At 43.3% G+C, this 72,089-nt stretch overlaps 1 protein-coding gene across 3 annotated transcripts; it reads left to right on the forward strand.

The window, feature by feature from the left end:
* The first annotated feature begins 6,368 nt into the window (after positions 1-6,368).
* On the forward strand, positions 6,369-49,545 carry LOC102165831 (SHC-transforming protein 3). 3 transcript variants are annotated; one of them, XM_005670393.3, is made up of 4 exons: positions 6,369-6,801; positions 7,920-8,728; positions 42,900-42,970; positions 44,257-44,736. In XM_005670393.3, exons 2-4 carry the CDS (start codon positions 8,273-8,275, stop codon positions 44,312-44,314), a joined length of 585 nt encoding a protein of 194 aa, XP_005670450.1. In that variant the 5' UTR covers positions 6,369-6,801; positions 7,920-8,272; the 3' UTR covers positions 44,315-44,736. The 3 variants fall into 3 exon arrangements, with proteins under 3 accessions (XP_005670450.1, XP_020937999.1, XP_020937997.1); XM_021082340.1 differs by lacking the exons at positions 6,369-6,801; positions 44,257-44,736 and adding exons at positions 7,380-7,475; positions 49,437-49,545; XM_021082338.1 differs by lacking the exon at positions 6,369-6,801 and adding an exon at positions 7,380-7,475.
* The last annotated feature ends 22,544 nt before the right edge of the window (positions 49,546-72,089 follow it).

Below are 72,089 nucleotides of genomic sequence, written 5' to 3' on the forward strand. Positions count from 1 at the left end.
CTTGCCAACACTGTTCTTCTCTTTCCTTTCCTTTCCTTTCCTTTCCTTTCCTTTCCTTTCCTTTCCTTTCCTTTCCTTGTCTTTTCTTTTCTTTTCTTTTCTTTTCTTTTCTTTTCTTTTCTTTTCTTTTCTTTTCTTTTCTTTTCTTTTCTTTTCTTTTCGATAGTAGCCATTCTAGTGGGTGTGAAGTGGTAGATGGACATATTTTAAGACAAGGTGAAAAAAAAAAGGAGTTCCCATCGTGGCTCAGCAGAAACAAAACCCACAAGGAGCCATGAGGTTGTGATTTGATCCCTGGCCTCGCTCAGTGGGTTAAGGGCCCGGCAATGCCGTGAGCTGTGGTGTAGGTTGCAGGTGCAGCTTGGATCTGGCATTGCTGTGGCTGTGGTGTAGGCTGGTGGCTAGCACTCCAATTCGACCCTTAGCCTGGGAACCTCCAAATGCCTCGGGTGTGGCCCTAAAAAAATAAATATAAAAATATATAGAGAGAGGAGTTTCCATTGTGGCGCAGTGGTTAACGAATCCGACTAGGAACCATGAGGTTGTGGGTTCGGTCCCTGCCCTTGCTCAGTGGGTTAAGGATCCAGCGTTGCCGGGAGCTGTGGTGTAGGTTGCAGACGCGGCTCGGATCCCGCTTTGCTGTGGCTCTGGCGTAGGCCGGTGGCTACAGCTCCGATTTGACCCCTAGCCTGGGAACCTCCATATGCCACGGGAGCGGCCCAAGAAATAGCAACAACAACAACAAAAAGACCAAAAAAAAAAAAAAAAAAAAAAGAAATGGCAAAAAGACAAAAACAAACAAACAAACAAACAAACAAAATATATATAGAGAGAAGGTGGTGGTAGTTGGGGCAGAGAATGAATCACCAGTGGGGCTTTGCTCCTTCTGCTGGGAACTCTGCTCACAGGGCAGGTGCTGAGAATGTGGGTCACCTCCCATCCCACCCTGAGCTTCTTGGGGAAGACCAACCGCCTTCTCTTGGTACGCGTCCTTTGGCTTTCACACCTCACTGTCTTGAACCACAGAGAACAGGGCAGCAAGTCACAGTATGTGACTGGGTTAATCCACACTGTGAATATTTTTTTAAAAAAAGGTGTTTCTATAAAAAAGTAACTTTCAGGATAAAAGAAAGTGAAAAGCTGGAGTTCCCATTGTGGCACAGTGGTTAACGGATCTGACTAGGAACCATGAGGTTGCGGATTTGATCCCTTGCTTCAATCAGTGGGTTAAGGATCTGGCGTTGCTGTGAGCTGTGGTGTAGGCTGGCAGCTGTAGCTCTGATTTGACTCCTAGCCTCTGAACTTCCATATGCTTTGGGCACGGCCTTAAAAAGCAAAAAAAAAAAAAAAAAAAAAAAAGAGGAACTAACAACAGTGTTCACTCTGTTCCTGAGAGTCTTGCCAGGACCCCTGTCAGAGGCAAGACTTATCATTTAAAATCATAAACATTTAAAGGAAATAATCTCTTGGAAATTTTCAATACAGCTATTTGTGGTCCAGGGGGAATTGTCCCTGGAAATTTCTAGAAGAGCTTTGCCACAACCTCCAGGCCTTCCTGGGAACCTTGAGCTGCAAATCACTATTTTGTTTGGAGAATGGGAACTGTGATCCTTTGTGGGGAGTTGTTGCCAAGGACCCAGGACTGGGCTGGGCTGAAAGGGTAAAGCTCTGACCAAAAGCCCTATCATGGGATCTGTGGGTGTATTACTTGCTTTGGCCTTTTTAAAAAAGGCTGGAAGAAGGAAGAAAGGCCATGAATTCTACTAGGGATACATATCTTGCCACCTCTCCTCAGGTGCAGGCTTAGTGGTCGCTCCCTCTGTGACAGATCTAAGGCAGACACAGCTTTTCTGCAGGATTCTTCAAATACCACCTTTGCTGGCCTCCAGACTGACCTCCCTTCTGAGTCCTCCCTCATCTTCACTCGGCACCTGTACTTGGAGGTCTCAGGAGAACTCACACCCAGCCCTTGATCTTCTCCCCCGCCGTCTGTTCTGACTCTGCAGTGTATGCCGAAACAGTCATCTCTCAGGCCGCCTGAACTTTTCGTGGCCCTGCCAGCTTCCCCTTCTGCCCCCTGGAATCCATGCTCTACTCGTCATTCAAAGGGCTGCTCCAAAATGCAAAAGGAGACCCACAGTCCCCTGCTTCAAACACTCCAATAGCTTCTGACTTCCTTAGGATAAATGCTAAAATCAGTGCCCTGGGCTGTGAGGTCTCCCTGGAGCTGGCCCCTGCTGCCCTGGTCTTCTTGCCTCCTAACCTTGGCTTTTGCTCACGGCCCAGTCTCTGGAGTCCAGTAGAGCATCACACACTTCTGCCCTTGGCTGTGACCCAGAATGCCTTTCTTCCATGATGACCCAACAGTGCTCCTGAACTTTGGTAGCAGATTGGGCATCCTTTCACGGGAAAGGCCTTCGGACACTCGGGAAGAAGCCCAACACCATGTGTGGTGCCATTTCAGACCACTCCTCACCCTTTCACTGTTCTTCAGAACTTCTGTCCTGATCTGTAATCAGATACCAATTTCTGAATTTTTTTTTTTTTTTTTTTTGGTGATATTTTTGTCAGGTTTTGGTATGAGGGTGATGAAGGCCTCGTGGAGTGAGTTTGGAACTGTTCCTTACTCTGCAATTTTTGGGAAGAGTTTCAGAAGGTGTTCACTCTTGTCTAAATGTTTGATAGAATTTGCCTGTGAAGCCATTTGGCCCTGAACTTTTTGTTGGGACTTTTTATTTATTTTTTGTTTTTGGTCTTTTTGCTATTTCTTTGGGCCGCTCCCGTGGCATATGGAGGTTCCCAGGCTAGGGGTTGAATCGGAGCTGTAGCCCCCGGCCTACACCAGAGCCACAGCAACTCGGGATCCGAGCCACGTCTGCAACCTACACCAGAGCTCCCGGCAACGCCGGATCGTTAACCCACTGAGCAAGGGCAGGGACCGAACCCGCAACCTCATGGTTCCTAGTCGGATTCTTTAACCACTGCACCACGACGGGAACTCCTGTTGGGACTTTTTAATCACAGACTCAATTTCAGTACTTTTAATTGGTATGTTCATATTTTGTGTCTTTCTGGGTCAGTCTTGGGAGATTCTACCTTTGTAAGAATTTGTCCATTTCTTCTCGGTTGTCCATTTTATTGGTGTAGAGTTGTTGGTAATAGTCTCCTATGATCCTTTGTATTACTGGGGTGTCAGCTGCCACTCTCTATTCATTTCTTCCTTCCTTACTTCCTTCCTCCTTCCTTCCTTTTTTTTTTGCTTTTTAGGGCCCTACCTGTGGCATATGGAAGCTCCCAGGTTAGCGGTCAGATTGGAGCTGCAGCCACTGGCCTACACCACAGTCACAGCAACTCAGGATCCGAGCCATGCCTGCAACCTACACCACAGCTCATGGCAACGCTGGATCCTTAACCCACTGAGTGAAGCTAGGGATCGAACCTGCATCCTCATGGGTACTAGTTGGGTTTGTTACTGCTGAGCCACAACAGGAATACCTCCTTTTTCATTTCTAATTTTTTGATTTGAGCCCTTTCCCTTTTTTTCCTGATTTTTTTTTCAGAAAAAGTCTGGCTAAAAGTTTGTCAATTTTCTTTATTTTTTTCAAAGAAGAATGAGCTTTTAGTTTCATTGATCTTTTCTATTATTTTCTTCATCTCTATATCATTTATATCTGCTCTGATATTTCCAAATTCTTATTTTCTCCTTTGCATTAATCACAATATTGCATGCTAAATACACTCTTCTACACCTTGCATTTTTTGAAGAATTTGTATTTTTGTATTTAAATGTAACCTTTAAATTTCTGTTTAGGAATTCCCGTCATGGCACAGCAGAAATGAAACCAACTAGGAACCATGAGGTTATGGGTTCGATCCCTGGCCTCGCTCAGTGGTTGAGGATCTGGTGTTGCCATGAGCTGTGGTGTAGGTTGCAGACGCGGCTCGGATCCAGCGTTGCTGGGGCTGTGGTGTAGGCTGGCAGCTGTAGCTCCTGCCAGTTAACATTACTGTTACAGGACTTGTGAACATTTAACATCAAATAATAGTTACTCTAAACTTTCATTTGGAAAATCTGGATTTGAAAAGCTATTTCCTCTTGACCGCCTCTCTAAGTAAGTGTCTGATTCGGCGAGGGAAATACAGGGCAAAACTAACCTATAATCACCACTAAACAGTATTAAATAGCAGCCTGTAGGCTCAGGGTAGGGAAATGTTCACATATAGTATTGCAGATTATTATATGTTATTCACATATTGTTATTCATTTATGGTATTCTAGATTACTATAACATTCTGGATTATTATAAATCAGCTCTCCATTATTCTCTTGAAACAAAGGTCTTAGGCCAAGCTAAGGCAGCCACATTCCCTCCAAATCCGTGCTAATTCTTTAAACCTAGTAGCCATCGATGGTTTGATAAAACCTGCAAGGAATGCCAAATGGAATCAGTAAAGCCTGCAATTTGGAAAGTTCACACAAAAGTAATTCAACTTTTAAAACAAATTAAAAAAAAAATGACTCGTTAGATTTGGTTCTAGTGGATTAATATGGGGCACCCGATGTCATTAATTGCTGATAGGATTATTTCTTTCCCATCTAGAGAGGGTGCTTGGCATAAGCGTGGAATGATACGCACTAGATGGGACCCCGTACCACCATCATGGACTAACATTTAATGTGGAGAAGTTCCCTCAGAGAAGCTCTTCAACTTCAAAATGGCATGTCAGGAGGGCACCACTCCTCAGAGAAAACTCAAAGAAGTATAATATGACCCATTTTAAACCTTGACAATATTCTTTCCCTCTTGCTACAATTGCAGATCCTTTATTTTGCTCTCTCTCTTTGTCCATCTCACCCCATCCCACCCCAAGCCACTTTACTCTTGGTAAGGTGTCGTGTAGTTGATTTCACATAACATCTTGTATGAAGAACCAGGGATCAGAGGGAAGGCCTAACCTGTAGTATCGCCAGAAGAATCAGAATGGAGATGGTTTTACCCCAAATCATGTCTTTGTTTCCATTTTTTATAAAGAAATATTTCCTATTTTTTATTTTTTGGTCTTTTTAGGGCCACACCTGTGGCATATGCAAGTTCCCAGGCTAGGGGTCAAATTAGAGCTGTAGCTGCCGGTCTACACCACAGCCACAGCAATGTCAAATCCGAGCCTAGTCTGTGACCTACACCACAGCTCATGGCAATGCCAGAGCCTTAACCCACTGATCAAGGTCAGGGATTGAACCTGCATCCTCATGGATACTGGTCGGGTTCTTTACCTCAATACATTTTTAAATTAATAGATTTTAAAAGAACAACTGAAATACTCTGGAAGGGGCACAGGCAGCCTGGCCTTCTTGAGTCTCAGGGCTGACGTAATAAAGATTTCCTTTTTTCCTCTTTTTGTCTCTGTCACCAGGCTATGAATATTTCATCCATCATTCATCTCTATGTTGTCACAGGCTGATAAACCTGGTACTTAGGCTTTTTGGAAGAAGGTCTAAAATAAGCAGTAACAGCCCCCAGTGAAAAGTCCACAGGACTGTCCTGGAAGGGAGGGATGTGGGCTTCTTGGCTGGGCTTGCAGCTTCTATTTTGCTGTCTAGAAGCTTTGGGGATGGTCTTTGTGTTTTTCTCCTATGTTCCAAAATGCTAATACCATCTTTCTGATAAGTGAGGTTTTACTGTACTACTGTATTCTTAAAATATTAATTCACTCTCTGAGATTATATATCCTCTTACAGGCAGGAAATTTATGTCGCTCTTTCTATTTTAAAATGGCCAATTTCCCTCCACTTGCCTCATCATAACAAAAGAATTAGGAATCTCCTGTTGGCTAAAGGGTTAACCACTGTAGCTGTTTTTTTTTTTTTTTTTCCTCCCTGGAGACAGAGAACATGCAGGCCTGTTCTATATTCCTTTCACAAAAAAGAATCAAGGGCAAGGAGCCTAGCCTAGGTTTTGAATGTGCATTCACTGTACATTCATAATAAATGCTGAACAGAATGGAACATTCATGGTTATTCCTTGATGTAAATGAATGGCTGAATGAAAGTTTTAGGGCAGAGCTCACCTCCAAGAGGGCAATTCTGTTTATACTTCTACCTGACCAGTGGTTCTGGAATTTCCTTGAAAAACTAGTTTTTCCTCTCTTCATGACAGCGGTCCCCATGCGCCCAGCATCTTTGTAATCAGGCTGGCTTTTTTTTTTTTTTCCCACACTGCCGTTGGATGAAAGATCCCGCCTTTGATTGAAATGGAATCTTCCACTATTGAGCAAGCTTTTGTTGAATGAGTCATCGGGGCGGCTGCTCATTGGCTGAAGCCGCTGGAACCAGGGGATTGCCTGGCGCCGGCTGCAAGGCCCTGCTTCATTCACAGAAACGCTGGCTCGCTCGCTAGCCCTTTCATTCACACAAACAGCATTTCATTCATATTTTGCTGTTTTTGTCTGCTTCTAATGAAGATCACGATTGGGGAATGATAGGGCATTTTTGCTTTAGATGTGGGGGGACTTCGATAACCATCACAATCATCTCTGGGGTGTGCGTGTGCTGTTGCTATGCAAGCCAGGGGAAGGAAAAAAATGAGTGCCAGGCGGTTGCTCGGCTAGGCCTGCGGCCCTGGGAGGGGAGCCGCTGCTCCTCTGCGCTTCTGCTTTCCAGCAGCTGGCTTCACCTGGCCCTCCCTGAGTGGTACCCGTTACACCCTGTTCCATAAAGCTCTTCCAGGCTTGGTACCTCAAGTGTCACATGTCTAGTCGTGGGTGTGAGAAGACTCAGGGTGACCTGATAACGTGCTAGAGGTAAATTCATTTTTTTGCACGGAAGTAATCGGGAAACTTGGCCAGGCAGCGTTTTACTGAGTGGGGCAGCTTCTGTCAAGGCATGATGAAGACTGGCAGAGCCTGGGGTGACAGGAGTCTGGGGGTTTTGGTCTGCGCAGACCTTCTGGGAGGGGGTGGGAGCAAGGCTCTGTGCTGCTAAGGGTCAGGAAGGCCTGTGCGTTTCACTTGCAATCCGTATCTGACTCCTGAAAATAAGGCATTTTTTTCTGTGGATTTGATGTGGAATGAGAGCAGCTGCATCTTTTTTTTCTTTCTTACTGCAGGGTTGCAAGCAGCAACTAAAGGGATATTGAAATGTATTTGTAGCGTTTCTTGGGCATTTTTCCAGAGCTTGAGCACATTCAGTTGGAATAAAGCTTCAAGCGCAGCCCCCTTTTTGGAATAGATTTCTGGAGTTTCATGCCATTTATCAAAGAAGCACTCTTCTTTTTCGGAAGTAGGTTTTCAACTTAGCCCTGGCTGAGAGACTGCTGCAAATTAGCGGGAAGAGACCCTAACTGGCTCTGTGCAGAAGTTCATATGCAGATTTTTTTTTTTTTTTTTTTTTTTTTTTGAGGAACTGCATTGCCACAAAGACACTTGTCATGGCCGCTCTGTCGATTTGAAAAGAAAAAAGAAAAACCTGGAAATTGGTATTTTATATTTACCTGGGAGTGCATATTCTTTAAAAAAATTTTTTTGGGGGCTATTTAACAATTCCCTGCTTTCAAAATCAGAATTCATGAGGATCCACTGAAGATCTTATTCTTAAAAAGCCTTCGTCACATTTTAAGGCAGCGCCGTCAGCTGCTTTCCCAGGCTCACAGATGGGCTGAACAGGGAAGAAAAAACCATAGCCTAGAATAATAGGTTTCAGAAAGTTCATCTGATCATCTGAAGGAACTGGATTTACCTCTGGCACAAATGCTGGGGTGGGGGTGGGGGTGGCGAGGGATGGGGAGGTGAAAAACCAAAGGTTGGAAGAAAATATCTGGGAAGGTAGAAAAAGGAAATTTGAGAATTGATTGGCTCTAGTGTGCTGTCAGTGGGTGTATGTGGTTTTTTTCTTTTTTTCCTTTTTTTTTTTTTTGCTACAGGAAGTGATTTGCAGTGCTCACCGAGCCTTTGTTGAGAAGGGTCTCCTCTCGGAGTGAGTCATGCTTTTGCTGTGAGCAGCCCCAAGCAGCTGGGCGCTCATCAGAGGAAACTATGACTTTTGCAAAGCAAACGTGCCGCCCTCAGCAGCCAAGTCCGGGGCCGGGGCTGCGCGTCCGCGGCCGTGCGGGGTGTTAGCGGTGGGAGGCCGGCGCCGCTGCTCGCGCCCCCCAACCAGCTGTCCCGGCCGCTCCGTCCCGCCCCGGGGACCGCGGCTCGCCTGCTATGCGCGGCAGCCCGCGCCGGGGCCGGCACCTGCAGCGCCCGGGCGGATGCGGCGAGCCCACGGAGGGGCATGCTTCCACGCACCAAGTACAACCGCTTCAGGAATGACTCGGTGACATCGGTGGATGACCTTCTGCACAACCTGTCGGTGAGCGGCGGGGGCAAGGTCTCGGCGGCGCGCGCAGCCCCGGCGGCGGCCCCCTACCTGGTGTCCGGAGACGCGCTGCGCAGGGCGCCCGACGATGGGCCAGGCAGCTTGGGCCACCTGCTCCACAAGGTGTCCCACCTGAAACTCTCCAGTTCGGGCCTCCGCGGCCTGTCGGCGGCCAGGGAGCGGGCGGGCGCGCGGCTCTCGGGCAGCTGCAGCGCTCCCAGCCTGGCCGCCCCGGACGGCAGCGCGCCCCCCGGCCCCCGCGCCCCGGCCATGCGCGCCGCCAGAAAGGGCCGACCCGGCGACGAGCCGCCGCCCCGCGCCCCGCACGCCAACGACCAGGTGCTAGGGGCTGGAGTCACCTACGTCGTCAAGGTGGGTGCGGGCGCGGGCGACAGGGTAGGGAAGCCTGGGCACAGGGGCTTCCGGCACGGTGGGTCGTCTTGGAGGTCAGGAGGTGCGCACTTGTTTGTAGTCAGCTCGCCTGGCAGCGGGGACCAGGCACAGCTAACGCGCCCGTTGCGCATCCATTGGGAGAAGGTTTGAGATCAGTGACCTCAGTGTGTCCTGGTTTCCCTTGGCCCCGCTCCTTTGGCACGTCTTTGCCACCCCACTTGGTCTTGTGTCCAGCCAGTACCCCTCTCAGCATGGGCCGCCATGCCTGGAAACTGTGCTTCAGGCCTACTAGGGTACAGGGGGAAGAACTGGGCAGCCCCAGCTGTGAGAAAGGCAGTTGGTGTCACTACTTCTGCTGTGTTTGCCCCAGGCGGCAGGGTAGGTGGTTTCATTTCTCCCACAGCAAGAATTTCCAGCACCTTGCTGTGCAGGCCAAATGCCATCCTTGCTCTATACCAGACAGGTTGTACTTTCCAGTAAGGTTTTCCTTGGTGCCTGCCTTTCATTCCATACCTCAGTTTTGGTTTACAGCAGCAGAAGGAGAATTGAGGACTATTCTTCCCTGGGGACTGTAGTCTTCCATTTAAATAGGCTAGAGAGAACTGAGCCACAGGCTGGAAAGGAGATTTTTTTCCTCCAACACAAAGAATTACACAATCCATCTGATGTGGTCCACAAAATTCTTCCCTTATGCAAGTACTCTATGATATTTAAAGAACAAATACTCCGCCTAGTTCAGTTGGCCTGTCACATGCTTATTATGTTCCTGGCCGCAGGGCAGCAGAGGGCCACCAGCTGGGCAGACATCCTCCAGACAGGCAGAAGGGGTCAAAACTACATTATTTCAGTCCCATCACCCTGAGACAGGGCTTTTTGTTTAAAAAAAAAAAAGAGAGAGAGAGAGAGAAACGCAAACTCTGTCTCCAGTCTGGTCAATCACTTTGAGAAAACTGCAGGCCACCTAGTCCATACGTACTGGCTGCAGACCCAGTTCAAAAAGGCTACAGACCACATCCTCAACAAAATGTTGTATCTTGGTAGTTTGGAACCAAATACTAAAGGAAACAGTTAACTTTGTGGATTATCTTTAACTACCTAAAAAGTACAAAGGCATGGGATCATCAGTATTAGAAATGGGGCTGCCTTTTTAATTTAATCTTCATTCTTAGCTTCTGAGAATGGATTAATGTATTTTACAGAAGGGATGTAGATCAGCACAAAGTATGCACCGCTGGTTGAGGTTATTAAAAAAGAAAAAGAATGTTCTTCTTGTATTCCTCCTTGAAATTATATAACCGGGAGCCAAAAGCAAAAAAGAAAAGAAGAAAAACAAAACCAAACCCCAAACTCTGACACCTCTGAGGTTAAGGAGTGATGCTAGAATATATTACCTGTGGCATAGTAGTATAATTGCTGTCTAAACGGGAAAAAAAAAAAGGCTACATTCGAAATAGGTGGATGTTGGCAAAGCTTTTTATACCTGTCGTCTTGAACGTAGAGGGCAGTTCGCAGAGACTTTTCAAACTTATGCCTTAAAAAATCCTTCCCTTTGCTTAGGGCTTTTCTTCTTGCTTTTTGAAGGATGAAGGCAGTTCTGTCAGTTGTGGCTGAAGAATGATGAGCTACTAAAACTAGTCTGCTTGCCTGGCCGTTTGGTTGTAACACCCGAAGCAGTAACAGCAGCAGCATTCAAAAAGGCAGAAGGCTAGGTCTGCCCAGAGCCTAGCCTAGGGTTTAGGGTCACTTTGTTGGGCCTCAGGAATGCAGTGTCCTGAGGGCACAAAGCATGGCCGGTGAGTGCTCCCTGCAGTTCCCCCGTCCAGTCCATCTGCAGTGGTGAGTGGTGGAGTTGTAGGAACATAAGCAGAGGCTTCCCTGGAAAATTTGAAATCACACAGTAAAGGAGATTAGACACCAAAGGACAATTTCTTCTGCACAGGTGTGATTCATATTATCACATGGCCCTCTGACTTGCCCATGTTGCACTGAGAACTTCGAATGTATTTTCTTAAAAAAAAATCACAGAACTGGAAAAAAAAAAAATCTTAGAGTTCCCGTTGTGGCTCAGTGGGCTACGAACCCAACCATTATCCATGAAGATGCAGGTTTGATCCCTGGCCTTGCTCAGTGGGTTAAGGATCTGGCATTTCCGTGAGCTGTGGCGTAGGTCACAGACGTGGCTCGGATCCCAGAGGTCGGCAGCTGCAGCTCCCCATTCCGCCTCTAGCCTGGGAACCTCCGTAGGCTGCAAGTGTGGCCATAAAAAGAAAAAAAAAAAAAAACAAACAAAAAACAAACCAAAAAACCAAAAAACCGAAACAAAAAACAAAAAAACCCCACCTCATTTGGTATTATTTGCTGATTTGTGAATAGTTCTATTGGTATCCTGACTTCCTGACTTTAAAAGGTCTGTGGCAGATAGAAAAGGGGCGATCTTTCTTTCTTTTTAATTTTTTTTTGTCTTTTTGTCTTTTTAGGGCCACACCCTTGGCACATGGAGGTTCCCAGGCTAGGGGTCAAATCAGAGCTGTAGCTGCTGGCGCATAGCCACAGCAACGCGGGATCCAAGCTGCGTCTGCCACCTACATCACAGCTCACCACAACACTGGATCCCTAACCCACCAAGCAAGGCCGGGGATGGAACCCACAACCTCATTGTTCCCAGTCGAGTTCGTTTCTGCTGCACCACGATGGAAACTCCCTGAATGATAAGCTTTTGATGAAGCTTCCCTACCTCCCCACTCTGTTTTATCTCTGAATATATGCCGTAGTTTTGAGGAATATGTGATAAATATCATTTAAGCAAAGTTGTGCTCATAGGAAACTAGGTCAGCAAACATGTCAAACATGTAGGAGACTGGCTTTCCAGCCATCAGGCTGGTTCTGAAGGGGGACTGAAGCCCACAACCCTTTGCTTGGCTCTGGTGTCTCTGAGCAGGGAAATGGCCCGGACGTGGCCACCTTAAGAGGTCAGCCTGCCTCTGGACATTTCTGTGGGGCTGCACTAAGTAGAGAGGTGGGTTGTGCTGGGTGGGGCTTCTGTGACAAGGGGGACTGGCCCAAGCGAGTGTTGTGGCTGAGGCAGCTCCTTGCCTACCTTACCTGGTGCGCCTGGAAGAAAGGGGTCTGGGAGATGCACCGTGGTCTCAGGCTGTGCCTCCTGGGTCAGGTGCCTGTACTGTGGCTGCGGTCAGGGCCAGACCCTGTGGTGCTGCCGGCCAGAGAATTTTGTGGGGTTCTGAAGGAAGCACCACGAGGATTCAACATTTTATTTTCAGTGAAAATAGCCAAGAAAAAAAGTTTAATGGAATTTACTTTTCTTTTTCCTTCTTTTTTTTCTTTTTAGGGCCATACCTGAAACATATAGAATTTCCCAGGCGAGGGGTCTAATTGGAGCTACAGCTACCAGCCACAGCTACAGCCACAGCCACAGCAATATCAGATCCGAGTCGCGCCTGAGACCTACACCACAGCTCATGGCAACGGCAACGCCGGATCCTCAACCCGCTGAGCGAGGCCAGAGATCAAACCCACATCTTTGTGGATATCATTTGGGTTTGTTTCCTCTGAGCCACCATGGGAACTCTCTGGAATTTCTTACTTCAGAAATAAGGTGATTTCAGATGAAATGGCAAGAAATGATAGTTGTGCCTAGTTCCTGGGTAAAGGACAAGAAAAAATTTTTTTGAATTTTAACATAAAAAATCTACAATGTGTAGTGGATAAAGAATGTCTTTATGGTGGAAGGTGCTCAGCTAAAAATGACCTACTGAGTGGGTGGATGTTGGCTCTGTGTGAGTGTGTGAGTGTGTGTGTGTAACTGCACAATAGGATGGATACTGACCATGGGGTGTGTGTGTGTGTGCAATCGTACAATAATCTTACAAATTGCTTTTGACCCTGCAAATTCATAAGTTAATATGAGGCAAGAAAACAACAAATGATTCTTGTCCCCATGTGGTTTCGCCTCTTCGCTCCCTGTCACCAGGGTGATGACAGTGGCCTCCTGATGTATGTCAGTCTCTGCCTCCAGCACTAGGATTGTATTAAAAGAAAGTGAATGGCACTCATTAAACTTGGAGGGTGGGGGGCCAGGAAGCTCCCTGAAAACCACGGGAGTCCAGCCAGGTGCCGGGTCAAAGGCTGACTTTCCAAGGTTTAGGTAGCTCTGTGCTCTTCACCTTGATGGGGAGTCAGGGAGACCCTGACGTTCCTGGGGGGGGGAGAGGACCAGTCGCTGCTCTTCTTGGGGGGCTGGCATCGTCTTGCATCTTCCTGACTCTCTGTAGTATCCGGCTGGGATCAGTCTCTGCTCTGGCAGATGACGGCAGCTCAGGGCATCCGTGGTCTTTGGTCCTCGGAGTCTGTGCTCAGACCTGGCTTGCCTCTCCACGGGAGAGGTCTGGTGAGTTCCACCACCTTGTAGGGGAGGGCTGGGTCTCTGGCCATGACCCTGTCTCCTCAGGAACTGCAGGGAAACACCGATGCCAGAGGAGCAGGTGCAGAGAAGGGTGAGCCCAGGGGCTGGAACTTCAGCTTATTGCAGGCATTCCTGATGCCCAGTGGTGTTGGAATATCCAAAACCCCTCAAAGCCAAGGCTTTCTGAGAAAAAAAAAAAATGTTCAAAGAGCTGGTGATGAGACTGCCTCTTTTAGGCTTGAAGCCATCCCGGTGTGTTGTCTGAAATGTGTCGTTTCCTCAAGGGAAGACCCTTTCCTCACTCTTGTCTATTGAATGGTCGGAAAAAGCAGGACAGCTTTCATTCCAGATTTTAAGAATTTAAACTTGTATGAACCCTGCAAACTCGGTGGAACTGGACCTTGACCCAACCTCACACCAGCACTGTTCTTTGCTGGGATCCTTCTGACCAACTTTATTTTAACAAAGTCCATTAGATATAATTGTCTGACTGTCTAGAGGGACTGCTAGATCAGGTTCAGTCCTATTGCTTTTTGTTTTGCAAATATTCAGCATTTCCAATCCCCCTTGCCCATAGAGATAGGCTATGCTTCAAAACAAATCGTGAAAAATTACAACATCTAGCTCTGTGGATGGCAGACTAGCCCTTGATCTGGTTTTCAGCAGAAACACTGTGTAATAAGGGCCCCTGAGCTCGCCCCCAAAGAGGGAGTAACATTGCTTTTACTTCTTGGGATAACAGTGAAAACGCGACTGTTTGGAGTGTTCTTCATGGGGAAGAGCCAGCCCCCTTCATGACATGTCAGTCCTCCTGGAGGTGGGCACAGTTCTTTTGGTGCCAGGGGTAGAGAGAGATGAGGGAAAACTGCCAGGAGACCACCTTGGTGGTGGGGATGAAGCAATCCAGGAGGGCTTCTCCGAGGAGACGTCACTGAAGTGGAGCTCTAGATATTCAGGAAGATGGATGGGACTGGTGTGCAGATGTGTTAGTGCATGAGTGTGTGTGTGTGCGTCCCATCCGAGGAGGAGGAGATAGAAATGGAGAGGGTTCTGTGTAGCCAAAGTGTATTGAGTCAGGGGGAGGATCCCGAGGGGATGGCCAGCACCAGTTAAGTGCATTGGAAAACACTGTAGAGTTTCTGAAAGACTCTTCTGTCTTCTGTGTGGAGAACAGATCGGAAAGGCAGGGATGAAAGTAGAAGCCGTTGGGAGACAATTAGGAGGGATGATGTTGGCTTGGACCAGTGACAGGGGCCAAAGGCCAGTGGTGTACATTGAGCCCAGATCTGTCTTGCTTACTGTCCATGGAACATGCCCAGCTACTGTTTCATAGCCTGTTTTTTGTTTTGTTTTGGCTGTGCCTGCAGCATGTGGAAGTTCTCAGTCCTGAATTGGGACTGAACTCTGGACAATTCTGTCCAGTGACAACACTGGATCCTTAACCCACTGAGCCACAAGGGAACTCCTCATAGCCTCTTAAATGAAACAGGTCTCAACCTGGGTTCACGACCTTTCCCACTTGCATTCTGTTTCTCAGTTAATGGTGTCACTCATCCAATTCCCAAACCTGAGACCTCAGACCCATTCTTGCATGCCTGCTTTTCCTAAACCCATTACACTACTTTGGTTACTAAACTATCTAAACTATCATTCCTACTCAGTAGAGTTTCAAATATTTTTTCTTTCCCTTTCCTTTTGTCCTAATTCATGCCTTTACCACTTCTTGCTGTGATTATTTCAATAAACTAACTGGTCTTCAGATGACTGCTTTGGGAAAAACGCTTCTTTTTAAATTGGGTAAAAAATATGATATAGACTTAGATGTTTAAAAGTTTCCCCTCATCTGCTTTCCTTTCTAATTTTCTTCCTCTTAGAGATAATCACTGTCACTTGTTTGCTGCTTATATTTCTAGACACACACATACACACTTTTCTTCTTCCTTTCTCTTGTCTTTTCGTTTTCCTTTCTGTTCCACAAAGCAAAGCATTCTATGTACATTGTTCTGTGGCTTGCTCTTTTTATTTCGTATGCCTTGGAAATCTTTCAGTATTAGTGCCTATAATTCTGCTTCATTACTTTTGGCATTTGCTTAATATTCGTATGTGTGGAGACGGTAATATTTATTTAAACAATTCCCTACTGTTAGGTATGTAGATAGTTTCCAGTATATCCCAGGGAGTAAAATAACGAGCATTCTTTTACATGCCTCTTTCCACTTGGACAAATATTTTTGCCTCTGTGTACAAGTTTTACCTTATATTTATCTTTTTTTTCCCTATTGCATTGGTGGGACCTAGAGTATAAGGAATGAGTCTCTTGATGAAGGTGACTTTTTTTTTTTTTTTTTTTTTTTTTGGTCTTTTTGCTATTTCTTTGGGCTGCTCCCGCGGCATATGGAGGTTCTCAGGCTAGGGGGTCGAATCGGAGCTGTAGCCACCGGCCTACGCCAGAGCCACAGCAACGCGGGATCCGAGCCGCGTCTGCAACCTACACCACAGCTCACGGCAACACCGGATCCTAAACCCACTGAGCAAGGGCAGGGACCGAACCCGCAACCTCATGGTTCCTAGTCGGATTCGTTAACCACTGCGCCACGACGGGAACTCCGTAGGGGACTTTTTCACTCCTGGCTACAAAGTGAGTCCTCTGTACCTACCTGTAAAGGAAGACATTTACTATCATATACACTTTTACCAACATTTCCTACAACCCTGGCTTTCCAAATTTTTTAAAACATGTTTTATCATGAGTTTTATTTTTTCCATTATAGCTGGTTTACAGTGTCCTGTCAACTTTCTACTATACAGCATGGTGTCCCAGTTACACATACATGTATACATTCTTTTTTCTCCCATTATCATGCTCCATCACAAGTGACCAGACATAGTTCCCAGTGCTATACAGCAGGATCCCATGGCCTATGCATCCCAAAGGCAATAGTTTGCATCTATTAACCCCAAATTCCCAGTCCATCCCACTCCCTCCCCCTCCCCCTTGGCAACCACAAGTCTGTTCTCCATGACCATAATTTTCTCAAATTCGTAATCAGCATTCTAGTGAGATAAATGTATAAGTTTCACCTTTTTTTTTTCTGTTAATGTGGTGAATCATTTATCTTTGTAAAATACATGTCTCATCTTTCTAATTAAAAGCTCTCTGTTGCTTGCCTTTGCTTCTAGAATTCAATCCAAACTCCTTATTATGACACACAAACTCTTCTGGTTTGGCTTCAGTTTAACTCTTGAGCTTTATCTCTTGCTCATCAATGCCCAATATTTCAGCCACATGAAACAACTTGTTTTCCCCAACAGCTGCCCCTCTGGTCTTAGCTCAGATTCTCCCACTCTGGACCCCTTTTCTCTACTCCATCTTGGCCTGGAATAACTCTGTTAGCTTTCTTTCTTTCCTTCCTTTTTTTTTTTTGGCTTTTTAGAGCTGCATATGGAAGTTCTCAGGCTAAGGGCTGCACTGGAGCTGCAGCTGCCAGCCTTCAGCACAGCCACAGCAATACCAGATCCTTAACCCACTGAGTGAAGCCAGGGATTGAACCCACATAGTATCATGGATAGTAGTCTGAATCTCAATGGGAGCTCCCTCTGTTAGCTTTCGAAACTCAGCAGCTCTTCCCTCCTGCCTCTCTGCTGAGGGCAGAGTTCATGTTCGCTCCTCAGGATCTGTACAGCCTTGTGTGTTTGTCTTTGTGCTCATCATTTCAATCCATGCTGAGTAGGAGCCTACCAGATGCCTGTCACTGGGGCCCCTGAGACTCCATGATGAATTAAATGGTTCCTGCTTTCACGGAAGTCATTCTCCAAGGTGAGGTGGGGTGTGTGTGTTATGTGTGTGATAGAAAGTCATGAACTGTAGAAAAGGTGGCTCTTCCCAAAACTTCCCCAGGGAAAGAACCTGTGATAAACACTTAACAGATGGAGGAATCAGGGTGGCTGTGGGGCACTGAGGAATGTGACAGAGCAAAAGAGATTGGTCAGGAGGGTGACCTCTGGGCCTGTTTGTATATTGTTGGTGATTAAGGCTGTAACTTCAAAGAGGCACGTTTGAAATCTCTTCTATTTAAAAATTTCGTTCTAATTGTCCTTTCCATGAACTGGTATGTATATGACACAGCCCACGCAAAGTCTTTACAGGCTGTTTCATAGATGAGAAACATTATTAGCAGACCCATGAAGTCTGTTTTTATGGCTGTTTTTCTTTAAAGCTAATTGCAGAAGAATTTCAGTAAGAATCAGCTTTAACGAGAGCTGTGGATAATCATTATTAACTTAAAACATTGCATAGCCAGATTTCACCAGGATGTTTCTAAACAGAGAGTGAAACTGCTAAACCCTTCCATGTGCTCCTACCTCTAATTAAAGTGCATGGATTTCTGAAAAGAATGAGGCAAAATGAATGTATCAACAAGTATTTTTCGAGGGCTCAATTACTTGCCCTGTCCCGTGGAAGATATTGTAGATTATGAAAGAGGTACAGGGCGGGTTTCCAAAAAGAACTGGTGATCCAGTTGAGCAGGAAAAGCTGCTCCCTTTTTAAATGAAAGCAAAACACTCCTGTTCAATAAGGTGCCAATGGCATGGTGAGAGACTGGCGGTGGCTGGGGTTATCAGGAAAGGCTTTTCCAGAGAGGGTGGGTTTTTTCCCAGGGTCCTGAAAGATTGTTCAGATCAGGGTGGGTGGAGGGGTGGAGGGCTTCCAAGCAGGAGAATCAGAGTGAGAAACGCTTTGGAGGTGGGAGTGGGCACGGCGTGTGACTAGGGCATGGGAAAGACATCCCGCTGCAGACTGGCCACGGTCAGAGGGAAGCCGAGATGTCGGCTGCCATTTGTCAGTAACAGCCTCTTGGAGTCAGGATGCTGCCAGTTTAATGGAGAGATCCGTCCACACTGGTCCTTGCTGCATTGCCCTCCCTGACCTCCCTCCACGTGGCTGATGTTGGCAGGTCTGATCTCCTTCTCTGCCAGGTGACAGTCCCTGAGGTCCTCGAAGTATGTTTCCCCCACTTTCTCCTCTCCAGGCTAAAGATTTCTCACTTAAGTCAACAGTCTTGATCTCACCATATCCTAGATTGTCTTATGTAGTTGTATCTTAGTTTGTCAACTAAATTTAAGAGATTTTGCTCATGTAAAGTGTTTGGTGGAATTGAATTTCCGGCTTGGGTTGGTGTATATTCTATTGTTAGAGTCATTTGGGTCTTAGGTTTATATGCCTCCATGACGTATAATGACAGAGATATATTCATCTTTGTCTAAGCTACAGCTGCTCTTTTTTTTTTCCAAGAAAGAATGATAGGGCTTTCTTTATGACTTCTTTGGTATAATCCACAAGCAGTATTATTGATGGTTTTCAGAGTCACACTTCCTTTTATCAAAAAGCTCAATGTAGACTCAACCCCCGCCTCCAGCCTCCACTCTCCTACCCACCCCTGCTCACTAGAGCCCTCTCAACTATTGTGAGCTTCTAACCATCAGCCTCTGTCATCGAAACTCAGAACCGCAATTAAGAAGGCCAGTGGCATCATCACCGGGAATCATGTCACTTGTAAAAGAAAGTGAATGTCTCACAATAGAATGATGGAGTAAGTTCTGGTGCCTTCACACCATGCAGTAACATGCAGATATTTAAAACAATGTGTTAGAGTTTGATTATGGTTGACTGGGAAAGATTTTCACAAGGCAGTATTGGCATGATGCAACAATGTGTGTGTAATATGAACTGATGCTTATAACAGAAACAAGTACAGAAATGCTTATATATATCTGCAGTTATAGTTGGAGACTTCCACAGTGCACTCTGAGTAATCGATAGGCTTCTGTGCTGAAAATCAGCAAGAACATACAAAACCGAACAACGTAATCAACCTACAGAATCTAGTAGACGTACGTAGAGTGCTCCAAGAAACTGTGGCAGAATAAACATTTTTATCAAGTGCCCATGGAACAACTACCCAGCTCAAGCCATAAAACAAACAAATCTAACCAAGTTTAAAATAATTGGAATCAGAGTATGCTCTCTGACCAAAAGGCTTCAAATTAGAAATCAGTAAGGAAGGACAACCGGAAAATAGTCAAACACTTGAAAATTAAGCAACATGCCTAAAAATAATCTATGGGACAGAGGACAAATTTCAAAGGAAACTTAAAAGTACATAGAATTGAATGAAAATGAAACTATGTCATATCGAAATATCTGGGACGCAGCTAGAATGGTGCCAATAGGGAAATTGCTTATTTTGGAAGAGAAAAGAGTTCTCCAAGCAATAATCTAGTATCTAGCTCAAGACATTTTTTTTTTTTTTTTGTCTTTTGCTATTTATTGGGCCGCTCCCGTGGCATATGGAGGTTCCCAGGCTAGGGGTCGAATCGGAGATGTAGCTGCCGGCCTACGCCAGAGCCACAACAACGCGGGACCCGAGCCACGTCTGCAACCTACACCACAGCTCACGGCAACGCCGGATCGTTAACCCACTGAGCAAGGGCAGGGACCGAACCCGCAACCTCATGGTTCCTAGTCGGATTCGTTAACCACTGCGCCACGACGGGAACTCCAAGACATTTGTTTTTTAAATAATGAGTTTTATTTTTTCCATTATAGCTGGTTTACCAGTGTTCTGTCAATCTTCTGCTGCACAGCAAGGTGACCCAGTCACACATACATGTATACATTCTTTTTTTTTTCACATTATCATGCTCCATCACAAGTGACTAGATATAGTTCCCAGTGCTATACAACAGGACCTCATTGCTTATCCATTCCAAAGGCAATAGTTTGCATCTGTTAACCCCAAATTCCCAGTCCATCCCACAAGACTTTTTTTTTTTTTTTTTTTGCTTTTCATGGCCACATCTGTGGCATATGGAGGTTCCCAGGCTAAGGGTCGAATCAGAGCCACAGCTGCCAGCCACAGCCACAGCCACAGCCACAGCAATGCCAGATCCAAGCCACGTCTGCAACCTACACCACAGCTCATGGCAACGCTGCATCCTTAACCCACTGAGCAAGGCCGGGGATTGAACCTGCAACCTCATGGTTCCCAGTCGGATTAGTTTCTGCTGCATCACAATGGGAACTCCCCACAAGACATTTTAAAAAAGGACAAAATAAAGCCAAAGCAAACAGCAAGAAGGAAATAACAGATAAAAGCAGAAATCAATGCAATGAAAGACAAAATCAATAGAAATAAATAAATGAAACAAAATTCTGATTCTTTGAAAAAAATCAAGTATATAAACCCAGCAAAACAGACAAAGATAAAAAGAAAGAAGATACAAATCATCAATCCTAGAAATGAATAAGGGGCTAGCTCCATAAAAAATAATGAAATAAAGAGTTCCCGTCGTGGCACAGTGGAAACGAATGAGACTAGGAACCATGAGGTTGTGGGTTCCATCCCTGGCCTTGCTCAGGGGATTAAGGATCTGGCGTTGCAGTGAACTGTGGTGTAGGCCAGCGGCTATAGCCCTGATTAGATGCGTAGCCTGGGAACCTCCGTATGCTGAGGGTTCGGCCCTAAAAAGACAAAAAGACAAAAAAAAAAAAAAAGAAGAAATAATGCATTTGCAGCAACATGGATGGACCTAGAGATGATTGTAGTAAGTGAAGTAAGTCAGATAGAGAAGGACAGATACCATGTGATATCACTTATATGCGGAATCTAAAATACGGCACAGGAGTTCCCGTCGTGGCGCAGTGGCTGACAAATCTGACTAGGAACCATGAGGTTGTGGGTTCGATCCCTGCCCTTGCTCAGTGGGTTAAGGGTCCGGCGTTGTCGTGAGCTGTGGTGTAGGTTGCAGACGCGGCTTGGATCCCGTGTTGCTGTGGCTCTGGCGTAGGCCGGTGGTTACAGCTCCAATTCGACCCCTAGCCTGGGAATCTCTGTGTGCCTCGGAAGTGGCCCTAGAAAAGGCAAAAAGACAAAAATAAAATAAAATAAAATATGGCACAAATTATCTTATCTACAAAACAGAAATAGACTCACAAACATAGAGGAGAAACTTGTGGTTGCCAAGGGTTAGCGAGGAGGGGTGGACTGGGAGTTTGGGATTAGCAGATGCAAACAATTATATATAGGATGGATAACCGACAAAGTCCTACTGGGTAGCACAGGCACTATATTCATTATCTGTCATAAACTGTAGTGGAAAAACTAGGAAAAATAATATTTATGTATAACTGAGAAATTAACACAACATTGTAAATCAACTATACTTCAATAAAATAAATTTAGTAAAGGGGGGTTGCTATCTGAACAGATCCTGTGGTCATGACAAGGCTTCCGACATAACTTAGTCCTGTTCTCAGTCGTTTAAGTCCAGATGATGGGCTGATGGCTGTTCCCTAAGAGCCAGGAGGGTGAGGCAGGCTCCAGGCAAAAGGTATGTCGCAAGGAGTGAAAGGCAAAGCCAGGAATCCAGAGGGAGTCTGGTCCAAAAAGCCGAGTCCCAGGATTGAGACTGGGGCCCAAGGACCAGTGGGCCCACAGAAGAAGGCCAGCTGGGCTAAGAATGTGGTGTTGCTATTAGGCTTGCAAGGGATTCAGCTACACAGAACAAAGCTAAGCAGACCATCAGGGGCTGTCTTGTCCAATAATGTTTTAATTTTCTTTTGGGGCTCAGGGTAGGGGTAAAGAAAATCAGTGCTCAAGGTGAGAGAAGGTATTTTTAAGAGCAAACAGCATGAGTTCCCATGTGGCCCAGTTGTAATGGACCCGACTAGTATCCATGAGGATGTGGGTTCAATCCCTGGCTTTGCTCAGTGGGTTAAGGATCTGGTGTTGCTGTGACTGTGGCGTAGGGCGGCAGCTGCAGCTCTGATTCGAACCTTAGCCTGGGAACTTCCATATTCTGCAGGTGTGGTTGTCAAAAGAAAAAAAAAAGGGAGTTCCCATTGTGGCTCAGTAGTTAAGAATTTGACTAGTATCTATGAGGATGTGGGTTCAATCCCTGGCCTTGCTCAGTGGGTTAGAGGATCTGGTATAGCCATGAGCTGTGGTGCAGGTCGAAGGCACGGCTCGGATCCTGCATTGCTGTGGCTGTGGCTATGGCTGTGGCTGGCAGCTGCAGCACCGATTTGACCCTTAGTCTGGGAACTTCCATATGTTGCAGGTTCAGCCCTAAAAAGCAAAAAAAAAAAAAAAAAAAAAAAAGGACCAAGCAGCTAGTTCAGGGGTGAATGGAGACACACTCCCTAGGATAAAGAGGGCTGGACAGCTTTGCTCACTTCACACATGAGCTATAACGTGGCTTTAGCTGTAATACCCATATGTATTTTGGGAATATTGCTTCCCTCTTTTCCTTTGACTTTGAATAGCAGATGTGGCCTATTGCATTGCTGTGATTTTTAGATTAAATGAAGCACAGTGGTTTACTTTTAACCAAACCCCAGTCATACTTCCTCTCTCTGACTCAGCTTCCTCGTCGTAAATGAGATGGATGACACACGCCACCAGCTACATTTACAAAGACATCCTGGCTTTTTTTTTTTTGATGAAAGCCTATATGGCATTTGGATTAATATAATTTTCTCCGTGAGATGAAAGATTAAAAGAGAATTGTCACACTGGCTAAGGAAACGTAGACATAGGGTTTCCTATGGAACCAAATGGCTAATTTCTTCCCTGTAGGGGAGCTGAAAAGAAATCCGACGAAGCAAAGAGGGCAACTGAAAGGGCGCGTCACCTCTTTCAACATCCAACCCATTTATCCCCACAAGACTACCCTGTGGTGTCCCCCTCTTCATGTGCCCTTTGTGCCCCTGGCCCAGAAACACGTTTCTCTGGCTTTACTCTTAACAGCAGGTACCCGAGGTTCTCAGGACATGTGACAACTTTACTTAACTCTTAAGCTGTCCTTCCCCAGGGTGGTGTCCACCGGGTGGAGGTGCTTCTGAGCCTTCAATCCCTTGGTCTGAAGTGGGGGAGGCTACAGCTCTGTCTTTACAGAGTTTCTAGGAGGAGTGCAGTGACTGAACATTGGTAGGGCACTTGGCACAGTGCCTGGCAGGTGACAGAGGCTTCCTGAAAATTTACTCTCTGAGCCATCTGGGTCGCTATTGTTGAATCCAGAGCTCACTTCTCCAAAGTTCCATGAGTCAGGGATGACCTCTGTCTTCAGTCAAAGTGATTGATTATTCATTTGCTTTATTCAAGAAAGAGTACTGTCATATCACAAGATCGTGACTCCAGCTCTGTGTCAGCACAGCTCCTAATTCACGTGAATCCCGGAGACAGATATGACGGTACCATGCCGTTCTTGATGCCACTGAGGTGGAGACTGGATGGGGTGAAAGCTGGAGGTGACTGTGTGCTCTTCCTGGTCCTATTTGGGTTCTCAGCTTTAAGGCTTCTGCAAATCGTCTTTGGGGCTGCTGTATGAGCAGCAGCCTTTTGTCATGGAGGGTGAATGACAGGGTAATTAGCAGCAACTGGTTTTGAAGCCCTTTGAGAGGAAGATGTTGGAAACAGGTCCCACTGGGGGTGAGTGGTATCTATGTGACTGCAGCTTGTGGTGTCAGTGCTGAAGTTGATGGGTGTTGAAACAGAGTGTGCCAGCTGCCCTACAAGCCAATGAACAGGAGCTGAGCTGTTATAGGGCTTCAAACATTTATCACAATAACAAGTTATTTTGGTGGGTTGGTTAGAAATGATTTTATTTTATTATAAAATTTAGCCCTTATTCATTTATATATTTTTTTGTTTCTTTAGGGCTGCACCTATGGCATACGGGAAGTTCCCTGAGTGAGGCCAGGGATTGAATCTGCCTCCTCATGGGTACTTGTCAGATTCGTTTCCACTGAGCTATGATGGGAACTTCTAGAAGTGATTTTAATTTTTTGATGCTTGTTTGCATTTTCCAAATTTTTGTGCAGTGAATGTACATTATTCATCGGAAAAAGTTGAGCATTAAAACTAAAATGATTTTGAGGGTTTTATTAATTTTATTGTGTTCATAGTAGACCATGCAACCTTGAGTGTTCAGCTCAGCGAGCACCACACACACACACATATATTACACCCACACAAGCTCTTGACCAAGATCTAAAGCACACTCCCAGGCCTCACAACGCTTCCTTGTGTCCCAGCCAGTAAATAGAGTACCTTGTTAAGTGTATCCACTATTCTGACTTCTGCCACCATTGGTCATAAGGTCATTTATGTCCATGACCTTTTAAATGAAAAACATGCTATGATATTAGTCAAATTAGGGCTTAAGTATAGTCCATTCTTCTTCTGTGAATAGTAACTTTTCAATAAACTCAAGGCTATTTTTAGGCTACATTTTATAAATATATAACTTTAAGGATACAAAATCCTGTGTAAAGTAGATTAGGCAAACTAATCGGTGAAAGCTAGAGTTTTCCTTCTCTTGAATATGTATAAACTCTTGTAAGAAATAACCTTTGAAATAACCTTAACTTTAGCATCACTGAATCAAAACATTTTGGAACCTGAAATTATTTAAATTATTTAATAACAATACCAGACGGGAGTTCCCATCATGGCTCAGTGGTTAACGAATCTGACTAGGAACCATGAGGTTGTGGGTTTGATTCTTTTTGTCTTTTGTCTTTTTGTCTGTTGTTGTTGTTGTTGCTGTTGTTGCTATTTCTTGGGCCGCTCCTGCGGCATATGGAGGTTCCCAGGCTAGGGGTCGAATCGGAGCTGCAGCCACCGGCCTACGCCAGAGCCACAGCAACGCGGGATCCGAGCCGCGTCTGCAACCTACACCACAGCTCAGGGCAACGCCGGATCGTTAACCCACTGAGCAAGGGGCAGGGACCGAACCCGCAACCTCATGGTTCCTAGTCGGATTCGTTAACCACTGCGCCACGACGGGAACTCCTGGGTTTGATTCTTGGCCTTGCTCAGTGGGTTAAGGATCCGGCGTTGTGGTGTAGGTCGCAGACGCGGCTTGGATCTGGCGTAGCTGTGGCTCTGGTGTAGGCTGGTGGCTACAGCTCCAATTAGACCCCTAGCCTGGGAACCTCCACATGCCGCAGGCGCGGTCCTAGAAAAGACAGAAAGTCCAAAAATAAAACAAACAAACAAACAAAACAGACAGAATTGGGCATGGTTTCCTTTTGTTAGAAGGTGCTCTTTTTTTTTTTTCCTTTAATTGAAGCACAGTTGATTTACAACGTAATGTTAGTGTCCAGTGTACAGCAAGGTGATTCAGTTTATATATATACACACATATACAGATATATATGTATATACATTTTCATATTCTTCTTCACTACAGTTTATTACAGGATATTAAATATAGTTTCCTGTGCTATGCAGTAGGACTTAGTTGTTTATGCATCCTAAGTATAATAGTTTGCATCTGCTAATCCCAAACTGCCCAGTCCATCCCTCCTCCCATACCCTTGGTAACCACAAGTCTGTTCTCTATGTCTATGAATCTGTTTCTGTTTCATAGATAAGTTAATTTATGTCGTATTTTAGATTCCACATGTAAGTGACATCACATGGTATTTGTCCTTCTCTTTCTGATTTATTTCACTTGGTATGGTCATCTCTAGGTCCATCCATGTTGCTGCAAATGGCATTACTTCATTTTTTATGGCTGAGTAATATTCCATTGTATATATGTACCACATCTTCTTTATCCATTCATCCGTCAGTGGACATTTAGGTTGCTTCCATGTCTTGGCTATTGTAAATAGTGCTGCTGTGAACATTGGGGTGCATGTATCTTTTCAAATTATAGTTTTGTCTGGGCATATGCCCAGGAGTGTGTTTGTTTGGTCATATAGCAACTCTAATTTTTTAAGGAACCTCATACTGTTTTCCACAGTGGCTGCACCAACAGTGTAGGAGGGTTCCCTTTCCTCCACACCCTCTTTAGCATTTGCTATTTGTAGAGAAGTTGCTTTTGAACACAAGTGTTTGCAGTTGACTTGTTGAGATGGTCGGGCCACAGCTAACTTCAGCAATTCGAAAGGGTTTTTCAAATCTAAAAATTTTGGGGCAGGATTTTGCTTGAATTTAAAATTGCCACATGTTCCTGGAGTTCCTGTCGTGGCTCAGTGGTTAATGAATCTGACTAGGAACCGTGAGGTTGCAGGTTCGATCCCTGGCCTTGCTCAGTGGGTTGGGGATCCGGCGTTGCCGTGAGTTTTGGTGTAGTTAGCAGATGCGGCTCGGATCCCGCATTGCTATGGCTCTGACGTAGGCCGGTGGCTACAGCTCCGATAAGACTCCTAGCCTGGGAACCTCCATATGCCATGGCCTCAACCAGTGGGTTAAGGATCTGGTGTTGCTATGGGCTGTGGTGTAGGTTGCAGACATGGCTCAGATCCTGTGTTGCTGTGGCTGGGTCATAGGCTGGCAGCTGCAGCTCCAATTCGATCCCTGGCTTGGGAACCTCCATATGCCATGGTGAGGCCCTAAAAAGCAAAAAAAAAAAAAAAAAAAAAAAAAAAAGAAAGAATTGAGAGCTCAGAAATAAATCTATGCATTTATGGCCATTTTATTTATTTTTAAAAATTTTATTGAAGTATAATTGATTTACAATGTCCTATTAATTTCTTCTGTACAACAAAGTGATTCTCTGATACACATTCACACCTAAGTAATATATGGTATTTGTCTTTTTCTGACCTACTTCACTTAGTATGATAATCTCTGGGTCCATCCATGTTGCTGCAAATGACATTTCATTCTTTTCAGTGACTGAGTAATATTCCATTTATATTCATGTATATGTTACACTTTCTTTATCCACTCCTCTGTCAGTGGATGCTTAGGTTGTGTCCATGTCTTGGCTATTGTGAATAGTGCTGCTGTGAACATAGGGGTGCATGTATCTTTTCAAATTATAGTTTTGTCTGGGTGCATGCCCAGGAGTTGTACTGCTGGATCATTTGGCAGTTCTATTTTTAGTTTTTTAAGGAACCTCCATAGTATTTTCCATAGTGGTTGCACCAATTTGCATTCCCCTCAACAATGTAGGAGGGTTCTCTTTTCTCCACATTGTCACCAGCATTTGTTATTTGTAGACTTTTTAGGAAAGTCTGACTGGTGTGAGGTAGTCCATATTATAGTTTTGCTTTGCATTTCTTTAATAATTAGTGATGTTGAGCATCTGTTTACTTGCCTATTGAACTCATGGCCAGTCTATTTTTTGACAAAGATGCCAACACTGTTCACTGGGGAATTGTCTTTTCAGCAGATGGTGCTAGGACAACTAGATAACCACATGCAAAAGAATGAATTTGGACCCCTTCCCACATCATATATAAAAATAAACTCATAATGAAGTAAGAATTAAGTGTAAGAGCTAAAATCATGAAGCTTATAGAAAACACATCGGGGTAAATTTTTGTAAGCATGGATTAGGCAGTGGTTTCTCAGCTGTGATACCAAAGACACAAACAACACAGGAAAAATACACTGAACTTCATTAAAATGAAAAAAGTTTTGTGTTTCAAAGGACGCTGTCAAGAAAGTGAAAAGTCAGCGACAGAGTGGGAGAAAATATTTGCAAGTCAGATGTCTGATAAGGGACTGACCTCCAGAATATATAAGGAACCATTATAATTCAAAAATAAAGACAAAAATAACCCAGTTTGAAAAATGAGCAAAGGATTTGAACAGACATTTCTCCACGAAAGACATACAGATGGCCAGTGATCACGTGAAAAGATGCTCAGTATCTTTAGTCATTAGGGGAGTGACTAAAGAAATCAAATCAAAATCACAATTAAATATCACTTCACACCCACTAGGATAGCTAAACTAAAAAAGTAGACAATGACAAGTGTTTTTGGTGAAGATGTGGAAGAACGGGAACCTTATGTTGTTGATGGAATGTAAAATGCTGCACCTGCATTGGAAAACAGTTTGGTGGTTCCTCAAAATTAAACCCAAGACTTACCCCATGACCTGGCAATTCCACCTAGGAGAACTGAAAGCGTAGGTTTGTGCAAAAACTTGTACAGGAATGTTCATAGCAGCCCCCAAATGGAAACAACCCAAAAGTCTTATCCGCAGCTGAATGGATACAATGGAATAGTATTCAGCCACAAAAAGGAATGAAATATTGTTACATGTTATAACATGGATGAACCTTGAAAAACTATGCCGAGTGAAAGAAGCAACACATCAAAGGGCAAGTTTTATGAAGAGCCAATTGAAATTCTTATCCCAGAATGTGCTGTGGATGAATAGTTGCTGTTCTGAACACAGTATATGTAGCTTGCACTCATCAGGCACAGCGTAATGGCACTTGTTTAAAATCCATGCTGTCTTGTGTATTTCTTACTGTAATCTCATTTTACAGTTGAGGAAACCGAGACTCAAAATATCTAGTGATTTGCTAACTTTCACACGAGTGGTCAGCCAGGAGGTACGTCTGTGACCTAGGTCTGTATGGTTCCAAAGTCTGCTCTTGTCTGACTATCCAGCTGAATGTAGAAGTGCAGGCAACTTTCAGCAGGCTTTGCCATTTGCCAGCCAGCAAAAATGACAGGTGCCCGAGTTCCCACCGTGGCTCAGCAGGTTAAGAACCTGACGGGTATCCAAGAGAATGCAGGCTCATGGCCTTGCTCAATGTGTTAAGGATCTGGTGTTACCACAAGCTGTGGTATAGGCTGCTGATGTGGCTCTGATCCTGTGTTGTTGTGGCTGTGGTGTAGGCTGGCAGCTGCAGCTCTGATTCTAGCCCTAGCCTGAGAACTTCCATATGCCACAGGTATGGCCAAAAAAAGTGACATGTACCTTTTACAGAACTGTCTTCTTATGGTTAAAAAAAAACCCCAAAAAACAGAAGACAGAGGAATGAAACTTGGGATCAATGATTTTTCTTGTTCATTTTTATATTGTAGGGCTTGAAGCACTAAGTACATGTTGAATTGTATAATTATGGTATACTCGGTTAAAGTGCTCATGCCGGTTAATGTAGAGTTAGAGATTAGGTAGTTAACTCATAGAATACAAATCCATTTTAAAATTGACAGGACATTGTAAATCAACTGTAATAAAAAATTAAAAATGGAAAAAATAAGACTGTAATTAGTTACTGGGAAATTCTTTTTTTGCCTTTTTAGGGCCCCGCACCCATGGTATATGGAGGTCCTCAGGCTAGGAGTCGAATCCAAGCTGTAGCTGCTGACCTACACCACAGCCACAGCAAGGCCGGATCCTTAACACACTGAGCGAGGCCAGGGATTGAACCTGTGTCCTCATGGATACTGGTTGGATTTGTTTCCACTGTGCCACAGCGGGAACTCTCCGTTCTTGAATTTTTAACAAACTTTTTATTTTGAAATAATTACAGTCTATTATTGCAAATATTTGTCATGCTTTTTAGTCTTCTCTTCCTTTGCTAGGATCAGCCATCCCCTCCACCTCGTTTTTCCTTATTGTTCTTTAACGTAAAATACACACTCTTAGACACTCACTTGGATAAATACAGCTAAGGAAAAAGGCCTATTTAACCATCAACTATCTAAATTCCAGAATAATTTCAGGGAAACACAGAGAATTCAAGTACCTTACGTAACATAAACCAATGTAAATTGGTGCTAATAAGTGAAATAAAAAGTTAATGAAAAAATTATGATTCATGAGATTCTTGCATTATCAAATGAAGTGTTACAAGCTTTCTAGTTCTGATGCTGGAGGGTTGTTGAAAGCATCTTTAACGGTGTTAGTCTTTAGTGAATACGTTAATACATTCACCAAACATTTATTTTGTACCCATCCCATGTGAGGCATTAGGAATGCAAAGAGGGATAAAAACAGAATCCTGCAGAAACTTCTGGGAGAAGTGTGTGAATGGGAGCTGGAGCCTGAGCCGAGTTTGGGGGCAGTGGTGCAGAACACTCACTCGGCATTTTGGAGGCGGGCTGGGATGTCAGGGAATTGATAGGGAGGCAGCACATGGCAATGACGGAGAACCCTGAAGATGTAAATTTTCTTCATTTTGAATTTCGGCAACATAACTTTATCACATTCTCTGTGCAGAGCCTTGTGCCGTGATAAAATGTTGAGAAGGCATCATGCAAACCGGCAAAGAGGTCCATGGCAGTGGAACACAGAAAGTGCTCTTACGAGAGTTCCCATTGTGGCGCAGTGCCGACTAGCATCCAGGAGGATGCAGGTTCAATCCTTGGCCTCGCTCAGTGGGTCGGGCTGAGCGCCAGCGAGCTGTGATGTAGGTCGAAGACGTGGCTTCGATCCTGCGATGCTGTGGCTGTGACGTAGGCCAGTAGCTGTAGCTCCGATTCAACCCCTAGCCTGGGAACCTCCATATGCGGAGGGTGCAGCCCTGCAAAGAAAGTGGTCTTACAAGATAAGTGATGTTATGACTCGAGGAGGGAGGGACCCTTTCTTGGTGTCTGATGTTTGATGTGCATCATTAAGACTGGAAGGGATCTTAGAAGGGCAAGTGAGGAGGGAGGGGAGGGAAGAAGCGCTTGCAGGCAGGAGGGAGTTGCCTGTGTGGACACAGGAGGTGTGACAAGATGGGATGGAGGAGGTGGTGATGAAAGAGCTGGTTTACACACAGGAGTATGCATGCAGAGTTGGTGCATGAAATCCAAAAGGTAGGTGAAGGGTAGACCAATTATTTATTTCCGTTTACCTATTTTCCTGACTAGAATGGATCCTCCGTCAGTGTGTGACTTCACCTATCCTATTCCCTGGTGTCCTGTTATCTGGCTATACTAGTTCTGGCATAGAGGAGGGGCTCTGTCAACATTAATGGAATGAATGACATGGCTGAAGGGCCTTTGCCAATTACAGAGATGAGCTGTCGCATATAGTTGAGGTTCTTCCATTCTCGTTGCTGGGTTCCCACCCTATTTTGTGAATATATTACTATGTATTTATCCATTACACTGTTGCTGGATATTTGGTTGCCTTCAGTTGGGACTAATATGAATATTTTTCAGCTCTCCAGACAGTTTTCTGTTGCTCTTGGACTCAGTTTCCTCTGTCCCTAAATGTCTGCATCCCATGGGTTCCTTTTGCAATTCTGGCTCCAAAAATGTGTCCCCATTCCCTGGTCCCCTTCACTCCGTGAAACACACCTGCTCGGACAGTTCTGACGTCACTCTCATCTTTTGGCACGAGTGGCCAGGGCTCTGGGTCTTCAGGTCTCTGTTGACCTCAGAGATCGCAGCTCCCAGCTTTCCAGGGTGAGGCAAGAGCCATCAGAGTCTGTGGAGAGTGACAAATGTGTGACTAATCTTTCCCAACTCTTTTTTTTGGCTTCCTGCCTTTTCCGTTCATTTGTAGCTGGCTCAGGCACACAGTTGCCGAGAAACGTCTTTATCAAGACTCTCTTTTACAAAATAATGGCTTTTGTCTTAGTGCTATTGGCGGTTATCGCTATATTCTTCTGTATTGAAGGAACAACATTTTCCCTTATTTTCCTCCTGCTCAGAATGAATTGAGTTTTCTTTCAGGATCTTTGTCTGTTACAGTTCTTTTTCTGATGGCTCTGGGTTCTTGCCTACACACCCCATTATTTCTTTGAATTCTTTAAAAAAATTTTTTTTTTCTTTGAATTCTGGAACAAGCTAGCTCAGTTTATTCTATCAGTGACATTCTCACTTTTGTTATAGGAACTCTGTCTCTAGCCCTGCATGTTTTTGCTTTTAATGTTTCTCATTCAGAAAGCTGATTTTATTCTGTGCTTTTTGAGTTATTTTGAATAATAGTGCTGTTTGCCCATATTCCTGTTTTCTGAAGAAAGCCGTCAGACACTTGATTGGATTTACTTTGTGTCAACATCGTGAATTTAGGTTCTCACAAAGTCCATTTGCTATTGTTATGTCGTCCGTTTCCTAAGATTTGGGGGATGTTTGGATGCCCTGACATACACCCAGGCTTTGTGTCCAGGGCTTACTGCAGAAAACAGGAGGAGCCAGAAGCCACAAGCCACAATGTCCTGAGACCCTCAAGGTAAGCTGGAGTTTGAAGAAATAAAATACACTGAGGAGTTCCTGCTGTGGCTCAGTGGGATTGGTGGTGTCTCTGGAATGCTGGGACACAGGTTCGATCCCTGGCCTGGCACAGTGGGTTACGAATCTGGCATCATCACAGCTGCAGCATAGGTCACCACCGTGGCTCAGATCTGGTCCCTGGCCTGGGAACTCCATATGCCATGGGACTGCCGGAAAATAAAAGAAAAGAGAAGAGAAGAAAGAAAAAAATCAAGCACACCGAAACATATGCCATTTTTAGTTAAGGCTGAACTGTAGCAGAGCCCTCACCATGTGTATGAAGGGACCCCCTAGGAGCCCGAGCTGAAGTGTACAAATAACAATATTACTGTCTGGTGAGCCACACGTAGGCCAGGAATTGTGGGAGGTAACTAGCAGGTGGGTTTTACACTCACCACAGATCCGGGAAGTGGATATTGTCACCTCTCTTTTCATTTAAGGAAATCAAGGCTCTGGGAGATTTAATTTAAAAAAATACTAAAAAACCCTAAGGTCTCAACTATTAAATGGAAGAATCAAGGTTTGAACTTGCATAGCCTGCCGACAGCACTCAGATCAGATAAAGAAAGCTTGGAAAGTTGAATCAGTCTTTCTACAGACAAATCTCAGACTGGAGGGGACATCAGAATGCCTGGAAGAGCCTGCTGGAAGTTTGGGATTTGTATTTCTAACAAGTTCCCCAATGCTGCTGCTGGCCAAGGGACCACTCTTTGAGAGTCACTGCCTCCGTTACTGCCACCGTTCATATAGACGGTGCTTCATGGTCCCTCCTTTGATTTCCCAGCAATTTGTCTTTCTTCTTGGCTTTGATACATTTCTTTTGCTGCCCCCGAGTGTAGCCGTCAAAGGATGACCAGTTAACTGTAAGGTCTTTGATACTTGTTCAAGTTTTCTCCACCTGATCATCCTAACAGGTGCAGATAAGTATTTATTAATTGTGACATAAATGATGTAGGGTATTTTTACATGTATTTAGTAAACTAATGTTTACATTATTAATAGCTACATTTTAATGGCGACTTAAACATTTTAAAGTCATTTAAGAGACACTTCTTTGCCCAGTATCAGAAGCCTAAAAGGCAAATTACTTAGTAGGCTAACAGTAAAATATTGAAGGTGTAATAGACTTTCTTCAGGTCCCAGCATGGATGATATCCCTATTTATGGGCCACACTAGAGGATAATGAGTTTGGAATACCATAATTCCAAATGAACTTTGAAACAGTCCTCTAATAGTCACTGAGGCTAGAAATCACCAGGGTTAATTATTCATTAATTCTTTTAACCTCCTCTGGCTAGAAAGGAATGGGGACTGAGGAAGAGTTACTATTAATTGTGCAGCAAAGCTTCGTTGGGTCTTGTGACTCCAAGACAGTGGATGGTCCAGGTAGTTCTAGTAGAACCCCCAGGGCTGTGACTTATTGGCTTGGCTAGGATCGCACACCGATTCTTGACCAGCTGCTGAGGCTGGGGGATGAAATTCAAAGACACCCATCATAGGAGCAGCCCACCTGAGAGATGTGGTTGGTTTCACTGACCTTTTCACTCACCATCACATCATCAGAGGGTCAAGGAGGGTTGGTCCAGAGCCCTTGTAATCTGAGATACCAGATGACCTAGATCTTTGTGAGCAGTTTGGCATCATAGCTTGGAGGTCCGGTTATATTAAGCAAGATCTTTTCTTTCTTTTTTTTTTTTTGGCTTCACCCATGGCCTATAGAGGTTCCCAGCTTAGGGGTCGAATCATAATTGCAGCTGCTGGCCTATGCCACAGCCACAGCAACTCAGGATCTGAGCCTCATCTGCTATCTAACACCGAAGCTCATGACAACGCCGGATCCTTAACCCACTGAGCTAGTCCAGGGATCGAAACTTTGTCCTCATGGGAGATCACTTCGTGGCTCAGCAGTTAACAAAACCGACTAGGATCCTTGAGGATGCGTGTTCAATCCCTGGCCTCGTTCAGTGGGTTAAGGATCTGGTGTTGCCGTGAGCTGTGGTGTAGGTCGCAGATGCAGCTCAGATCCTGCATTGCTGTGGCTGTGGTGTAGGCTGGCAGCCGTAGCTCTGATTTGACCCCTAGCCTGGGAACCTCCATATGCTGCAGGTGCGGCCCTAAAAAGCAACAAAAAAACCCCAAAAACAAAAAAAAAAAAAAAAAAAAAAAAGAAAGAAAAAAAGAAAAGAAACTTCGTCCTCATGAATGCTAGTCAGATTGTTTTTGCTGCACCACGATGAGAACTCCAAGATCTTTTTTCTTATGGTAGAAAATATTTAAAAAATTTTCCTGGAGTTCCCATCGTGGCGCAGTGGTTAATGAATCCGACTAGGAACCATGAGCTTGTGGGTTCGATCCCCGGCCTCGCTCAGTGGGTTAAGGATCCGGCGTTGCTGTGAGCTGTGCTGTAGGTTGCAGACTTTTTTTTCCCTCATTTTGCAATTGTGCAAGTAATAAATTAACATGTTCTTGTTATAAAATGTTTAAACAATGTAGAAGTATTCAGAGGTAATATTTCTTCCTAACCTTTCTTCCTTCCCACTGCTCTTCCTATCTTTGTCTCCTCTCTGTGCCCTTGTGTTTCCAAAGATGGACCAGTGTTCACACCCTTAAGCTGTCCCCTCTCCTTGAATCTGGCGGACCCTATGACTTGCTTTAAAACCAGTAAAATGTGGAGGGAGTAATTGTTTTTTTGAGATGCTAAGCTCATAAATCCATTTTATGATTAAAAAAATGGCTGCTTTGGGATCCATAGTTTGGATGTGTCTTAAGTGTTTAACCATACATTTCTTGATCAACATTTGAGGAGGGGGGTTCAGATTTTTACTCTTTACAGGCAATGAAGTAATGAATATTTTACATATACAGTTTCATGCACCTATGCATGAATAGAGAACTACAAATAACCTTGCTGGGTAAAAGGCAAGCATATTTTTCATATCCACAGATACTTCCAAAGAGTCTTCCAAAAAGATTTTACCAAATTACACTTGTTACAAGAACATGGGACAGGGCCCATTTTCCTGCTTCCTCACCCAATTTGACTGGGCAAAAAATTGTATCTCTTTCTGGTGTTATGTTAATTTCTCTGATCCATCCATCTGGGCACTAGTCTTTACAGATACATGTTGGCCAACTGTCTTTCTTCCTCTGTGTATCTTCTGTTTGTATCCTTTGCCCATTTTGTCCATCAAGTTGATGGGTTTGCTTAATTTTTTTGTTTGTTTTGGATTTTTCTCAGTCTTTCTCTTGCCTTTTCATGTTGTTTATATCGGAACAAATGTCTTTTCTTACAAAAATGATTAATTTTCATGAGCTCACTTATAGCCGTTGAGTCTTAGGTCCTATGATAGAAATATAAGTTTCTATTTCTTATAACACTTCAATATTTCTATTTCTTAGCTTTAGCTCTTTAATCCTTCTGGGGTTAATTTTGTGCATGGGGTTAGATGGGCATTTGGGGGAGGGTATGCCTTTCGTATAGCACAGTGACACTGCACACACACTCTGCACCATACACAAGAGCTGTGGGCAGGCTGCTTTGATATACCCTTTTTCTAATGTACGGGTAATCACACACCCTCACATTTATTGACAGGCTTATCTTTCCTTCAGTGATGCCCACAGATTTGTGCACCCTTTTCTTCTGGGCCTCATTCTAGTCCCTTGCGTGATTTGTCTATTCCCATGTCAATATCACATAATTTTCACCACTTTCTTTTTTTGTGTGTGTTTGCTTAGTAAGTTTTTAATTTCCAGCTGGGCCAAGTTGTGGTACAGAGTCCAGGACAAGTTCTAAGCCCAAACACTACTTCCTTTCCATTTCTATCTTCTTTAGAAATTTCTTTTTGTTCTTGAGGATCCTCCTTTATGATATAAGTTTTGGAATTATTTTTTCAAGTTTTTTGGGAGAAATCCTATTGGGACTTTAATTGGCATCACAATAAAATTCTAGATAAATGTGGAGGAGAACTGGCATGGTTTTAGTATGAAATCATCCAGTCCAGAAATCATGATGTGTCTTTCCATATGAGCAGTTTTAAAAAAATTTATTCATCATTAAAGGTTTTCTTCAGTTGGTCTTGCACGTATCTTGTTAAGTTTGTTTCATGTTTCTTTTGCTTGTAAATGAGGTATTATTTCCTTGCTTCCTTTGGTTAGCATTTGCCTGATTTGAATCTGTTTTATCTTAGTATCTTCTTTATCACTTTATTTAACACTTTTTTTTTTTGCTATTTCTTGGGCCGCTCCCGCGGCATATGGAGGTTCCCAGGCTAGGGGTCCAATCGGAGCTGTAGCCACCGGCCTACGCCAGAGCCACAGCAACGCAGGATCCGAGCCGCGTCTGCAACCTACACCACAGCTCATGGCAACGCCGGATCGTTAACCCACTGAGCAAGGCCAGGGATCGAACCCGCAACCTCATGGTTCCTAGTCGGATTCGTTAACCACTGCGCCACGACGGGAACTCCTAACACATATATTTTAACAAATGTGAAAGTCTTTGACCTTTAATTAGTGGGTTTGATCTGTTCACGATTAGTGTGGTCACTGAAATGGTTGGGACTGTCGCGGATGTTTTCTGTTTTTTCTTTGCCTTTCATTTGTGCATTTTCTATTTTCCGCCTTCTCTTTGCTGGCAGACCTATTTAGTTTGGAAGTCGATAATTTTGTTATTATTTTCACAGTGGCTTACAATTTTTTTTACAATGTATGTAAACTTATTTTTCTACAGCTTCCTAGAATTAGTTTTGGACCTACCTCCATATAGTATAAGAGCGTTTAGCAAGCTTTCCTTATCCTCTTCTACTTCTCTTTTATATCTGTCCCTGACCAGCCATGTTGAGATCTTCTGAGATTTCAGCTCCCCATCATTGTAAGAAAGTATTTAGAGTTATGCATCAATAATTATTAAGGCCTAGGGCGTACCTGTCAATTTTGTTGATTCTTTTCTTATCATTGTTTCTCATAGGCCCACATCCTTGTCTTTTTTGTATTCTTGTTTTCCTGGAATATTTTTTCAGAGAGTGTCTGTGGGTGGTTAACTTTCTGAATCTTTGCTTTGCCTTCCCACTTGAATGCTAGTTTGGGTGGATATAAGATTCTTGGCTTAGTACTTCTCTTCAGTCTTTAGATGTTATTTGTCTTCACGTATTTGGTACTGAAAGAGAACTTTCTTTGTAAGTAACCTATTTTTTTTCCCCCTCATGGAATGCTTTCAGGATGTTTCTCTCTTGGTCCTTTTGTGCTGAAATTAACCTGCCATGTGTCCAAATGTGGATCTTTTTTCATATTTTTTTCTTGGAGCCTTGAAAATATAAACATTCCTGTCTCTGTAAAATATTACACATTTTATTCTCTTGCTCTTGAATATTTCTTTCCCTCTACTTATCTTTTCTTTTCCTGGAATTCCTGTGTGGCTGATGCATGAACTTCTACATCTAAACTCCACAACCTCTAGTTCCCACTGTGGTTCAGTGGGTTAAGGATCTGGCATGGTCACAGCTGTGGTGTAGGTCACAGCTGCAGCTGAGATTCAGTTCCTGGCCTAGGAACTTCCATATGCTGCAGGTGCATCCAAAACAAAAAACCAAAACCAAAACCAAAACCAAAACAAAAAAAATCACAACTTTACATTCTCTATTTCTTTTCCTTCCTTCCTCCCTCCCTTCCTTCCTTCCTTTTAACCATGCCCATGGTGTGCAGAATTTCCCAGACCAGGGATGGATCCCACACCACAGCAGTGACAATGCTGGATCCTTAACTTACTGGCTACCAGGAAACTCCTACACTCTCTTTTTTATTTCATTCTCTTTGGTGCTAGGAGGTTGTGTTCAGTTCTGAGAGGTTTTATGGGCTCCATTGTCCAGGGTTTCAAATTTTTCAGTTATGTACATTGCTGGAGTGCATTGATTGGGTTTTCTATGTAGTAAAACCCGGGTAGAAAGGGGATAGAAGAATCAAATTTCATTCTCTGTGGTTACCAAAACTTAAAACAAAGTGCCTTGGAATACACTGAAAAAGAAAAGTAGAGAGTAATCTAATGAAGACCATAAAGTTTTATTAAGGGTAATAAATAATATCTGAAATGGAGACAACTCATGTTTACAGATTAAAAAAACCCTGAAGTAAATGTAAATTTTTTCAAGGTAATACGTGAAATTTCAGTTGGAATCCAAATAGTTTTTGAGGAGCAGAAGAATGTCACAAGATGATTTTAAAGTTCTCAAGGAAAAATATGTACAAGAGGCATAAGAATTGACAAATGACATGTAATAGAGTTCAGGTAAAGGTCCATATACAGTAATAAGAATTTAATATACCACAAAGTTGGCATATTAACCTGGGAAGACATATGAATTAAATCATATAAATCAGTGGTATTGATATAAGTAGTAGTCCATTCGGAAGCTAGCATTATAACTCATTCTATAGCTTTATACAGACAAGTCAATTCTAAGTAGATTAAAAAGCTAAATGGAAAACATTCAATGAAACACTTAAATAAGTGAGTGCTTAGATAAACAAATAATAGCTGAATATTGTAAAAATCTAGGGACAGTAGACCTTCTCCGTTAAGACAGGGCACTTAAAACCATACAGAAATGATATACATGTGACCATAGTAATTATTATTCTATTACTGTAGTAACAATTGCTTTAGGTAACATGTAGAAATTGATCATCAAAAGAAAAATGATTGAATGGGAGATTAACATATAAAGAAAAAGAGGAATGTAATAGAACATTGGGCCAGAGATATGTATAGTCAGTTAACAGAAAAAGAAGTACAAATAGCCAATAACCAAGTAAGAAAACTACATCATCTTATTAGAGGTCAGGGAAATTCAAATTAAAACAAAAACAAAAAAGAAATACTTGGGCCCATGGTAGGAAAAGAGTCAAAAGACTGATGACATCCGGTGTTATGAAGGATAGAGAAATAAACTCGCTTAGACATTAGCGGTTAGAAGACAAATTGCTACAGACCCTTGGGAAGGTAATTGAACACTGGTGGTGGTCACATAGGATGGCACATGTGGCGGTGGAGATATCATATAATTCCCTCAGTCGCTCATGGTCTTCATATAACTCAGTGAACAGCAGTAGAGGTACTGACATACCTGTGTAGGCGGTGGTGGTACTCTCACAACTCTGAGAAGCTAGTCTCCATGTAGCAATGCCCTGTGGCTTTGCCTTAGTGTTGTTGGCGGTATTTCTGTCATTCTGTGATTTTGGCTGCATTGGTATTCACAGTCATCTCTGACATTGGTTTGGTCGTAGTCACGTCACTCTGCCAAGTTGGCTGGGTTACTCAAATACCTCTGCAAAGCTGTCGTGGGTATTCGCCTGACTCTCCAATGTTGGTCATGTTGTGCTGTGACGTGGGCACAGTTGGTACTCACATGACCCTGCAGTGTTGGTCCTGATGTTCACCTGCCTGCGATGGTGTGGCGGTGATGATGCTCAAATGACGCTGGATGTTGGTTATGATGTTAATGCAACTCGACTGTTGGTTGTGGTAGCCAGGTATCTCAGTGGTCGTGTTGGTGGTGGTACCCTCGTGACGTCCTTGTTGGCTGTTTATTCCCACAGCTCTGTGGTGTTGGTCATGGCATCCACAGAGCCCTGAAATGGTCGTGCTGTTGACAGACACGTAATCTGAAGCCGTGGTGGGTGCACGAGACTTTATGATGTTGTTGCTGATGTTATTTCCATGGCTCTGTGAGGGTGACCTAGTTTCACATATTTTATTTTATTTTATTTTATTTTTTGTCTTTTTAGGACAGGACCCACGGCATATGGAGGTTCCAGGCTAGGGTTGAATTGGAGCTATAGCTGCTGGCCTACACCACCGCCACAGCAATGCAGAAAGTGAGCTGCATCTGTGACCTACACGGCAGCTTATGGCAACGCCACACCCTTAGCCCACTGAGCAAAGCCATGGGTTGAACCCGAGTCCTCATGGATACTAGTCAGGTTTGATGACCACTGAGCCACGATGGGAACTCCTGGTGTTCACATTTCACATACCACTGTGGTCAGAGCAGAGGTGGTGTAAGGTTGGGCTACTCAAGCTGGCTCTTCTCTTACTGTTTGTATGTCTCCTGCTTGACCTGTCCCTGTTTCATCTAGACCCCACTCATATGACTGACCTTCCCATATCCTTGTCCCCAGCCCCAGCTAGTGTTTGTTCTAATCTTTAGATCAGAACCTCTCTACCACAACAGCTTATCAAAGGGGCCTCGAGGGACACACCCCTCTGCTGGTTTCCCTGGTAAATAATGAGCCAACATGTGTCAATTCCCCCATAACTGCTAACTTCCCCTTCCCCCCGGGAGTGAAGACTACTGCCATATCCCGTCCACTGTCTGCTGCAGTGGTGGGGTGTCACTCCAGGACCTTGCTTCAGACATGTAAGACCCCCTCTCCATTAAACGATTGATGTCTCTGAGCTTTTTCCTGGGTCTTGAGGCTGGGTAAGTATAGGAGCTGAAGGGTGCAGCCCAAGAGGTGGTATTCAAAGAACTCTATGACAGAGGTCCTGTATTCACATGGTCCTGCCACCTCGGTGTTGGTTGTGCTCACAGATGCTGTGACATTCATCCTGATAGCCCTGTAACCCTGCAACATTATTTTGTCAAAGTATTAGCATAGTTGTGTAACACTGGTGTCGCTGTTGACTTGTGATGGTGTAATTTGGATGACACTGTGACTTGGTCATGGAATTTACACGACTCGGTGGTGATGGTGGTGTTGGCATCGACACGTCACTTTGAGAGTGTTCACAGAATTCACATTATTCTGAGGTGGTGCTGGTGGTATTCCTATAACTGCAGCGTTGGCAGTGGTCTTCAATAGCTCTGTGATGGTGGGCAGAGGACTCAGATGATCTGCAGTGGCCACTGGTCACATTCGCACATCTGCAAGGTTGGTCCTGGGTTTTCCTTGAGTCTGTGACTCTGGATGTGAATTTTGCATCCCTCTGCCGAGGAGAGGGGTGAAGGTGGTCACATATCTTTGAGAGTTACTGACACAACTTTGCCCTGCGGTGGAAGTAGTTGCTTCATTTTGTAATGTTGCTGGTGGTGGTATTCACATAGCTCTGGAATGTTGTGCTAGTCACGTAACAGTGACCGTATTGGGTGTGGCAGTCCCTAACTTGGCAGAGTGGGTTATGGTCTTTCCCTAAGAGACAGTGGTATTCCTGCTGTGGTGGTGGTATGCACACAACCAGGCACAGCTGTTCATCGTTTCATGAGACTTGTGACAGCATTGCAGTATTTACATAACTCTGCAACGTTTGGTCTCAGTGTTCATGTCACTTTGCAGTGGTGGATTTGGTGTGTGCCTCAGTCTTCGACTTCGGTGGTGGCAGTAGTCACATGACCCTGTGATGCTGGTCCTGGTATTCACGTGATTCTGTGATGTCACCTGAATCACATGACTCTGCAACATTGGTGGTCGTCTAATTCATATGTTTCTGTGCTGTCGTTCATAACTGGTGGAGGTGGTGGTATTTAAATAACTCTGTGACTGTGCAGCAGTTGGAGTAATAGTCACATTTCAGAGAAGTTTACAGTTTTGCTTAAAGTTATGTAATAAGATATGACAGAGCCAAGCTCTAATTCAGACTTTTCTGAATAATTCAAAGGCAGTCTTTTCTGTACTACACCATGAGGTCTCTTCCTGCTAAGTCTAAATTTAAAGTCATTGGTATAAAACATCTGTACCTTCAAGCTCCCTGAGGGCTTTGGAACGCAAATATTCTCTCTCTTCCATGCTAGTTTTTTGCCTGTAGCTTTAGTTGGGCCATATATTCTCATACACACATATGTTTTCACGTGTGAACCGATAAAACATTTAGTTACCAATTTAGATGTATAAGTTGAAATTTTTAAAATATGTATGTATATATATTTTTCGTCTTTTTGTCCTTTTTTAGGGATGCACCCGCAGCATGTGGAGGTTCCCAGGCTGGAGATTGAATCGGAGCTGTAGCCACCGACCTACGTACGCCAGAGCCACAGCAATGCCAGATCCAAGCCTCGTCTGCGATCTACACCACAGTTCACGGCAAGGCTGGATCCTTAGCCCACTGAGCGAGGCCAGGGATCGAACCCGCAACCTCATGGTTCCTAGTCAGATTCATTTCCCCTGTGCCATGACGGGAACTCCTGAAATATATGTTAAATAATGCAGAAGAGTTCTTTCTGGTAAACCAAAATATAGCACCTTTGGGCATAATCTACAGTTTATTCATAGAACCCCAAAATGTATTATAAATAATGAAGTTGAATGTTGGCCAACATTGTTGGTATTATGGTGTTTTCATTCTTTCTTTAAAAATTACAACCTCTAGAAGATTTGTAAAGGACCAGAAATGTGATGTTGGAATATTGGGGTTTGGGTGCTGGTGACATGACAGGGCCACGTTTAAACAATCGTTGAATCATACGTTTAAGATGCCCACATTTTTATGGCGTGCAAGTTACACCTCACAAAAAGTTTTTGAAACTGTATTTCTAAACACAATGAAAATACTAATGGGATTCAGCAAAGCCACATGTAAGCACTCAGGATATTTCTGATGGGTGTGAGTTATTGCTTTTATAGAAACAGAACAAAGTGTCACAATGAATAAGAAGTCTAAATATGATTTCAGAAATGGAATGGCTCCAGAAATGGCTTTGTTGTAGTGAGGAATTCTCTCTTCATCTCAGTTCTCAGGGTTCATGATTTCTGTTTTCTCCCCTTGCAGTACTTGGGGTGCATTGAAGTTCTACGCTCCATGAGGTCACTTGACTTCAGTACAAGAACACAGATTACCAGGTAAGCCCTCTTCAGTGGACTCCTGTGATTTTGCTTTCAGAGGTGAACAGCTAGACATTTCCAGAGGGAAGATCTGCCCGTTTGAGAGCTGGTGAACAGTGACTGGAGGTTAGGGCCTCTCTCTCAAGTCTTCCAAGTGTTCATCCATGTTTGTGACATGTGCTGTTGACATCGGCCCCCTGAGGACTCTCCCATTTCTAAGTTCTTGATGTAATTAAGCTGCAGACAAATGGAGTGTTTGTTTCTTAAGTAAATGAAACTCTAATACCAGATTGATGTTTGCAAATCTACTGAACTGTGTTATTTCTTTTAAAAAGAAAACAAACATGTCAAGAGAGTATTTCCAACAGTATATACAGAGAATAAAATGCATAGAATTGAAAGGAGAACTCTTTTTTTTTTTTTTTGTCTTTTTGTATTTTCTAGGGCTGCACCCGCGGCCATACGGAGGTTCCAGGCTAGGGGTCCAATTGGAGCTGTAGCTGCTGGTGTACTCTAGAGCCACAGCAATGCAGGATCCAAGCCACGTCTATGACCTACACCACAGCTCACGGCAACGCCGGATCCTTAGCCCACTGAGCGAGGCCAGGGATCAAACCCGAAACCTCATGGTTCTAGTCGGATTCATTAACCACTGAGCCACGATGGGAACTCCGAAAGGAGAACTCTTAATGGGAGTAATAATTTAGAAGGCAGACCAGTTCTTCAGAGGCATCAGTGATGCTGAACAGGTTTATATATTCTCCACCATCAAACTAGATTCTAAACTTCTTGAGGGCCAGCTCTGTATTAAAGCATTGTTTCTATAAAATTCATGGCCTAATAGAGCTTATACCTTTAGAAAATACCAATTTCAAGTCATCATGAAGAAGAGAAGCAGAAAGCTAGGACTGGGTTTGTGAAATAGCTACATTTCCATGAGCAATGAACTTATGTTGCTTCTGCAGTGGTGGAATTGCTTAATCTAAACAGTGACCCCAGAAAATCCCTCATTTGAATTTCATTCATATATCTCTATTGTATACCTTTGGATTAGCAGGCCAAAGACTAAAGATTGAGCTTTAGAAAGTAATCATTTGTAGTAATTAATTGATAAATAGCGTACGTACCTTAATTCTATAATTTTAAGCACCACAATGATACTTCTTCTTCCCCATTGGAGAAATTCATGTTCAAAAAGCTGATGTTCACAGTTCATTCTTAGGCTTGAAAATGAAGTAGCTCATAAGTCTTAAAAAAGGAAAAAAAAAAAAAAGAGTCGATGTTCACAGTTTCTGCTGTGGCAGGTGGTCAAGAATCCGACTGCAACGAGTGGCTCAAATCGCTGAAGAGCTGCCAGTTTGATCCCCGGCGTGGTGCAGTGAGTTAAAGGATCTGGCTTTGCTGGAGCTGTGGCCTAAGTTGCAGCTGCGGCTTGGATTCACTCTCTGGCCTGGGAACTTCCATATGCTGCTGGCGCGGCCATAAAAAAATAAAAAAATGGAAAAGAGTTGATATTCTTCTTCTCTCTAAAGCAGCTCAAGACACACATAGCAGGAACATGCCAACAGCAGTAATCTACACCAAGGGAAGCATCCATCTCCATGTATTTGTAGGAAGTGATTTATGGAAATTGCCAAGGCAAAAGAATGCTGTCTTGATGTGCACTTGAAGGAAAAGTTTAAATGTTTACTTGATCGTTCATTCATCCCAGGCGTGTGGGCAGGTGCCACGGGCCTAGGAGTACGGGGACCTGTGACACACTGGTCACCTTATGGGTGGTGGTGGTGGGTATTTTTTTAACTTTTTTTTTCTTCTTTTACAGCCACACCTGTGGCATATGGAAGTTCCTGGGTTAGGGGTTAAATTGGAGCTGCAGCTGCTGGCCTATGGGCACAGCCACAGCAATGCGGGATCTGAGCCGTGGCTACGACCTACACCACAGCTCACAGCAATGCCAGATCCTTAACCCACTGAGCAAGACCAGGGATCAAACCTGCATCCTCATGGAGACTAAGTTGGGTTCTTAACCCACTGAGCCACGATGGGAACTCCTAACTTCTTTTTAAAAATTGGAGTATAGTTGATTTACAATACTTGTGTATGGTGATGGTTTTTTTCTTCTTTTTTTCTTTTTAGGGCGACACACGTGGCATATGGAGGTTCCTAGACTAGGGGTCCAACTGGAGCTGTAGCCGCTGGCCTACACCAGAGCCACAGCAACGAGGGATCCGAGCTGTGTCTGTGACATACACCACAGCTCACGGCCACACTGGATCCTTAACCCACTGAGCGAGGCCAGGGATCGAACCTGTGTCCTCTTGGATGCTAGTCAGATTTGTTTCCTCTGAGCCATGACGGGAACTCCCAGATTCGTTTTGATGAGCTACAACGGGAACTCCATGGTGATGGTTGTTTTTAAAGAGATTTGTCAACCGTTTCTACTGAATTCCTTTTATAGATACTGGAACTTATAAGATGATTTTATGTCATTTTAATTCTGCTGGTGTATTTACTGAGTCTTTAATGTTGACTCTGCACATGTGGCATGATGGCCCATGTGAACTGTCCTGCTTTGCTAGGCTCCTGGTTTGGGGAGAAAGATGCAAATGACTGAGAGGCCTTCTGGGGGCACAGATCAAGCCTTGTTCCAAGGGAGGGGAGGTGGGCTGGGGGCAGGTGAGTAATTCCCATGCTCCCTTGAATGAAGGTTGGGCACTCTTTGGGGTAGAAACCCAAGGGCAGATGTGATAATAGTAGTAGTAGAAGAAAGCTGTGAAGAAAGAAAGAAGAAGAATGCAAAATATCTTCTTAATAATTTTTATTTTTGGTGTGCATTGAAGTGACGATATCTTAGATGTACTAGATTAAATAAAATATTAGTACAAAAAAAAAAAGAAGAAGAAAGCTGTGGATCAGACATCCAATCTCATTTAGATTTTCGAAAAGGCGCAGTAGTGTAATGGGCCTAGTGGAGGACCATTCTTTGTGTTAGGAAAATGGGTGTTGTATTTCGGTTATACCAGCCTGGCCTTGGGTTTATCACACTTGTTGAAAGTGATGTTTGCTTTTCTCTAGGATGCTTTCTGTCTCTTGGGTCATTTTTTATCTTGTGACGTGTTTCTCATTTTAGTTAATATCTGGAGACCACTTGCAGGAAACAATTTGATAAACCGGTACCAGAAAGAAACCTTTGCACCCAGGACAAGAGTGCCAGCGGGTGTCCAATAGATGTGGCACATTTCAAGGCCTACGTGGTGGCTGAGTGTTCAATAGGATGTGATTAAACTCTATCACCGTGGTTTACTTTATATACGAAAGGTATTCTTGAAAAGTTGTACAGAAATCTAATGTTGGGTTTAAGTGCCATTAGGCCCTAGAAAACTTGTTTTAAAAACGTCTTAGCCATGGCTTTTGTATATATATGTATTTGTAAGCAAATAACCAGTCCTACTCACCTGTTCCACTATTTTAAGTTTTGGATGGAAGTGTCGTTTAGAGGCTCTGACAGCCAAATCAGGTGTCCTTTTGTTGGGCTCAGTTTAGTTTTATGTTGTTCCTATGTCTGGGTTCAGATGGATTGTGGTGCTTGCAACAGCATCACTGGTGAATTACTGACCTCTTACTAATAGGTAGCTTTAAAAACCACCTGGGAGCAGGAGCTGCCATTGATGGTACGCATAGGTTTGTCGGTGACTGTGAAAGGCCTTGCACTTTTAACACTCTGGGCAGAGGAGCTTGTGACTCAGCCACACTAATCGGCAGCCGCCGCGTGGGACAGATGGCCTGTATGTGGAGCCCAGCTCTGCCAGTTCCCACCTCAGCGATTATGGTAGGAAGTAGAACAGCTTCTACATCTGATGCCCACAGGATAGGGCATGGCTAAGAGGCAGCTCTGTTTAAGCGTTTGTTGTTCCAGCTCAACTTCCACGCAGCGGGCGCCAAGACCTAGTGTGCAAAGAAGTGGTGAGTGTTTGCAAGCATGAGGGCCGTTGAGGGCGAGTGGATCGTGGCCTTGGCAGCAGCTACTTCCCTGGGTCAGCCTGCTGGTGGAGTTCATAGAGAAGCCGAGAGACTCAGTATTTGTGAAAGTCTGCCCAGGGGCCGGGGATGCACGCCGGAAGAAAAAGCTTCTGCAGAAGAACTAGTCTCCCACTGTGCGCCTGGTCGCTATACCTGCACGGCCTTATAGAGGCCGAATCCTTGAGCTCCTACCCTCCAGCTCCTTGACCATGCGGCACTACTAAGGGCCAGGCAGGAATCCCACCACCGAAGCTCAGAGCTTGTGGGACTGCCCTCTGCTCCCTCTCTGATCACCAGTGCCCACTCACAGTCCCGGAAACTCCATGGGGACCCATTCTTCCCACAGGGATTCCACATCAGGCTGATCAGTCCCCGAGGACCGTGAGGGAGGGTCTCCGCTTGGTGTCCCCCTGAGGAACATGGGTCCCCAAGCAGGGAGGAGACCCTTCCTTGCAGCTGAGTTAGACCACTGGGGCTCCACACAAAGTTACTGTGGCACAGCACGGATGGCCACTGCTCCACTGACTGACCTCTCTTCCTGTGGGGACCATGCCCCAAGGCTCCCTGAGACATCCTTTCCTGTGACTTCTCTCACCTCGTCTTGGGGGATGGGATGAACTAAGTTGCTGTACTTCCCATCAGAGAGGGACGTCCCTCATCATGTGGGATGGCCCTGGGGAGAGCCTGCTCTCCACCTGATGATGCTTGGAGAGCGGCCCGTCCAGCTGCCCTGCCGTGACAGGAAGCTCCCATGTGCCCGTGGCCACAGGACTAGCATGGCCTTCCTTTTTTTGATTTCCTCATCTGCTGATTATTTTTTTTTTTTTGTCTTTTTTTAGGGCTGCAGCCATGGCATATGGAGGTTCTCAGGCTAGGGGTCTAATTGGAGCTGTAGCCACCGGCCTATGCCAGATCACAGCAACGTGGGACCGAGCCGTGTTTTCCACCTACACCACAGCTCACGGCAATGCCAGATCCTTAACCCACTGAGCAAGGCCAGGGATCAAACCCGCGTCCTCATGGATGCTAGCTGAGTTCGCTAACCCTGAGCCACGGCAAGTACTCCCCCCGTCTGCTAATTTTTATTTGATTTATCGCGTTAAGTTTTACCTGTTATTGGAAATTGCCTTAAGCCATTATTAGGGCATGGAAGTCTATAAAAATATACACAGTAAAACCCAGAGCACTCATCAAGATGGTCCTTCTCCCACAGTAAGTGCAAACATCTGATGTGTTATTTTTGGTTCTAATGACCCCAACCGATCTCCTGCCCTGCCTGGATTCATCTGATAATCACTGCGTTTGCTTTCCACTCAGGCTCGCATAGACATGTGAACTCAGTGTCCAGGCTTTGCTGCACTTCCTGGATGAGCTTCTGCAAATGTAGAAAAAGTTGCCCAGGCCTATCACAACATGCTTTTTCCAAACTGTAGATAGCAAACAGTTGAATCTAGTTTAGGTTTGTCATTGCCCTTATTTTAAAGTTGTCCTGGTTTCACTGGGCCCTGAAGATGCTGGTTTGGCCCAGACCTGGTGACTACTCCTCAACGTTCCATTTTGTACCTGCATGATAGAGGGGTCTACTCAGAATTGGGATTTTGAAAATTCCTTGGGAATAGGTATAAAATCCCTTTGGTTTAAAAGCAACTCAAAATTTGTGAAAGGAGACCATCCTTCCTTGGGGAATTATTCCTTTTGTTCTTTTATTTACTTATTTTTTTTTTTTTTTGTATTTTTAGAGCTGCACCTGCAGCATATGGAAGTTCCCAGGTTAGGGTTTGAATTAGCTACCCCACAGCCACAGCAACACGGGATCTGAGCCACATCTGCAACCGATACCATAGCTCATGGCAATGCTGGATCCTTTAAACCACTGACAAGGCCAGGGATGGAACCCACATCCTCAGGATACAAGTCAGGTTCGAAAACCACTGAGCCACAACGGGAACTCCTCCCTTTGGTCTTATTCAACCTATGATGGAGTCTCTGGAGACTTATCGCTGATGCCAGTGCTTGTTTGAAGTTCAGGGCCCCTGGCCACTACCTTCTCATGTTACCATGGGCCCAAGAGGCCAAGAATGTAAATGTGTAAATGGCTACAGAATCAGCTGTCAGTGGTGGGTGAGACTGAACACGGTGATTCTGGGGTCTTTGCTGTCCAATGTTTTATGTGGGGACTTTGGCTAGAAGGTGGGCGTGGCCACATGGAATTGGTCCGACAGTGCTGGGCACTGTGAGAGCTATGGGGCTGTGAGTTTGAACAAAATAGGCAGCATGCTTGGGTGGCCTGAGGGAGACAGGAGCCAGGGACGAGTCATTCTGAGTCACGGATGCTCCTGAGCAGTGAGAAGGGGGCTCGGCTTGCCCATCTGCTGCATGGAGGGATCCACCTTCAGCCTGGAGGAGGGCAAGCCAGATGGGCTTAGGGCATCTTCTGCACCCCAGCCACCCTCCTTTTTCCAAGCTGACCTGGAAGGCTCGCTTCTCCAGTTACCTCTGGCTTCCAACACTCTCTAAATGTTCTCCAAAAAAAAAAAAGAAGGAAATAAAGAAAGAGGAAAGGAAGAACGGAAGAGTGGAAGAAAGGAAGCGAGGAAAAGCCAAGGTAAAACATTGCCCACGCAATCCTGAGCTTCACCAGTCTCTGACCTCTTCATCCTTGGGCTTCCATCCTGGTACGGCCATTTCCTCTCCCGGCACCGTGGGCCTCGTTGGACTTCCTGCAAGAGAAGGGCTGACCAGGCTGCGGCCGGCGTCCTGACTCCTCCCTCACACAAGTCCACTGCAACCCTTCACCACCTTGCTTCAAACATCGGTGTCACGTGACTGTTTCATCACCATGTTCATGGGAATTGGAACAGCGCAGAGGATGTGCGCTGGGGAAAGGCCACGTTTACTAACAAGGTATTTGTGTCGTTTGCAGAGGCTTTCCCATCTCAGGGCGGCGTTCAGGCCGTGAGGGCTGCGGCGGAGATGGACGCAGAGGAAGAAGGGCAGGTAAGACACTCTGCTTCTGGGATAACTGCGCAGGGTCCAGGGAAAGGGGTGTGGCCTGGTGGCATTCCCCCGGCTGGCACAGAGATGCAAACTGTGGGGGAGGGGGGTCCGGAACATCTTCTGTTCAGCTTTGGGGTTAGTGTTTCCTCTTGGACGATGGCACACGACTCCATACACTGCACCCAAAGGGCAGGACTTTGGTTCTGCGGCTTTCTCAGTTGGCAAGCCCAGAGGAAGAAGTTGGAAGGGCCCTTTGCACATCCATTGTATTGGCCGTGTTACTCTGCAAACTTGACACCTGGCAGGTGACACTTGACACCTGGCAGGTGACGGTGACATGGTACATGAGGCTGACTTTTGCTCAGGTGCCTTCGTGTTGCAACGGATGTGATCTCTTTCATTAGACTCCTCGGTTAGGATATTCCAGAATTCCTTTCCACTACAAAATAAACCTCTAATGTCGATTTAGTTCAACATGCCAGGAAAAGGAGCAAATTGTAAAATCTTCCCCGAGGCTGGTTGCGTCAGAATTAGAAGGAGAGCGGGTTGACAGCCTCCTGCCCATCTTGCGACTGGTAGCGCGGATGTACTGCGATTCCATGGCTCATTCAAATTACTTGCACGTTTCGAGGCTGAGCCTCTCCAAAGTAGCTCCCCAGGGTGCAAACGATCCGGGCTTTGGATGAAGCAGGCTGAGTCTTCCGCTTCACTTCTACATCGTTACTCGGGGTTTAACACAACAGAATAATTTTGTGCCCCTGCGCCTCCTTCTCTCATTTGCGTGTGAGAATGTGCCAGCGGGGGTGTGTGGATCATAGCTACCCAGAAACCTCGAATAGAGAGAGAGACCCTAAATCAGGAGGCAGGGGGACAGGTGTCAGCAAGCATGTGAAATGTACCACAGCAATGGGGCAGAAGGTTCCCCAGGGCCTGGGTGAGTCTGGGAGGACTTCCTGGGGGAGGGAGCCTTTAACCCCAGGGTGCATTTCTCCCCCACCACATGGTAGACCCGGATGAAGCATAAAACTGAGGCAATTGCTCCCCCTTGGGCCCCACGAGGGACTCAGTCTCAGCTGCCCCTGAGCAGAAATTCTAATGCCCACCAAAGGGTGGAGGCTGAGTCAGGATGCAGTGAAGGAACTAGGACCCATCTGAGGTTGGCCTGAGCCAGCTGCCTTTAGGATCCCATGAGGGCCCTGGGGGCAAGGGACATGGGTGTCTGCTTTTCAATAGGCCTTGATTTCTCTGTCCATAGCTGCAGGCCAGTTCACAACTGATAATTTACCTTTGTGAGGATTAATTGACATTAATTCTGGAAAATCTGGCACAGGCTGTGTACGGAAAGGTGCTCAAGGCCATTGCCTGACCAGACCTGCTTGTCCATGTCCTTAATCTGTCCCCTGAGGCAGACCCTAGACTTAGTGTGAGAAGCCCGCTGGGGAGGGTGTTGCAGGGAGCAGAGGGCGGGAGGGGGCTGAGGGTGCTGGCAAAGCCTCAGAGCAGCAGAGGCCACACTTGGCCCTGGAGGCAGTGGGGCAAGGTTTTTTTTTGTTTTTTTTGGTTTTTTTTTTTCTTTTTAGGACCACACCTGCGGCAATGGAAGTTCCCAGGCTAGGGTTGAATCAGAGTTACAGCTGTTGGCCTACACCAACAGCTCACGGCAATGCTGGATTTGCTAACCTACACCACAGCTCACGGCAATGCTGGATCCTAACCCCAGTGAGCGAGGCCAGGATCAAACCCCCCTCCTCAAAAAAAAAAAAAGGATACTAGGTATATGGGTCTGGTAACCTGGCATATGAAAGTTCCCAGGGGCCAGGAGTTGAACTGGAGCTGCAGCTGCTGGCCTACACCATAGCCATAGCAATGCCAGATCCAAGCTACTTCTGTGACCCACACCACAGCTTGTGGCAGTGCTGGATTCTTAACCCACTGAGAAAGGCCAGGGATCAAACCTGCATCCTCACAGACACTATGTCAGGTTCTTAACTTGCTCAGCCACAGTGGAAACTCCATATTTTTCCATTTTTAAATTTTTAATCTGTTTGCAACTTTGAATCAAAACTATCTCTTTTAGACGTTGTTGGATCATTAAAAAAAAATCTCATCTGCCAATAACTGCTTTTTGATTGAAATGTTTAGTCCATTTATATTTAATATAATTACTGGTAAAGTAGGATTTATGCCTATCGTTTGTTATTTATTTTCTATATATCTTTATTTATTTATTAATTATTATTATTATTTTTAACAGCCACACCTGCAGCATATGGAAGTTCCCAGGCTAGGGGTCAAATTGGAGGTACAGCTGAGGCCTACACCATAGCCACAGTAACACAGGATCTGAGTCACATCTGTAACCTATTCTGCAGCTTGTGGCAATGTTGAATCCTTAACCCACTGAGCCAGGCCAGGGGTGAAACCCACATCTTCGCAGAGACTGTTTAGTTCTTACCCCACTGATCCACAACAGGAACTCCATATTATCTGTATATCTTACATAGTTTTTGTTCCTGTATTTACTCATTGCCTTCTTTTGTGTTAAATATATTCTGACATGCCACTTAAGTTCTCTTGCTGTTGTTTCTTTTACTATGTTTTACAAATTATTTTCTTAGAAATTGCCCTGAGGATTTCAATTACTATCCTAACATAAAACATCTAATTTTGATTAATAACCAATTTACTTTTAATAGGATATAAGACTCTGCTGATGGACTGTATTCAATGTAATGTTATTTTCAAAAAGATGAGTTGTTAAATATGATTTTCTTTTTATATCCTTTTAAGACTTCTTATTAATGCAGTGTCAGGTTGTGTTTGTTGCTTCAAAGAACTTTTAATTTAGTTGAAGAAAAAACACAGATACATGTGAAAAGTCAAATGACAGTGAAATCTTTAGATACTTACTCAAAGCAGTAACCGACATGAGTAATGTCCAGTTTGCTGGCATACAGCTGTACATCAGTACATGTCTAAGTAGGGAATGTATAGTGGCTTAATAGCAGAGCATTTCAGAAAAATCAGAATTGATGGGAGCCTCTTGGCCCAAGTTGATCAAAGAAAGATTCAGATTTGGACTTTGATCTAGTATATGTGGGGGTATACAAACTTATTGAGATAAAGGAGAATGAGTGGAAACTTCCTAAATTGGCTCATGTCTTTTCAAAGAAACAGGCTGAAGCCATCTGTTTACTGTTACATCTGCAGCACCTAGAACATTGCCTGACACACTAAAGATGCTCAGTAAATATTTACCAGATGATTAAATGAATGAGTTTGGTTGAACACATCATAGGGGTTTAATTGCAACCTTGGAAGAGAGAGTCCAAGACATCAGCTTTGGACCACTTACTAGGTCATCAATAAGGGGGAAATCACCATTAAGCTGAGTAACAGATGTGTAAGAGGAATTCAATTGCTGGCAGCCTTAGAGCACTGCCATCATGCCTACTAGTTTTCAAGAACCAGGGACACTGCAATATTTCCACTTTTACTTCAAAAATCTGTATATCTATATTCTTTTCTGGGAGTTCAGAGAAATTGGAGGTAGACACTATATGTGTTTGTATATTTGATGGAAGAATGGGGTGGCGAAGATTCTGCAAGTATTGAGAGGAGCGATAGTAGGAATGAAACATCTGAATTGGTTCTATTATTATTTTCCTTTCTTAAATTTCCTTTCCAGTCCTTGATTCTCCAGGGTCATCAACATCAGAAAATTTCAGTATTCCAGCAAATATCAGTAAAAATAAATGAGTAGAACTTATTTTTTAGAGTTTAAATGTGTATATTAACTTTTTTTTTTTCTTGTCTTTTTGCCATTTCTAGGGCCGCTCCCGCGGCATATGGAGGTTCCCAGGCTAGGGGTCCAATCGGAGCTATAGCCGCTGGCCTACACTAGAGCCACTGGCAACTCGGGATCCGAGCTGCATCTGCAACATACACCACAGCTCATAGCAACGCCGGATCCTCAACCCACTGAGCAAGGCCAGGGATTGAACCTGCAACTTCATGGTTCCTAGTCAGATTCGTTAACCACTGTGCCACTACGGGAACTCCTATATTAACTCTTGAATGTGATGTTTGCCAAAGGTTCTGTACATCTTTGGTTAAGGTTAACTTTAGGAAACTTCCATCGTGCTTCTATTTCTTAGTCACTGGAGCAAGAAATCTAGCTAAAAGGCTGAGAATTCTGAGGTTAAACTCACCTACAGTTAAATCTGAGGTTAAACTGCAATTGCAAACCAGTAGAGGGAGCAGTGTACCTATCCTTTGATTTCTGGGATTGAAAATAAGTGCCTAGGTTGGACAGTTCTCAAAGAGCCCAGATAACCAAGAGTCTTCATCTAGAGAGAAAGAAGTCTGGAATTATGATTTGGTCTTTGGTGGTCATGATTTTATGTTAAGGAATTAGCAGAGTTTTAGGATTGCTTTATTACCACTGGAAAATGTTGATGAGGGTGCTGTAGAAAGACTGTTTTTCTGTTTTGCTTCCCTGGTGAAAAGTCATTTGAACATTTAGTACCAAGTCGACCAAAAAAAAAAAAAAAAAAAAAACAACAAAAAAACCCTGGCCTGAATAAACTCATCAACTGGATTAGATTCTGGGTATCCAGGATGGCTTGCGTAATGGGTTGGGCATTTTTGCTAATCCTTGCACTCTTTGATGTGGCTACAGAGTGGGAGCTGGGATGCATTCTTCCCCCCCTGTCTCATCAGCTCCCATTCCATGAGTCTCCAGTGTCTGTGCTGCATTATCTCTACAGCTGACTTAGCAGAGATAGGATGTCTCCTGTTCTCTCCTATCTGGCCTGACTCACTCCCACAGTGTTATTCTCCCCTAGCAACAGGGTGGTGGGCTGAGCAAATGAGGCAACTGTCTGTTTATGCAACATTTTGTTCATTCTTTTTCTATCGGATTCTCCCCATGCTTCCAGGTGCTTATTCAGAGGAGCTTCTATGGGGCTTTTTTCTTTGCCTTCACTTATCTTCATCACTGAAATGAATGCTATAGTAATAAAATCAGCCCATTTTTTATTTTATTTTTTATTTCTTTGCTTTTTAGGGCTACACCCATGGCATATGGAGGTTCCCAGGCTAGGGGTCTAATCAGAGCTGCAGCTCCTGGCCTATGCCACAGCCACAGCAATGAGGGATCCAAGCCACAGCAATGCGGGATCCAAGCCACGTCTGCGACCTGCACCACAGCTCATGGTAACGTCGGATCCTTAACCCATTGATTGAGGCCAGGGATTGAACACACAACCTCATGGTTACTACTTAGGTTCATTTCCGCTGTGCCACAGTGGGAACTCCTATCAGCCTGTATATTTTTTTAGCATTTCTTGGGTATGTAATTCTTTTGACCTTTGCTTTTGGTCTTGTAATCTCTTGTATATCTCTCCTTTTAATTGCATTTCTTCTTGTTTATGCTTTCTCTGTCTAGCTAGAAAGTGAATTAATACTTGTGGCCAAAGAGAAGCTCTTTTGACTTAGGATCTATTAGAGTTGAGGCCTTTCTCCTTTGGCTAAAAGTGTTTTAGAGAAAAAACATAGAAATTCAATATTAATCAATGTCTGCCCTCTGCCCTTTTGAAAAAAGAAAAAGGGGTTTGTACTTTTGGGGATCAACTTATTTCCTCATTTTCTCTGACAGGTTTTGGTAAAGGTCCAACAACAATAATCTGTTAACATTTTTAGGGTCAATCCAGGCTAAAAAGTGAGTAAACTCTGTTTTGTCCTTATTCTCTTTGGCTCTTTCTGTCACCTCTAGCCTTCACTCCCTCCATTTTTTCCCCAACAGGTCAGAATCTGCCCCATGCTTCTTTTAGGTCAGTATGCATGGAAGGAGCATTCCAGTCTATTGCTCAGTTAATCACTAATCACTCTCATGTGACATGCTTTGTGAGATAGACTAATTGTTGGTCATTCTCAAAGGACAACTATTCAAAATATCATTACTGGAGTTCCCGTCAGGGATTAGTATCCATGAGGACACGGGTTTGACCCCTAGCCTTGCTCAGTGGGTTAAGTAAGGATCCAGCATTGCCGTGAGCTGTGGTGTAGGTCGCAGACACAGCTTAGATCCCAAGTTGCTGTGGCTGTGGCATAGGCTGGCAGCTGTAGCTCCGATTCCACCCCTAGCCTGGGAACCTCCATATGCCACAGGTGCGGCCCTAAAAAGACCAAAAAAAAAAAAAAAGATAGAAGAGGAAAAAATTGTTACAAATATCTTTGGCCACTGTATTCAGAAAAGATGTTCAATAGAAGAATTTGGGAAAGGCAGCTTTCTCTTTAAGGAAAAAGCATCCCAGCTGTTTTACCCTATTTTTCGATTGGTTCAGAGGTTAAGAAGAGACCTGGATCTGTCTAATCCCCAGCACCAGGATGAGGTAGAAAAGTTGACGTTTTGAGGGTTGGGGGGCAGTGGAATAGGTTTGGGAAAGCCAGAAAGCCAGAGGGCAAGGCTATTATAATAGGGGTGGAAGAACTGGGACAGAGAACTCAGAATGAGGGACCAGATTTTGTGAGGATTCCAGATATGTCTTATGTCAAGACAGGAAATGAAGGTAGATGGGGATATAGAGAGTTAGGATAAAGCCCAAGTTACCATGTCTGAAGAGTCATTACTGTTGATCTGAGCGTTTCAAAGTTTGGTGACGGAAGTTCAATTCATCATTCTACTTTTAGAAATAGAAACCTTACTGCTTTAGTGACTTTAAAAAAAATCAGTTTTATGGGAGTGTAGTTGATGTACAGAGTTGTATTAGTATCAGGGTGTACAGCAAAGTAAACCAGTTACCAATACAGACATACATCTTTTCAGATTCTTTTCCCAATAGGTTTCCGCAGCATCATAGGTCACCCTGGACTATACAGTAGCCTTGTTATCTATCCAGTTTCTATAAGGAGTCTGCATATGGCAATCCCCATCCCCTGATTCATCCTCCCCTATGTTTCCTCTTGGTGACCATACTTGGTTTCAAATCTTTTAGTCTCTTTCTGTCTTGTTAGTTCTGATGTATCATTTTTCATTAGATTCCACATATTAGTGATCTCATATGATATTTGTATTTTCTGTCTGACTTATTTCACTTAGTATGATCATTTTAGATCTGTCCATGTTGTAGCAAATGGCATTATTTCAGTCTTTTTTTATAAAGTGAGTGGTACTCCACTGTGTATATATATGTATATGTGTGTGTGTGTATATCCTCTTTATCCATTCTTCTGCTGATGGACATTTAGGGTTCTTCCATGTCTTGGCTATAGTAAATAGTGCTGCAGTGAACATTGGGGTGCAAGTATCTTTTAAAATTATGGTTTTTCCCTGGATATATGCCCAAGAATGGGATTGCTGAATCATATGGTAGTTCTATATTTAGTATTTTAAGGAACCTCCATACTCTTCTCGATAGCCTACATTCCCACCAACAGTGTAGGAGGGTTCCTTTTCTCCACAGCCTCCCAGCAGTTATTGTTTATAGACTTTTTGATGATGGCCATTCTGACTGGTATGAAGTGATACTTCATTGTGGTTTTGATTTGCACTTTTTTTTTTTTTTTTGGTCTTTTTGCCTTTTCGTGGGCCGCTCCTGCGGCATATGGAGGTTCCCAGGCTAGGGGTCGAATCAGAGCTGTAACCACCAGCCTACGCCAGAGCCACAGCAACAGATCCAAGCTGGGTCTGCGACCTACACCACAGCTCAATGGCAATGCTGGATCCCTAATCCACCGAGCAAGGCCAGGGATGGAACCCGCAACCTCAAGGTTACTAGTTGGATTCGTTAACCACCGCGCCACGACGGGAACTCCTGATTGCACTTCTTAACTAGTGATGTTGAACATCTCTTAGTGACTATTTTGTCTGATGTTTATATAGCTACTTTAGCTTCTGTTTGTTGTATGTTTACTTAGTATGTATTTTCCCTTGTTTTCAGCCATTATATGTCCTTTTGATTTTAGGTGCATCACTTACAAGCTGCATAACCTGGCTTCTGATTTTTCAAAAACCTCAGTTTGTTTTCATTGTTTTTATTTAGTCTATCGACCTTTATTATGGACTCCCTTTTTTGTCTCATGTTTTCTAGTCCCTTGCCTTTCCTCTTTTCTTTTTTCTTTTTTTTTTGGTGAAGATTCTTCTTTATTGATATCCTTTGGATTTAATTGTTGCTTACTTTTACATTTTTTTTTCTAATTCTGTGTTGTTTGGAAGTTATGCTCTCTCTACCTTTGGGTCACTATCAAACTAACTAACTTGATGTATATGCTTATCAAAGTTCGTCAGTCAGTATCCTGGTTATTCTCTGATGAAAAAAAAAGACCTCAGAATGCTTAAATTCTATTCACTCCCACTCCCTGTCCCCTTATACACTATTGCAGTGGTATTTTATCTCTAGAATGTTTTCTGACACAAACCAGAGTAGTTTTAGGCAGTGAATTTTTAAAGATGTACTTGCCTATTTACTGCTACTGTATCTCTGCTCATCATTTTTAAAGAATCAAATCCCTTTGATCTAGACAATCGTTTTGCCTCAAGTACAGTCCTACAGTGTTTGTGTTTATCTGAAAATGCCCTCATTGCAACTCATTCTTGAAAAGTATTTTTCTGATATTTTATCATGAAGATTTTCAGACACATAGCAAAGTTGAAAGAACGTCATAGTGAACTCACATACTTCCCACCTGGATTCTGCCATATTTATTTGAAAAGAATATGTGCTGGAACAAGAGTTCCAAGTTGCTGGTTACTTTTTTGCTTTCAGTGTGTTGTCTTCTGGCTTCCAGTGGATGGACCTCAGAGCCAGCCGTCATCCTATTCCATTTTTTTAATAATCTATTTCTCTCTCTGGCTATTTTCTAAAAAAAATCCTTTTTTTTTTTCTTTTAGGGCCACTGGTGTGGCATATGGAAGTTCTTTTCCCAGGCTAGGGATTGAATTGGAGCTACAGCTGCTGCCTACAACAACCACAGCAATGGAGGATCCGAGCCCGCTGCCACCTACACACAGCTCATGGCAATGCCAGATACTTAACCCATGAGCGAGTCGGATCGAACACACCCTCATGGATACTCGTTGGGTTATTACCACTGAGCCACAAAGAATCCTAAAAATTCTTTTCATTCTGACATTCTTATGTTTCACTGTATTTTTGTTGATCCATGTTTGCTTGGTTTTCATTGACACCATGATCTGAAATATCTTTCAGTATTCTGAAAAATCACTCATCCATTATCTCTCTCTCTGGTTTTTTTTTTTTTTTTTTTTTTTGGTGGGGCACACCTGTAGCATGTGGAAGTTCCTGGGCCAAGGATCAAACCTGTGCCATATCAGTGACAACGCTGGATCCTTTACCCGCTGAGCACCAGGGAAATCCTTCATTACCTCCTTAAATATAGTTTCCTTTATTTTCTCTAACAATTCTTTCTGCAGCTCTTTATGCTAGGTTCTCCCTTAAGATTTTTTTGGACTATTTAAACACTAGGAATTGTACCTTAAACACTAATGAAGGTTACCTGGTGAGAACTAACCTGCAGGAGAGAGTCCCCTTCTCTGCCTTCCCTTTAGTTCCAAGGATGGGGTAGACAGGTTTGCATGCAGTCCTCTTCCTGTGTGGTGGCGTTTAGTTCTTTTTCACTCTTACTGACAGCTGTTATCCTATGGGGCCTCAGCTTTATGCAGATCTTCTGTCACATTGTCACCTTGGCAGGACCTGGGCTTCACTGCCTGTCTCTCCCTGCACCACTCTTCCTTGCAGACATAAAGTGGAAACTCAGTGACTCTAGAATACACAGGAACCTGTAGGTAAGCAGATTTGGCAATTCCTCCTCCTCAGAGCTGGGGGCAAGTGAATAATATGCATAGAGATTCTGAGTGGATAAATGGGCAAAAGCATCGTGATATTTTCAAGGCTGCTATCAGAAATTAATCAGGAAACTTCTTTCAATCGATGATGACTTCGGGAACATAATTCCTGGATGTACTTTCATTACTTGACCTGTCCATTGATGAGAAGCCGTAATTTTAAACAGATCACTATTCGATGTACTAGTCTAGAGATACTATCATCATCATATGGCAAAGGGCTCATAATATCAGTTTATTTGAAACTTATTTCTACTCTACAGTAACGCTCCAAACATATGAAAACTTCTTCTTTTTTTTTTTTGTATCAAGTTGACTTTTGGGGAAAACCAGAATGTAATCTCAGGACTTTTCATTCTAATTGTTAGAATTGTGTTTATATTGGCTAAAACTGGGCATATTATTTATAGTAGATGTTTTTGTAAGAGCAGTCTTATCATTCATCATCGATGCTTGATAGTTTCTGTAAATATTTCAGGATGTAAATTTTATATCGCCTGCCACTTGACTACATTTTCTTTCGGGAGCGTGTCCAACTGGTTTTGACCATATCTAAAAAAGCTATGTTGAAATTTGTTCCTTTTGGAATATATTAGGGTATACTTTGGCAGTTAATAAAAAGAGACACACTTCATGAAAATTTAAGTATTTACATCCTTCTGTCATCTTAATATATGATTCAGTGGAAACTGAACTGAAGAAGAACTATAAGTGAATTCTATTTTTTTTTTTTTGCATTAGGAAGAAAGCAATGATGAAAAACTATCCTAAAATTCTGTGTTGCCATGTATAACATCCTAAATCATGGAATGTGGTGAATTTTTCAGCTACATTTTTCCTGTAGCAAGACAATAATTATTAAATCATTGTTTTATATCCATTATTAGTTGGCCACAAACAGAGTTTGGCAGCAATCTCATTCTTTTGATGCTTTGTATATTTAACATTAGAGAATTCTACTGTCTTTTATTATTTTGTCTTGAGGGTGTCAGCTCTGTCATCAGTTCGTAAAAGAAGAATATATGTGTAAAGAAACATGAGACCCATTGAACAAAGTGGATCTCTAAAACATAACAAATTTCTTAACAATATCTAAGTTCTTATTGAGAACCATTAGACATTGGGTAATATGACTGATAAGTAATTTGAGGACTGCATATTATTTTAGATATTAGTATAATTTCTCATATGTGAGATAGGTGTTTTTTTTTTTCCATCTTTTTAGGGCTTCATGTTGTAGACATCAAAGTTCCAGGCTAGGGGTAAATCAGAGCTGCAGCTGCTGTCCTAGAGCACATACACAACAATTCAGGATCCGAGCCACGTCTGCGACCTACACCACAGCTCACAGCAACCTAGAAAGGATCCTTAACCCACTGAGCAAGGCCAGGAATCCAACCTGCAACCTCATGGATACTAGTGGGGTTTGTTACTGCTGAGCCACAATGGGAACTCCATCCTCCATTGTATCTTGATTTCTCATTGGGTTTATAATGATTTTCAGCTATGGTTACTCTACCATCCCTTCCCTCCTGGGACTTTCTTAGATCCTTATTTAAAAAAAATTTTTTTTACTTTATTTTTTTATGGATGACCCGCAGCATATGGAAGTTCCTGGGCCAGGGATAGAATCTGAGCTGCAGTTGTGATCTCTGGATCCTTTAATCTACTGTGCCAGGCTGGGGATTGAACTTGAACCTCTGCAGGACCTGAGCCACTGTGGTCAGATTCTTAACCCAAAATGCCGCAGTAGGAACTCCTTAAATTATTTTTATTTTATTTATTTATCTTTTTTGTCTTTTTCTCTTTTCCCGAAACATCATGTGCTTCCTACGCTTCCAATTCCGTTAAACCTACCAGTGAGCATGCCAGGAATCCAATCCTTACTTTTAAAGTAACTCAAGAGGGGTCTCACATTTCTAGGCTGCTAGAGGCTTTTTATATCACCAATTTTTTTTTGCTAGACTGCAGCATGTGGAAATTCTTGGGCCTGGGTCAAACTGTGCCACTGCAGTGACAACACCGAATCCTTAACCACTTAGGCCACCAGGAAGTCTTAAGCAACATTTTTATGTCAGTGTGACGCATGGTTTTGTGTAATCATGTAGGTGTTGCGCATTAAAACCTATGTCTGGATTCCCTCATGGCTCAGCGATTAACTATCATCTAGAATCCATGAGGATGTGGGCTCGATCCCAGGCCTTGCTCAGTGGGTTAAGGATACAATGTTTCTGTGAGCTATAGTATAAGTCACAGATGCAGCTCGGCTCCCACTGACTGTGGCTGTGGTGTAAGCTGGGCAGCTGTACCTGCGATGTGACCCCTAGCCTGGAATTTCCATGTACCCTGGGTGTGGCCCTAAAAAAAAAAAAATAAAATAAATAAATAAATAAATAAATAAAACCTACATCTGTGTATAATGGGTCCCTGGGGTTTTGATTTTTCACAGTTGATTTGTTTTTCACCCAGGCCCTGGAGAGGTGGCAAGCCATTGAACTGCTTTTACAGTGAGGTGGGAGGAGCTGCTTTTCATGCAGGAGGTAGTTCTTCAAGGCCGTGCTTTACATGGGATTCTAACTAAGCTCTCCCCTTCTGTGTAGACATTCTATCTCCCATCCTCATAGAAGCCTTTCCTGAATCTGAGGCTCTCCATTCTGTGATTGAGGTTGAAACTGCTCTTGGGTCCTCCATCTCCTCCAGCCCTGATTTCTCTGTTTATCTGGCACATGGGATGGTTTTTGTATTTTTTTTCTAGTGTGACTGTGTTTCCGTTTTTGCTACATTTTATTCATTTAGTTATGGCCTGTTTTTGGTTTAAGTTTATGTTTCTCTTTTGTGTTTTAATTCTATTTGACCTTTTTTATTGCTTCCAGTTGAAGCGTTAACATTCTAGTGATGTATTTTAAATAAGCTGTATTTCTTAAACATTTGATATAACTTTAATCCTTAGTACATGTATGATAACTTCTCTTTTATCCAGATGCTTTTGCCTGGTATTTACATCAAATACATGTATTCTTATAGTTGTGAAAATCCAGTTTGTTGAAAATTACCCACCTCAAAATGAAGGACTTTTCCTTAAGAAAGTGGGCACAGGAGTTCCTGTCATGGCGCAGTGGAAACAAATCTGACTAGGAACCATGAGGTTGAGGGTTTGATTCCTGGCCTTGCTCTGTGGGTTAAGGATTTGGTGTTGCCGTGAGCTGTGGCGTGGGTCACAGATGCAGCTCGGATCTGGTGTTGCTGTGGCTGTAGTGTAGGCCGGCAGCTGTAGCTCTGATTCGACCCCTAGCCTGGGAATCTCCATATGCTTCAAACGCGGCCCTCAAAAAAAAAAAAAAAAAAAAGCAAAAAAAGTAGGCACAAAACTTTTTTTATTTTTTATGGCTGCACACACAGTATATGGAAGTTCTCAGGCCAGGGATTGAATCTGAGCTGCAGTTGTGACAATGCCAGAGACTTTAACCCACTATGCCAGCCTGAGGATTGAACCTGCACCCCCGCAGCAACTCGAGCCTCTGCAGTTGGGTTCTTTTTTTTTCTTTTTCTTATTAAGGTATAGTTGATTTATAATGTTGTGTTAATTTTTGCTGTACAGCAAAATGACCCAGTCATACATATATATTCATTCTTTTTCCTCATATTATCTTCCATCATGTTCTGTCACAGAAGATTGGATATAGTTCCCCATGCTATACAGTAGGACCTGATTGCTTTTCCAATCTAAATGTAATAGTTTGCGTCTCCTAACCCCAAATTCCCAATCCATCCCACTCCCTCTCCCTCCCCCCCTTGGCAAACACAAGTCTGTTCTCCATGTCTGTGAGTCTGTCTCTGTTCTGTAGATTGGTTCATTTGTGCCACATTTTAGTTCCACATATAAATGGTATCATATGGTATTCGTTTTTCTCTTTCTGACTTACTTCACTTAGTATGAGAATCTCTAGTGCCATCCATGTTGCTGTAGAAAGCATTATTTTGTTCATTTTATGGTTTGAGTAGTATTCCATTGTATATATGTACCACATCTTCTTAATCCATTCATCTGTCCATGGACTTTAGGTTATTTCCATGTCTGGCTATTGTGAATAGTGCTGCTATGAACAGATAGATGCACATATCTTTTTGAATTATAGTTCTGTCCAGATATATTGCCTAGGAGTGGGATTGTTGGGTCATATAGTAGTTCAATATATAGTTTTCTGAGGAAAATAATGTTTTCCATAGTGGTTGTAACAATTTACATTCCTACCAACAGTATAGGAGGTTCCCTTTTCTCCACAATTTCTCCAGCATTTGTTGTTTGTAAACTTACTAATCATGGCCATTCTGACCAATGTGAGTTGGTACCTCATTGTAGTTTTGATTTGCATCTGTCTAGGAATTAGCGATGTTGAGCATTTTTTCACGTGCCTGTTGGCCATCCATATGTATTCTTTGGAGAAATGTCTATTTTGGTTTTCTGTCCATTTTTCTATTGGGTTTTTGGTTTTTTTGTTGTTGAAGTGTTTGTATATTTTGGAGATTAAGCCCTTGTCGGTTGCATTGTCTGCAATTATTTTCTCCCATTCCATAAATGTCCTTTTTTTTTTTGTCTTTTAGGGCCACACCCGTGACATATGGAGGTTCCCAGGCTAGGGGTCAAATCAGAGCTGTAGCCACTGGCCTATACCACAGCCACAGCAATGGTTATCTGAGCCGCATCTGTGATCTACACCCCAGCTCACAGCAACGCCAGATTCTTAACCCACTGAGCGAGGCCAGGAATTGAACCCACATCCTCATGGATGCTAGTCAGGTTTGTTAATCACTGAGCCACTACAGGAACTCCAGATTGTCTTTTTTTTTTTTTTAATGGTTTCCTTTGGCATGCAAAAGCTTGCAAGTTTGATTAGGTCCCATTGGTTTATTTTTATTTCTATTGCCTTGGGAGACTGACCTAAGTTTTCTTCTCTTATCCTTTTTGATTTAGAATGCAGAGGTTATCAGTTTCCAAAGGCTATTGTAGGATTTTTAAAGCAAGACATTCTAGATAATCAGCCATATTTTATTCCTTTCTTTTTTATTCTTTTCTTCTTACATATTGCAAACAACAAAAAGTAACCAACCACTCATCTTGCAGGAGCATTATGTATTTTTTTTTTCCTTTGAAAATTTTTTTTATTGAGATATAATTGATTTACAATATTGTGTTAGTTTCAGATGTACAGCAAAGTGATTTGAATATACATATGTATTTATGTTCTTTTTTAGATTCTTTTCCATTTTAGGTTATAAAATATTGCGTGTAGTTCCCTATGCTATATTGGAGGTCCTTGTTGGTTATCTACTTTATTTTATTTTTTTTGAAATTTTATTTTTTTTACAGGATAAAATACATATATTTAAACACATTACATTCACACAGATTATTATATCATGGATCTTAAGAAAGAGATTAAGTGTCTCCCTCTGGAGAAGTGGAATGGAAAATATGCTGAGACAAATAGGAAATTTATTCTATACTTTATCCCATTTTGTATGGCTTTCATCTTTACTATTTAGTATTATCTATTACATTTCAATTTTTCTTTAAAAATTAGCATTATATTAAATTGTGTATATTATGCAACTAAAATTCATAAAGAAAGCCTTATATACCATTAAATATTTTATATAGCATAATAGAAAGAATAACTTAACTGGTAAGAATAACAAAAATAACACACCCTCTGAAAATAAGTAAAATATAAATGCATAATTGGTAAAAACTGTGTAACTATATAAATATGTCTTCACAATTTGTTACATCTTATTGATTCTTCAATATAGGATCATTATGTTTTAAATATGTTATTTTCTTGGATAAATGCTTGTAATTTATTTACACGTTGTTTTTTTATTTTTTAAATTTTTTGTCTTTTTAGGACTGCACCCATGGCATATGGAGGTTCCCATGCCAGGGGTCGAATTGGAGCTGTAGCCACCAACCTACGCCAGAGCAATGCTAGATCTGAGCCGCAGCTTCAGCATACACCACAGCTCACAGCAACGCTGGATCCTTAACCCACTCAGCGAGGCCAGGGATCGAACCTGCAACCTCATGGGTCCTAGTCGGATTCGTTTCCGCTGTGCCAACCTGTGCCACCGTGGGAACTCCCACGTGTTGTTTTTAAAATGAAGATTGCTAATCTTTAAAACAAATGATAAATTGTGGTTCGTACATCTTACTGTTTAATAAGGATATTTTATTTATTGAGTCCTGAGAATTGAGAGACACTCTGTTCTATTTTTATGGGCTTTTTTATAAATTAGAAAAAATATGCAGTTCTTTTACAGCATGGCAGAACATTTAATGTACATGGATACGTGCACATGTGCACGCGCGCACACACACACACACACACACACACACACACACACACACACACACACACAGAGCTATGCCATGCTATCAACATCATTTTCATTTACTTTTTGTTTTTTCTGGCAACAGTGGAACATGCCCTGACAACCCACCTTCCATTGTAAATATTTTAAAAACTAGGCAGGAGAGAGTCGTCTCTTAACCACAGTCGTGTAATGTAATGAGGCTATACACAGCTGGAGCAACACTCTGTAATTACTTAATTTGTTTTTGGCAGCTCCCATTTGCAGAGGAGAGGAAAGTATGAACCACACATGGGTAGGGATTATATATACACCCAAATTTGTTTGTCAGTTGTGAACATTCACACTTTTTCTTGGAAAATGACACAAATTGTGGGGCAGGAAATCAAAGCCAACATCACCCTTTTCCCAGCAAAGAGAGAGCCCAAGATGTTTGCTGTCCATGGAAAGTTGAAGCAACAACTCAAGCCGGCGTCTCCTCGCCCAAGGGAAGAAGGACTAGATTAGCAAGCACTTTCCAGCTTGTGGTGTTAGAGTGAGAGAATGAGTTGAGCCTGTAGGCCTTGCTTATCAGAGGGAAGAGCTCATTTTAATGAGTAAATGGCACCTAGGACAGGTCACCGATTTATCCCAAGCCTCCTTTCATGACAGTTATGTGTTGGGTGGTGTTACAGCTCTTTCTATGATTTCTCTCATCCAACTGGGGGCATTCAGGGTGCTCTTCATCGTGGACTTTTTGGGTAACTAGGGTTGGCTTACATAGGACAGAGGTTCTTGGAACTGTGGGGTGGTTCCTGGATCACTGAGGCATATCCTGAGTTGTCTGGGCCTGAATACCTTATGGGGACTGAGCTTGAGGTGGAATTAGGGCAAGATGAAACTCAATAATCAGAGCCATGTGATTAACATTTGGGCTCTTTTGGGGAGTATGAGAAGTCTCTTTTTCTCCAACTTGGACTTGAAGTGGGGATCCAGAACAACAATTCTGTGAGGGATGACGGAAACCATACGAAGTGGGAAAACACAGGAACAATGGGACAGTTTGAGTTATCTCAGAGTTAGCAGCAGCAATCAAGACGGTGTTTCTGGACGTAGCAGCTGGGCCTGATTAAAAGGATGTCTGACGGAGTTCCTGTCATGGCGCAGTGGTTAACGAATCCGACTAGGAACCATGAGTTTGCGGGTTCGATCCCTGGCCTTGCTCAGTGGGTTAAGTATCTGGCATTGCCAGGAACTGTGGTGTAGGCTGAAGACGCAGCTCAGATCTGGCGTTGCTGTGGCTGTGGCGTAGGCCAGTGGCTACAGCTCTGATTAGACCCCTAGCCTGGGAACCTCCATATGCCACGGGAGCGGCTCCAGAAAAGGCAAAAAGACAAAAAAAGATAAATAAATAAAGGATGTCTGTCACCTTAGGAAGAAGGGACAGGGTAGTTGATATCTTACATAAATTGGAGTAAGAAAGTGTAATATAGGTTATATCATTTTTTCTATTAATATTGTATTGAGAAACTAGGTGGAGCTTTGGACTTATTTACCTGGTAGAAATCTAAGTAGAGTTAAAGATCGGTTTATGTTTCCCCTTCCCTGATTTTCTTAGTTCTTTTTGTTAATAGGGTTCTAATGCATAAAACCATATGCAAATATCATAAGCAGTAATTAAAGGCAGAGCTACATGTGATCTAGTTATCACCTCGAAGAACATTTTTAGGAAGAATTTGGGAAGATTTGTTCCTTGAAGAAGGAGATCATGAAGAGCAGGAGTTTGGGTTATGAAAAAATAGTTAAGTGAGTTCCCTGGTGGCTCAGTGGTTAAGGATCTGGTGTTGTCACTTCTGCGGCGCAAGTTTGATCCCTGGTCTGGGAACTTCTGCATGTTGTGGGTGTAGCAAAAAAAAAAAAAAAAAAAAAAAAAAAAAAAAAGGGTGTTCAGGTTGTAGTCTCCAGAGAGCTGCTGGGGATGCTGATCTGTCACTGCTCCTGCTCCTTTGATCAAGTTATGTAGCTACATATTCACATTGTCTTGCATGTTCTACTCAACAGGAAGGAATTCAGGCCTGGGAAGATGCAGACGTCTCCTCTCAGGTGTCCTCCATACTTTATCCAAGGTCATTGCCATCAGATAGCCTGTGGCCAAGATTGCTTTCCCTGCCTTTCCAGCACCCCATAACTCAGGCTTCCAAAGCAAGGGGTGTCAGCATTACACTTGATCTGCCTAAAGACATGGGTGCATAACGTAGGGTTTGAAGGTTGTGGGGTGTCTTTTTCCTCTCTTATGTCACCTTATTCCAGTTTTCAAGGTTAGTCTTCCAAGAGTACTCTTTTAAGGTCTGGTACTTAAGGCAGTAGTCATCTTTCTCTACAGTTCTATCAAAATGTTTATTTGATATTTTCACTAGTAGACACCTTTATGCATACTTACTTGAACTTTGGAGAGTGATTTTACTTGATGAACTTCAGCTGCTCAAAAAAGACCCCTAAGGATTGGTCTGAAGGCATTGGCAAATTATATGTGAATTTATTGAGGTCAAAGGTCTATGGTCCCATATTGATATTTCAGATGCTTTCTTTCTTCTCTCTGTCTTTTTTTTTTTTTTTTTTTTTGTCTTCTATCTTTTTAGGGCAGCACCTGTGACATATGGAGGTTCCCAGGCTAGGGGTCTAATGGAGCTATTGTGGCAGCCCTATGCCAGAGCTATAGCACACCAGATCCAAGCTGTGTCTGGGACCTACATCACAGCTCATGACAACGCTGGATCCTTAACCCATTGAGCAAGGCCAGGGATCGAACCTGCAACCTCATGGTTCCTAGTCGGATTCGTTTCCACTGTACCACGACAGGAATTCCCGCTTTAGAAAATTTAAACTTGGATTGCTTACTTCTTAGCTCTTCCTTCTTACACAAAATTGTTTAATGCCAGATTATTCCTCAATATGTTACAGATGCTTTTTGTAAAACTGGTAACTCTAGTTAAATTAGATAACCTAATTTATTGAAATAATCCTGGGGGTTCCATATTGGCTCAGTAGGGTAAGAATCTGGCTCATATCCATGAGGATGTGGGTTCGATCCCTGGCCTTTCTCTGGGGGTTAAGGATCTGGTGTTGCTTTGAGCTGGGGTGTAGACCAGAGGCTACAGCTCCCTTTGACCCTGAGCCTGGGAGCTTCCATATGCCACAAATGCAGCCCTAAAAGAAAAAAGAAAAGGAAAAATAATCCTGAAGAGGAATTCAAGGTGGAGAGATTAACTAAAGAAAAACAGTAGTAAAACAAGGAAATAATTTAGGTTACTGGAAATAAATTATTTGCATTTAAAACTTTGAAAGAACTTATTGGCACCCTCTATTTCCTTATTCCCCCTCTCCATTTTCCTTTTTTACATTTATTTCTTGTTGTTGTTGTTATTTACAAGAGTAATCTATGATCATTATGAGTATTAAAACAATATAAATATGTGTAAGAAAAAAATTTCATGATATGCCTCCCCCAACTCCATCTGCAGTAACCAAATGTTAATAGTCTAGGATAAATATTTTTTCTACTCCTTTTTTTCGTGCATGGAAAGATATATCTCTGTCTCTATCTCTATCTATCTATCTACACAACACACAGCATATATTCACACATCTACATGGAGGTTATTTTTATTTATTTATCTTTTGTCTTTTTTTTTTAGGACTTACCCGCGGCCCATGGAGGTTCCCAGGTTAGGAATCACAGCTGTGGCTGCTGGCGTACACCACAGCCACAGCAACATGGGATCCAAGCCACATCTGCAGCCTACACCACAACTCGTGGCAACGCTGGATCCTTAACCCACTGAGCGAGGCCAGGGATTGAACCTGCATCCTCATGGATACTAGACAGATTCATTTTTGCTGAGCCACATGGGAATCCTATTTTTTTTTTAAACTAAGATTACAATGTACAGATTTGTATACCGTGTATTGGATTTTTTTTGGCCCATGTTCTCATTTTCTTTGCTGAAGAAATTCAGCAAATTTCTTTTCTTCCTTTATGCAATGTAGGATTCCTTGTGGGGTGATAGATGCCGATCCACTCACTTAAAAAAGAGCTGTGTAATTTCATTTTATTTAGGTATCAATTTATTCAGCCAGTTGATAAACATGGTATAGACTGCATACCCACTGCTTGTCTTGAGGAAATATCAGATAGAATTATGACTTCTTTTCAGAAAAAGTTAACACTAAATAAAATTCTTGCTAGCTCAATTCTCAGGTAGGAGAAGGTGAAAACAAGTGCATTCGCTTTTTCAAGTCCTGACGCATGAGCATTTTCCTATAAACTTGACTTTTCTACACATGTATAGACTCTTTGGAGAGCTTAGTTATTTCAAACATTTTAGGAACACTGTTTAGATAATTATATAGTCATAAAACAGTGTTTTTTTGTGAAAATTGATGATTTTAAAATGTAACAGCTAATGTAAACGATTCATCAGGAAGCTTATTAAGCTTTGCATAAAGGTCCATTGCACTCAGAATCTACTGATGCTGGAGTTCCCGTCGTGGCGCAGTGGTTAACGAATCCGACTAGGAACCATGAGGTTGCGGGTTCGGTCCCTGCCCTTGCTCAGTGGGTTAACGATCCGGCGGTTGCCATGAGCTGTGGTGTAGGTTGCAGACGCGGCTTGGATCCCGCGTTGCTGTGGCTCTGGCGTAGGCCGGTGGCTACAGCTCCGATTCAACCCCTAGCCTGGGAACCTCCATATGCCGCGGAAGCGGCCCAAGAAATAGCAACAACAACAACAACAACAAAAAGACAAAAGACAAAAAAAATAAATAAAATAAATTTATAAAAAAAAAAAAAGAATCTACTGATGCTCATTTTGTCTTGTGTTAAGATGAACAATGTACTGAGATAGCTTTTACTGTAGGAGATTTTCAAAAAGCAATTTCCGCTGGTAAACCCAAACATGGAGCATTGTGTCTTTGGTTGGCATTTTCTCCCGCAAGACTTAAACTGTACAATAACTGGCAATCAAAGCACTACTACATAGATTTTTTTTTTTTTTGTCTTTTGCCTTTTCAGGGCTGCTCCGTGGCACATGGAGGTTCCCAGGCTAGGGGTCCAGTGTTGCTGCCGGCCTATACCAGAGCCACAGCAACTCAGTATCTGAGCTTGTCTGCAACCTACACCACACTCACAGCCACACCACATCCTTAACCCTTTGAGTAAGGCAGGGATCGACCCTCATGGTTCCTAGTCGGATTTGTTACCACTGAGCCACAGCGGGAACTCCTGAAGCAGTACTGCATAGATCTTTATGAACTGCCACTTACTCCAAGTGGGGTCACTGAGTTAGTGGGTAGCATTTTTCACTTTTCCTTTTTTTTTTTTCTGTCTTTTTAGGGCTGCACCTGCGGCATATGGAGATTCCCAGCCTAGGGTTCGAATTGGAGCTATAGCCGTTGGCCTATGACCCAGCCACAGCCACTCGGATCCAAGCCTCATTGCGACCTATACCACAGCTCACGGCAATGCCAGATCCTTACCCACTGAGCGAGGCAGGGGATTTGGAGACCTGGTGCATCTTCATGGATTGGCCTGTTCAGGTTACATTTCCTGGAGCCATGACCGGTATGATGTAAATAAATAGTTTAAATTATTCCCATCTGGCCTTAATTTGTTCTTGAGATGAGAATTTAGAAATGGTGTACAGTTCAAACACAAGTGCCCCCTTATCTCCTGCTCAGATTTTTTTAACCCATTTTCTCTAAATTGCTCTAAGGGATAGATGGGGAAATAATATATAAAAAAGAATGTGGATATATGTCTGAGTCACCTTACCGTACAGCAGAAATTGGGGCAACATTGTAAATCAACTATATTTTAATTTAAAAAAAAAAAAGAGAAGAATGGGA

This window comes from Sus scrofa, unplaced genomic scaffold, assembly GCF_000003025.6.
Source record: "Sus scrofa isolate TJ Tabasco breed Duroc unplaced genomic scaffold, Sscrofa11.1 Contig692, whole genome shotgun sequence".
NCBI lineage: Eukaryota > Metazoa > Chordata > Mammalia > Artiodactyla > Suidae > Sus > Sus scrofa.

Bases quoted from the DNA above. Each gene is read 5' to 3' on its own strand.
- LOC102165831 (XM_005670393.3), top strand. From the start codon at position 8,273: ATGCTTCCACGCACCAAGTACAACCGCTTCAGGAATGACTCGGTGACA. The intron at 8,729-42,899 runs GTGGGTGCGGGC...CTCCCCTTGCAG, and splicing joins GAGTCACCTACGTCGTCAAG to TACTTGGGGTGCATTGAAGT. The intron at 42,971-44,256 runs GTAAGCCCTCTT...CTGCTGTGGCAG, and splicing joins ACAAGAACACAGATTACCAG to GTGGTCAAGAATCCGACTGC.